This window comes from Lampris incognitus, chromosome 11, assembly GCF_029633865.1.
Source record: "Lampris incognitus isolate fLamInc1 chromosome 11, fLamInc1.hap2, whole genome shotgun sequence".
Taxonomy (NCBI): domain Eukaryota; kingdom Metazoa; phylum Chordata; class Actinopteri; order Lampriformes; family Lampridae; genus Lampris; species Lampris incognitus.
The window spans coordinates 39,792,646-39,864,734 of NC_079221.1; the positions used below are offsets into that span (position 1 = coordinate 39,792,646).

A 72,089-nucleotide genomic window follows, 5' to 3' on the forward strand; every position below is an offset into this window, starting at 1 on the left:
TAGCTCACTCGGCCAACGCTGCTTTCCGTCCCTGCCCGATCTGAGTCAACCGTGCGTATGCGCGACTCACATCTACGGTCGAGTCAGATCGGGCAGCGACAGTGTCAAAACCAAAACGTTATGTATTCAGGTGTGAGTCTTGGAAGTACACGAGAAGTCGATCGTATTTCGCAAACAAAACAAATTAGTCATCGCTGATCTGAGCCCAGGAGAACCGGAGGAAGACTGGATGAACCAAATATAATTCACCTCGCCGCCACACGGGGGTGCCAGAGTCTCCGATGTCAAAACTCTGCTATAAAGATACATATTTCACGAGTAGGATCAATCAGTCACAAATGGAAATCATCTCAGCAGCTACAATAAAACACTTCCCATGGCTGAGCTGTCTTCTTACCGGTGTTTTATTGCTTTAGAATGAATGAAAGTCGATCAGCAGACCAGCCACTCGCCTTCTCTCCACAGACTGACAGGCAAAGCGTTTTACTCGGTAATTTAAAAAAAATAATTTTTTTTTAGCTTGAGCGCTGCATATCGAAACCCCCCCCCCCGCCCCCGATATTTCCTGTACAATCGACTTGGGCGCAGGGCAACATCCTATAATGGCAGGAAAAACACTGGGTTTTCTGCCCGTGCGTGCGTGTATTTCCCTTCACCCAGTAGGCGGCAAAGCGGTTTGTCACCACGTGGGAACGCTGGAGCAGGGAGATACGTGCGCCTGGCGGAGAGCTGAACTCTTCTGAGTGCACTCCTCTAGTTAACACATAATAACAAGCATTTTATAAGGACTTAAAAGGGTCTTATAAGAGCTTATATGGGACACACACACACACACGCACACACACGCACGCACACGCACACGCACACACTCGTTTCACTATCCTTATGAGGACCCCTCATTGACTACATTCATTTCCTAGCCCTTAACCCTAACCTAACCTACATGCCTAATCCTAACCCATACCCTAACCTTAACCTACCCTAATTCTAACCTTAACCGTAAAACCAAGTCCTAACCCTAAAATAGACCCTTTTACTTGCGAGGACCTCTAAAAATGTCCACACAAGGTAGGTGGTTTCTGGTTTTTCTATCCTAATGAGGACATTTGGTCCACGTTAGGATAGTTAAACATGTACACACACACACACACACACACACACACACACACACACACACACACACACACACACACACACACACACACACACACACACTCACACACACACACACACACACACACACACACACACACACACGATACCCTAGGCTATCGTCTGGCGGAGATAAGACTATGTGTTAATAGAGTCATACGTTTCCGGCCACTAGATGACGCTTGCGAAATATGTAAAACCTACTTTTTCCACACTCGTCTTAGGTTGCAAATTCAATCTGCATAAAACTGCACGTAGCATCTAAGGACACTCGTGATTAAAAACTATCAAAATGATTTGATAGTCCACAAAATACAAAAGTTATGACCTATAAGGGCCCTATTATCTGTGCTAATGCTTATCATAGTCTTATTAACATATACTAATGTTAATAATCATTTTATAAGGACTCATAAGGACCTTATCACCTATTAACTAACACTTATTACATTTGCTTAATGTAAAGCGTTACTGAATATTCTGTCAAGCACATTCAAATGTGCTCGCTAACCACATGGCGCTGGTCGATTTCCTCATCTTAACTTCCCCTATTACATACATTTACGATAACACAATAGTTTGAGTCACTTTAATAACCTTATTCAGTGTTTATATAATGGGCTGTACCATTTCTAATTAATGGTAGAGGATGTTCGTGGAAAGTATTTTCCCAGTTGGGCATAGCAGTTTAGTCTGTAAATGTGCCATAATAACTATCTAAGAAGAAAGTCGATAGAAATGAATCCCAAGACAGACAGATAGATAGATAGATAGATAGATAGATAGATAGATAGATAGATAGATAGATAGATAGATAGATAGATAGATAGATAGATAGATAGATAGATAGATAGATAGATAGATAGATAGATAGATAGATAGATAGATAGATAGATAGATAGATAGATAGATAGATAGATAGATAGATAGATAGATAGATAGATAGATAGATAGATAGATAGATAGATACACTGGCAGAAGCGAGTGATGATGGGCCCGGGTCCAAATATTAATGCATGCTGAATTATTCACTTATTTGACTAATTGGCTGAGAGTTTGACCTGAACCCAGGACTAGCAGTAGCACTAGAGCTGGCATGACAAGGCCTGTCGACTAAACAACCAATCCGATTTTGGAAGGTTATCTCTATCCCTCTCATCCACTCGCTTTTGTTTGGTTTTCTGTGCTTACATCTGGAAGACATCCTGCTCTTCTTCACTGACAGCAGATACAGTAGTTTTTTCCATGGCAGGCTAACTTCACCAGCCAAGGTAGCTAGACAGAATAAATACTCGGGGACATAGGAATGATGTGAAAATCGGTGATAATATAATGCTGTTTGGTTATGCCACTCTCCCAGCAGTCTTTGTAATGAAATGAAATGAGAAACAAACCAAAAAAAAATTTCCACAGAATTTAAAAAGTAATAATGGATTTATTATTTTCTCAGTTGATGGGAATTTGACGATGACCTAGGCTATGTGGTGAGTGTTGGTGAGAAGAAATCGCCAGAGAAACCATGACGTGTAAGTGCTGTCCGCAATAAATGGGTCCCAGACTACTCCTGCATCAGGTAATGATATAAACAGCTTGAAATGGGGCTTTGTAAAATAGATGCAGGGGGCCTGTGCTCAAAGCTCAACTTGCAGTTTTCCCCAGGTCCCCTGCAAGTTGCAGTCCTGTGTGCAACAGCATCAGCACTAAGGAAATGGTAATATTTCACATTACCATTCCAGGCAATTTGCCTGAAGAGCCTTCTCTAGAATGACTTACAATAAGTGCAAACAGTAGGATAATCATAATTCTTGTGAGAGTCTGAGTGTCTAAGTATCTAAAAAGTAAATTCAACTGACAATAAACCAGACAAAAGACAGAATGAAAAGAAAGCCACTTTATTGGTTGTCACTGGACATTTGTTAGGTTACAATGAATGTGCTCTCTGATTTTAATCCATCTTATTGCATCCTATTGTATAGAAGCAGTGGACAGCTGAAGCGCCTGGGAACCAACTCCAGCCCTTCTTTCCATTGTCTTGCTCAGGGGCACAGGCAGAAGTATTAACCCTAACATGCATGTCTTTTTGATGGTGGGAGGAAACCCGGAGCACCCGGAGGAAACCCACACAGGCACGAGGAGAACATGCAAACTCCACACAGAAAGGACCTGAGACAGCCTGGGGTTCGAACCCAGGACCTTCTTGCTGTGCGGCCACAGTGCTAACGACTGGGCCACGGTGCTGCCCCTGAACAAAGAGTAAATGCTCTCAGCCCCATCTCCCCGACTTGTGCCTCCCCTGATCACATCTAAGGGGACAGGTATGACATGCGGCCTTCAGAATCATTGACAGTGATGTAAGCTACTCACACACTGACAAAAATCTCACTTAGCATGCAAGTACCAGTGGGCATCTATAAAATACATGTTAATTGCCTGGTTTTGTGGGCCACAGCAACAGAACTACAATATGGAAAGAAGTTTGTTTTTGTTTTGTTTGTTTTTTTACTACAGTTGTGTTGGGTAAAAAACAGCGTACATTTTGTCATCCTGTATCAACATTTTCATGATACATAAAAGGTAGCTTAACTGACTGATACACCCATTCATTGAAGAAATGAGTCAGGGACACAACCAGTTAGTTTGCTTAACCAGTGCTTTTCATACATTGTCTATCTCCAAAAATATCCAAAGGAAATAATTTTTCCCTCGAATTAATGTTAGAAAAACTTTATTGAAACACTTTTTCTCTCTTTTTCCATCGGGGGGGGGGGGTCCCTGCAGAGACCTGTGTTAGCTAGCAGTCATTGTCTATGTATCTGATTAATGGTACAGGGTGTTCTGGGTTATAGCCTGGATGGATTTGGCTTCTGTGCGCTGTCTAAAACTGGTTGAAAAGTGAAAGTTTAATATACGTCTACATCTTTGTGTAAATAGCCAATACTAAAACAAAAGCAATTAAAGGTATCCTAGCACAAAACTATATGGTATTGCATTGTGTATCTTAGACAGTTAAAGTTGTTTGTGCAATACATAATTATATCATAAAGTGGGCAACATTTAGTTGCCCACATCCTGGCTTGCATCCAGGGGTACTTGTGTTGAGCTGTACGCTCTTTCTGAAAAGACTTAACTTGTAAGGTTAGGACTAAGCTAGCCTGGCCTGACGGAAGTGAGAAACTCCTATAGTGCTCTGACTGGTGCTAGCTAAATCTGGTCAGACATATCCTGCCCTTTCTTATCTGGCCATGTAGTGTTACAAGTTTCAACATCCCCCAAGCAACACTAGGACATTTTCAGTAGGGATAATGATGACAAAACTTTTATTGTACTCTCTTCAAGGCATGTTTGACTCTTTCTGTCAGCAATATCAAACATTGCAAAGGATATGTAGCTATTTTAGTTTTAACCACAGTGTACTTGCCGGTTTGTCAAATGGTCACAGAGAAAGCCTTTTTTTACAAATATGATTCATAGTTTGTGGAGACTTAGCAACTCTCGTATCAACGGCTTTAATGGGCCCAGTCAGTTTTTCTAAATCAGAATACTTTATTCATCCCTGCGGGGGAATTGGGTAAACCTACAGCATATTGCTGTTTTACAGTACCTCTGAATAAATTGGGTTTGTTTAACTTGTTATTACAATTAAGACCACAAAGTCAGCTGATCTTGACAATTTCAGATGGAGCTTTTGTCTGAAGACTTCTCCGTTTCCCCAAATCACCATCATGCAATTCATGAAATCCCCATTAAGGAATTCTATTATACTGTTTTGGGGGGGAGTACAGTCATCTAAAGACCAGCCCACCAGAATAACGATCGGTTTCTTCATAACATATTTCTCTCTCATTATCAGACTTGGGCAATGGGAGCCCTCAGCCAGACCCTACACCTCGGAGCAGGATCTGGCTAGCGGGACTGGAGGTCTAACCTGTTGGTGAAAAGGTCAGTTCCATAACGTGAGGAAACAGTGATGAAGAGCGCAGCTTTATCTATTGATCCTGAATCAAGCTGTCAAAACAAAATACACATTACATGGCAAGTACGTGGCTGTTCACCGTCAGACATGCACGGCCTTTCATTCCTCTGTAGATGAATTAAAATATCCTGTACGCGGGTGAGACTGTGACGAGATACGTTTTGCCGGTGGACGGATGACGCGTGGACTCGGTAACGTGAAACTCGGTTCAGGGCTCGGAGGTCTAGGCCCCGCCCCCTCCCCAGTGACGTCAGGGAGGGTCTCCTCCCTGCCGTCGGATCCGGGGAGCCAGCGATGAGAAGTAGCGGGGAGCTGCGGGGAACTGCGCCCGCCTCACAAGCTCACTCCGTCGGGTAGAATTAGCGGCGAACGTGGGTTCAAGGTGAGTTACGGTCTTTCCGGCGTTGTTCGTGTGGGCTACTCGTCATAAAACACGCTCCCTTTTTTTTGGTTGTTGTTACCTATGAAAGTGCTTTCGCTTCTCACGAACAGTCGCCCCACCTGGGAGTAGGGTACTAAGTAGGTTACTAAGACTCATATATATATGTATTTTTTTAACTTTTCTTTTTGGTGGACATGCGAAGGAGGTGATGCGTTCGGCGCTAAATGAGCTGGTTGGGGGCACCGGAGGGGGGGGGGGGAGCAGCCGCGGTCAACATTTGGATTTAGTCAGTCTCGGTCCTGAAAAACCTTGCTCCCCTTTTTTCTTCTTTCTCTTTCCTTCGTGCTAACTAGTTGTTGCAGGATTTAAAGTCACAGACGCAACTTAACTGTACTGTGCTGTACGCGGTGCCCTGTACTATACTGTTAACTGCAACGTGTTGTTTTGACGCGACACCAAGTCTTCTGTGTACGCCGCTCCAAGTACGGGAGGGGAAAATGGCAACGTCTTCCCATGTGTTGACATTCGTTGCCATCCATTTTTTTGGGGGGGTTTTTTGTGTTTAATAAAAAACATCTTTTCTCTCCTCTGATTTCTCGCATCACGCTGACCCGCGGACGGGGGCGGTGCTTGAGACCGAGCGTGACTGAGATGGTTCAAATGAGCAGCCCTGTTTCATTCCGTTTGCTCCAGCCCTGCCCGCGCTGCCCGGTCACGCTCCGCAGAAAAGCTGCGATTCTGTGCCAGCGACCCGAGTCTTTGCAGAGTCTCTTCAAACCAGTATTTATTTTTTAAAAAAAAATTTTTTTTATACTAAAGCTATTCCGCTAAACCGGGCCTGTGCCGTGTTAATGGGCAAACGTTTGTCACCGACGTCGGCCCATGTATGGTCACGTTCTTGCACGCAACTGTGCGATGCCTCTGGTGTTATACGTTACCGAGAGTGTGATGTGGAAAACGCCGGAATCCCCCCCCTCTCCCCCTCCCATACTTTCACGTTGACCTTTTAACTTTGACAACCCAGTGAACTTTGCCTAAAAATGAAGTTGAGCAATGTTTACTCTGGTCAGCTAACATACACGAGGCAGGCGTTGCCTTCTTTTGACATTTACGACCAGGGAAAATTATTAATTGGATGACCATTAAGAGAGAGAGAGAGGGAGAGAGAGAGGGGGGGGGTCACCCCTATCTGTAACCACAGCCTTCTTTCTTACTTTGAACATATTGATCAGTGTGTGCATATCATAGCTTCACCATGTTTGGCTGAGCAAGCTTAGATTTTCTAAGATGTCTTCTAGAAGTGATGTGAATGTGATCCCCTCTGCTTGCATGTTTTCATAGTCGATCCCAATGAGTATTGCGCATCCAAAACTGTGACCAGATGTGAGCTGTAACGAACACAAAGAAAAAGAAACCTTTATGGCGCCACACCTGAATAATTTCCTTATTGTGATCTGATCAGCGGCGTCTCCACCACAACCAGCCCTAATCATGGAGGTGGATCACCAATATGCGTTTTGCTCCAGTATGCGGCCGTCTCTCACGTCCAAGTTGTGAAGAGAGCGATGACCAAGATGGCCCAGATTGATATGCGTGTCCGTAAGCACGTCGGTCGAGGGTGATGGACTCTATATCTAATGCGGCGTCTGCTAGAATGCCATTTCTGTCAGTCCCCTCGCTGTCATATGCACTTTCTATCAGGCTGGACACTTGATCACAATTGAAGTCACTCTACAGCTAAAGCTATTTTTCACCCCCTGTTTACAGAAGAACCCAATCCCGGGTTACAGCTAGACTTCAATAGTGTTCATTGTGTGAATGAATGTGCATGTGATTCCAGATAAGCTTTTCTCCCAGCGTGAACGTGCGTCTCCTGGTGTGCCATGTCGTCAGGGTGCGGGTCCAGCTGATTACAATGTGCATAATGACAGAGAGGGCACTGGCACGGCTGGCATCAGACAGGCAGCTGCTCTGGCCCCCCTTCTCGGCCACCCCCCCCCCCATCCAGCCTCTCTTTATCAGGGATGGAGCGATTATACTAGGTGTGACTCATCTTGGAGATTGGTCCACCCGACACCCCCCCCCTCCATTTTAACCCCTCTCACGCTAGGCGTCAGCTGGGGCTGAACGTGTGTTTTGTTTAAGGCCCGTGGTTGTATTAATATCAGTGGAATATACCCTTTTATCAGCTTCATTTGCATCCCACTGTTTGATCCATGGGAACATTGCGTGACAAACTCATCACGTTCCACGTTTTGTTTGAAAATGAGGATCAGACCAGGTTGATCTAAGAGAGAGCCTCAGCATGGAGTGTCTATCTATCTATCTATCTATCTATCTATCTATCTATCTATCTATCTATCTATCTATCTATCTATCTATCTATCTATCTATCTATCTATCTATCTATCTATCTATCTATCTATCTATCTATCTATCTATCTATCTATCTATCTATCTATCTATCTATCTATCTATCTATCTATCTATCTATCTATCTATCTATCTATCTATCTATCTATCTATCTATCTATCTATCTATCTATCTATCTATCTATCTATCTATCTATCTATCTATCTATATACATGTATGTGTGTATGTGTATGTGTGTGTGTGTGTGTGTGTGTGTGTGTGTGTGTTTGGACGGTAGGAGGATTCCAGGATGATAGATTCCCATTTTAGTTCTATTGTTGTTATTGTCGCAGTGCCATTGTTCTCCTGGTCTGCAACAGAATTGGCAACAATGAACGAAGTCTTAACAAAATCCCAGATAAAGACCCAGATTGACAGTTGAACATGTCCTCTAGCCTCCTCTTTGTTATTAAAAGAATGATAAGTTCTCCTCTCTTCTCCTCCTTCACTTGAATAATGCATGATTTCATTTGGACCCGGGCATTCCACGCATTCCTTTCCACTTTATCCCTGTAGCCATTTTTACTTGGGATATTTATATTATGAGGTAAGGAGTGAACTAGAGTGATGGCTGAAGCCAGCACAACACTAATAGATTTTTTTTGCCCCCTCTTTCTCTTCTCCCTTTGCTCCTTTTTTAATCTCATATACACCCATCCAGAACATGTCTGGTCTTGCTGGAAGTGCACTATTCCCCATTTCAGAACTGATACGCTCCACAGCTGAAATTCTTGTATAAGCAAGATTCAACCTGTGCTTAAACCAATTAACCGTTGCATTTCCCATGCTGATGGTGCTAGAGGTGTGTGCAGGCAACACCTCGTGGGTTTTTGCATGTAGTAGTTACCAATCAACAATATGTCCCCTTTCGGATGGTTCACTTGTCAGTCAACATACTGTACGTTCACTGCTACACATAATGTTGTTTTTTTTGTTTTGTCTATCTGTATCGTATGGAGCTTTTTAAGTCAGTCTGGCAAATGGGTATATGAATCTTAGCCAATCAAGAACTTGTTAAGATGCAGTCTGGACAGCTGTGACAGCCAGAGGACTGTGAAGTCAGGTTGTGATATTCTGTATATCTGCACAGGTTCTGAGGAGCAATTCTAGGGTTGACTACCTTCACCAATACAAACTGGCAATATTAATCAGTTATTAATGATTTATTCATCCACTGAAATAGCGTCTCACGACTGCGTGAAGAAAAGTCCATGAGATGAAACAGTTGAAACAGTTTTACTTACACACAGTTGAACTATCTCAGAAATGTGTTTAGTCTGATTTAGAAGTCTACTGCTTCCACTATTTCAGAAGTTTCACTCATTAATAATCGCCGCTGGCTTATGTACCCTAGCTGCGAGGATGGAACAAGTTGGCGTTAAGCGCAAATTTGATCAGCCTTGACAGTTAAGCCTAGCTTTTGAATTATCTCAGAACTGTAGTTGGAAAATCTTCCCTCCCTCAGCAACAGTTTTATATGATAATGGTGCACACAGAGGCTCGTTCTGCCTTCCCCCAGGACAAGAGATATAGCTGAGACCAGAGCGGTGTTGACTTAGTATGAGGGAGCGCTTGTTTTCTCACTCCGATATTGGCTTCCCTGAGAACAACACAGCTGGGTCACCCACATTTTCTGGCAAATTCACAAGCAATTTCAAGGTCCCAGTCCTCCCACCAGGGTGATGCTTTGTAACCAGGGTTACTGAACGCACACATCACCATGCTCCACCGGTGACCATTTAGGCATTGTTCCTCCCTCCCGGGAATCACAAGAAATGAGAACAATGCGTTGAAGGCAGTCGGCTGAAGGATGTGAGGGAGGCAGGGGAAGTCAGGAGAGATCTGGCTGCCTCTCATCACAAAGGCATTTCCTCCTTGTTTCTGCTGCTCGCTCACTTCCTGCTCAGGAGCAGTTCTCCTTAAACTCAGCAAAACTCTGCCGCTGCATTGGCAGCCGGAGACAATGTGCTACATGAAGCAAGGTTGTCAATATCCCTTGTTTAAATTGCTGAGGATGCAAATGACATTGTTTGTCCGTGGCCTCGTGCACATAAGTGGTGGTTGCTACGGCCTGTGCCTCATTAACAGTCATATTTACAAGTACTTGCCTCTGTCCAGATGTAAAGATGCACACAACGTGGATATGTGTTTGCCGATATACACAATGGAGACTGGACACGATGAACACGAAACGTGCTGTTCATTTTACAGCTAGTGTGAACATTTGTACTCGAGCAAGTAAAAGATCAACATCCAGTTCAAGGTGAGGTCAAAAACAATGTGCATCTTCAGTTGCAGTTTGCAAGGAATTCCCATTTGAACTAGTTTTTAAAAGTTGCCCAGCGGTCTTGTCTTTTACATGGGATATATCATGATTTATCTGTGATAAATTAGATAGGACTGCCAATCGGGTATTTATAAACATGTAAGTGCAGCCCTGTAAACCGTTGTATCAGTGTCATCTGTTAATTGGATCCATGGCCCATAGTATCCTCATAGGGGGAAAACAACTGTTGGCATTGTGATCTGCATCCAATTGTATGCATAACTTTACACAATACGTCACATGGTAAATGTATGCAACCATTATTATAATAGAGCTACCTCATTACATTACATTAATTAAATGTACTAAATGTACAACACAATTATGATGTACTGCAGTTGTAAAAAAAAGCAGTGTTGTGTTTCACCGGGTAGGCTGTAGGGAAGACATAATCTGGCATGTGGCTCTTACAGAAACCATTTGTGTATTGCAAAGGGAGCAGGCACCTATTTCCTTAATTTTCTATTCTTAATTTTCACTTTTAAATGCCGACCTATTCGTTTTTCTATTATACCATTAAAACATTGCTGTTCTGTAGTATTTAATGAGATCCCTGCAAGAAACCCACCCAGTCAAATGGTTCTATTAGCCAACTGGTGCTGGTTCTAATTGATGGCAGCTGAACGCTGCAAAACAGTTGTTAGAAAGCTGCACTTGGCTAGTTATAGTGAAGCTTTGATCCCATTTCGCAGCATATGTCGAACGATATATAAGCCATGTCTTTTCCACATTTATTTCGCTTTATTTAACACATGGCACCCCTTGTAAGGAAGCCTCAGGGAAATTGGCTTTTTCACTCGTTTTTATTTGGACCTGTTGAATTTAGGAGTATTCATCCAAATAGCCTACCGCGTAGACTGAAAACTGTTTAGTATGTCCTATTTTCATTTGGACACCTCGTATAATTGTGAAGGATGTTAAAACAGGGTGATAGCATCATAAAGGGAGAAAAACACATAGCCTTAAAAATAATTCAATTCAATTCGATTTATTTTCATGAAAAACAATGTGCAGGCACACGTGTGAAACGAAATGAGGGATTTCTGACATCAGTTTTTGTGTACATTTTATTTTTCTTATTAATTTGAACATGTTTTTTGGGGTCGGTATTTAATCTAAAGAAGTACATCATTACCTTGGCAAGTCATTTTTCGATCCTTCAGAATAGCGGTTTAACATTCTGTCCAAGAGACGATATTGAGTTCTCTCACTTTTGTGAGATGAATGTGAGCACCTGCTGGTGCCCTATCAGCTGATAAGGGGCTTTGTGTTTTCCCTGTCGCTCAGTAATAAAAGCTATTTGGCATCAGCCTATTCCTAAGGGACATTACCACGTCAGGAAGTGAATTGCTGAATAAAAGGAGTGGCATGGATGACAGTTTCATAGTGTACTTCCTCTGCAGGGACTGCTAACAGAAAGGGCAATCTTTAAGAGGGCTTGTTCTCCCATGGCACTAAATGGAAGTGGGATAATCGGCTTATTGTGCCAGAGTTCAGTTACTTGCCCCTGCTGTTGCAGCCAGTATGGCAATATAGCAACCGTACGTGGTAAGCCAAGGCCTAAACATGGAATTAAGAGGAAAATGCACTGTGAAAATTGCCACGATGGGTTGTAATTTCATATCCATTGCCTGGGTTTGTTTTGTTATGGTCCTATTGGCGGTAGCGCATCATGGGGTTTCAGTCAGGGCCTTCAGTAATGAACTGCACCCCCCGCCCCTGCCCCCAGCACCACACACACACACACACACACACACACACACACACACACACACACACACACACACACACACACACACACACACACACACACACACACACACACACACACACACATTTCCCGTATTGGTGCAGATAAAGCCAACTCAGCCACATACAAAATACATTATCATGCACTATACACTGGATCAACACCAGCAAGACAGCTGATCTTGAACAACAACAACGCACACCACTGTGCACTATAGCACTATTGCAGCATCACCATCAGATTTTCCGTTATGTCTCTCAGCAACCAAATTGCTCATGCACACCACATGGCACAAAAACCACTAGAAAAGTGCACTCAGTAGAGTTCAGATCTCCACCAGGCGTATCTCTCCTTCTCCAGTGCCCAGATTTGGTGACAGACCACCCCTTTTTTTCACCTTCCGGGAGAAGGGGCCCTTATTAAAAGACTTAAGATGTGTTTAACTGTCGTGGTTTTCATGATATAAAATGAATGTAGGCGAATGACTTCAATTCATTCTAAAGCAATACAACAACGGTACGAAAACATAGCTCAGCCATGGGGAATATTTTATTGTAGCTACTGAGGTGATTTCCAGCTGTGACTGTGATTATTCCTACTCTTTAAATTGTGTCTTTATAGTGTAGTTTCAACACAGAAGTCTATGGCACCTTCGCGTCTAATCCCTCTCACGATGTCAGTTAAACAAACATGGCGGCGAGGTAAATAAAGCAAATTGGTTCATCCGGTGCTCCTCCAGCTCCCATGTGCTGAGATCAGCGGTGAATTATTTGCTGATTTGCGAAATACTGTCAACATCTCGTTTACGGTCAACACTCATACATGAATACATAATGAGCACTGTCGCCGCCCAGTCTAAATGAACCGCGCGCATGCGTGCAGCGAGGTCGAGCGAGCTAGAGAGTGAGTGAAGAGAGGGAACGGCGATAGCTAGAACAAACGTTTTCTGAGGATTTTTAATCACAGCAACCACAAGAGGTTCTTGTTCATAAAGTCATAACTGTGCTCAAAAACAAATGTAGGCTGATATATAGGTCCAGTAGTTTGCGAGATTAGCCACAGACAGACACACACGCGTGACCAAACGCATACTGCCTGGCGGAGAGAACAAACAAGTTTCCACAGATGATATAGTGTTCACCAGCCACTCACACAACTTCAACAAATTCAATAAAGTATAGCCACAATATTATCATTGCACCGCCTTCAATTTAATAAGAAAATTGTGCACACCAACCTGGAGTTGAAGTTCCACCTCACTTGAGAGACTCGTGGCAGCCTTCTCTTGCAAAAGTCATCCAGTGATTTAGTCCATTTGGGTGAACGTGTAAAAAATCAATCCTACCAGAGTCACAAAAAAGATGAAGTAGATTGGCAGCAAGATCGCCAGTAGCTGTGAATGTAGTGCCTATTGCGCTTAGTTTGCTCACAACCCGCCAAAGGCTCAAGCTCAAAGTTGATGACAACACTGGGGCTAGTACCCATACATCGCAGGGCCCTGGGGTGCTCTGTCATTACACATATACATTTGATTGGCTGATGATAGGGTCACTCAAAGTTGTAATCAGTTTGCAGCTTTGGGCTTCAAGGAAAGGCTAGCAGTACCACTAGTGCTGGTCCAAGGAGCTGTAATTTATTTAGATGACGTAGGAAATCAGACCCAGGAGAAAACAAGTAATTGCATTCAGACACATTTCTGGTACACTTCAATTTAACTATGAAAAACCAATTATGATTTTGATTTTGACAGGGCCAGCAGAGAAGGCACTGATGGCTTTGACAGCCCATCACTGCCTATTGGTCTCATCTACCATCAAGTCACTTGCAGCTACAGCATAACCACTTCACATATTTTTCTTTCTCTCGCTCTCGCTCTCCCTTTCCTCTTCTCCCCCGCCATCCCTCCTTTCTTATATATCTTTCTAGCTAGATATCGCTCACCCTCAGTCCAACCCTTCTCCCTTTATAGACACCATGACAGGCAGACTAATCAGCAGTCTGGGATAATTTTAGGTTTACAGGGCTGACAATAGGCCTATACTGGTATACAGTACCACAAATAAGCGCAGTGAACGAAAGCATCGGCTAACTTTATCTCACATAGAGAACAGCCACAGGCAGTTCACTAAAGGTCATTGGACTGTCTAGCCTGTCACTAAATGTGCTCGATAAATAATTTAGTATTTTCATAATTCTGTGTCTGTTTACAAAGAGCCAAGTAATGTTTCACAGTGAGTTTAAAGTAAGATAGCCTTCAGTAAGTGTAAGTAAGTTAAACTGACCACCCACCAGAGTTGAGTCATTCTTTATCGTGTATAAAAACAGCTGGAGATAGAGCCAACACGTTCATTAATGGCATTGCAAAAGTTGTGTTACTAGTGAATAGTCCTACATTGTTCCACTGAGAAACTTCATAATGCAGCCGGCCATGATAACAAAACGAAGATAGTTTTCTGAGTCTATGTAGCTAGAAAGGCCACATCTTGGCACTGGGAGAGCGACATTAGCATTTTAAGAGTGAAGCAGCATTAACATTATGTTGCCGTGTTATTACAGCACGAAAGGGAGTACCTATGTTCGGGCCAAGGGCAATCATTTCTGACAATTCCCTTAGCTAATGCATTAAATAGCATTAGCTTTTATTTCATCTCACTATGCCAACCTCGTTAGCTGTGGTAATGGCTTAGTGGCTAACTTTAGAGTAAATGAGATCAAATATGATATTTCTACTGTACAATGTCAAAAGAAAAGTCGGTACTGGCCTCTCCCAGCATACTATCATCAGGCAAAGTCTGACTGTGTTTCATTGTGGTGGGGAATTTTTTTCAAGTTCTGATGCCAAAAGTCTCCACCCACTATTGTCTGTGGAGGTGCTGTGGCGGAGGTTAAACACTCTAGGGTGCTCAGGAAAAGAGGAGAGCACTAGTTTGGATAGCTGCTGCAGACCACCCAGGTTTTACATCCAGGCAGATGGACACAAACCACACTGACCATTCCTCACCCTCCCTTCTGCACCTAATCCACTTCAAAGGGATGGGGGCCAGAAGTCCTGCCGTGAAAGGAGGAGACGGGAACACCTGTCAGCCAGGCCATAGCCAGTGGACTGGCAGCACTGATTTAATTTAATGTGTTTGTTTCCTTTTGATTTATTTGACCTCTCTTACCACGAATACAGAAAGATTGCCACTAATGTCTAGTAATTGGATTTTACACAATTATTGTTCATTCATTCGTTCAGCTTTTTGTGGCAGGGAGGTGGGACGGGAGCCTAATGCCCAGTTCACGCTACAGATCTTGGCTCGGCGCGCAGCCACTATTTGTGAACTGTTCACAGACGTGACCCGAGAGGCTGCTAGATATCCGAATTTGTCGGGAAGTCCAAATCCTGTAGTGGGAAACGTTTTGTGACCAGGTTGTGACTGGCAATTAGGGGTGTGCCACCGACAACATCAACAGGCATGGCGACAAGGAAATCAGCCCAGAACTTGAAGCGCTTGTTTCTGGCAGACATCCACTTTTGGAAGGAAAAAAAACATGTCTGGCGCAATTGTATTGCGTCACTTCCTGTCACTTCTTGTGTGTGTTTTCGTGACAAAACGTAGTTTGGACACTAAACAGATTCGTCGGTGATTCCTCCCTCCTAGTGATAGGTTTTGTATTGTTCGACCCCCCTGCAGTGGCGCTCCCAAGGGGTGGCCAGGGGTGGCCACGGCCACCCTGATACTATCCCTGGCCCCCCCGCTGGCCCCCCCAGCCACGAGATGCATATGCAGAATATGCTTCTGATTATGCAGAATATGCTTCTGATTATGCATAATATGCTTCTATCTGATATTTTACATTAGGTGCTGTTCATTTAAATCAATAATGTATATTTTTCTTAACTCTCATATTGACAGTTTTCCACTAGCCTATACAGTATACTACAACAGCAGCATAGAATTCCCGAAACTCAGTCATGGCTTTTGGTTTTGGTGTGCCACCCCAAGATTTTCAGTGGCCCCATTTGGCCACCCCTATGAAAAATGTCTGGGGGCGCCACTGCCCCCCTGTCGCCACTAAGTCATCTATTTGGAAAACCACAACGACTTCAAGATTCCCGATTACAAGTTGTGTAGTGTGAACAGCATAGCAATCTGACAACTTTGAAAGTCAAGTAGTGTGAACTTGGCATAACTCAGTATATTCTGGGGTGTAGGCGAGGAAGACACCATGGACGACTCGTCATTCCACTGCAGGGCCCGCAGTTATTACATGAGTTTTATTTAATGTAGTGCTGGGCGATATTGACAAAATCCAATATCACGATATTTTTGACCGAATACCTCGATATCGATATTTTGATGATATTGTAGAGCTGATTATTGGTGCTCTCATAAAATATTTACACGATGACATTTTTGATAAAACACCCATTAGTAATGTGGATATTATGTCCAGACAAGTAGACAAATATTATAATGACTAGAACAGGCTATTGAGTTCAGAAAATTGCATCTCTAATGTAATGCTACCTTTATTTTAACGATATCCAAAATCCAAGATGATATCCTTTTATATAACGATATCGATATAATATCATTTAATGCGCAGCCTTCATTTAGTTAGAGAATGACATTACCTCTGAAGCGCTTTGTTATTTGGCTCTGTTTACTTGCTTGCTACTGGCCTCATTGAATCACTTATTCGCCAGTACAAGTATGTCAGAAGAAGACTATCATCAATCCCTCTCCTCTGAGCTTAAAGTGTCATGAATTATAAATGGAAAGTGAAAAATCTTGTAGTGGTTTGTTGGCACCTCATGAACGAGAGAGTCCCACTGACCCACATCTGCCATTGGCAGTATAATCTTTTGTAGTACTCTTATTTACATTGACATAGATGCAATGCATATGTCTCGCCATCTTCAAAAGGATCAGAAAAAAGGAGACAGTAAAGCAGAGCAAATCAACCTTGGGTGAATGAGAGAAAAAGCATGTGTCAGCCCCAATGTAATTTACCAATGAGACTATATGAGGTGTAGTCTGGGAAATATGCTGTCACTTTTCCACACGCTGCAGGAAGTGCCTGGATTAGGGCTGAGTGAAGTACCATATTTTGTATTACCCCAGTATGGACCCACAGAAAATCATTTAAGGCTTTGTATGTTGCTTTTTTATTTTATTTTTTTAGTTATTTATCAGTGAATGTTCTCATTCATCCAGGTCATGGTTATCCAAAGGAAATGAATCAAGTGCAACTGGACTTGGTATATATCCATGAAGACGTTTCGCCTCTCATCCAAGATGCTTCATCAGTTCGTGCCTTTCTGACTAGACCAAGCTAGTCTGACTGGCTGGTGATGAAACTCAGATATTTATCTTCTTTGGAGTTATTTATCCTATAGCTCTGATAACGACTCCAAAGAGGATAAATATTGAGTTTCATCACCAGCCAGTCAGACTAGCTTGGTCTAGTCAGAAAGGCATGAACTGATGAAGAGTCTTGGATGAGAGGCGAAACGTCTTCACGGATATATACCAAGTCCAGTTGTGCTTCATTCAATTACTTTGGATTTAGTTATTTAGTTACCAGATTTCAAATAATCAACTAAATGTATTTATATGGAAAGAAAAATCTAGTTTTTCTTCCTAGTTATCACTCTTGGTATTGGGACCCAAAGATGCTGGGGGTTTGAACCTAAGATGTACACTCTATTGTGTTGAAAAGTGTGTGAGCATTTGTCATACCTCTTCATTTATGTCAGACAGTCAAAATATTTTTACAAAATTATTTCTCACACTGCTAATCCCCAGTATGTCTGGTTTTGATGGTTCTGTAGTCCAGAGCAACGCTCCCCAGTGGGAACTGGAGGATCAAAGTTATTTAGATGAGCTCAAGTACACACATTCACACACACCCAGACAGGCGCACACACAGTTAACCCTTTCAGACTAGCCTTTACAGTCTAGGTTTTTTGGTTGTTTTTTTTTTTTTTGACCAGTAACACTTTCTGGAAACCTAACAGGCAAGAAAAAAAAAATCTCCCAAATTAAAACATTCTGAAAACCTGACATTTCAGTGAGAGTGTGAAAGTGAAATGCATGACCAACATGTTTTAGGACTATTCAGTGACTTGTTTTGCAGTGATTTTAATGGATGCTGTATATCATCATACACATGTAACATTGCCTCCACAAATAAGGCCATGAAGTTGTGTGTAGAACTTGAGTTGAGCGAGAACCTTGTCCTCTTCTGATTTTATTCCTGCTTACTCCAATGTTCCTTGTAAATACCCTTTTTTATCAACTTTAATTTCAATGTAAAACTGAGTGGGGGGGGGGGTGCTGCTGACATAAATGTTCGTTGTAGTACAATATCAGGGTTTTCCCTGATTTTATTTATCTTTATTTTTTTAGACTAAGGTGGCAGAGGCTGGAGAATGTGCGCGGCATGTGCGGCGTAGTTTGTGCATGCACCTTTAGTGTTGTGCGCTCAAGTGAAAAAAATCACATTTAATAGACGAAAGTGTCCATAGGGATTTAAATGTTTTCCCAAGATGGAATAAAAAGATGAAAAATAAAGGTTGTGACAAATGATGGTGTTTATTTTGGCACAGGAATCAACATAAAGCTAAAAAAAAACCCTCAGTCACAGGTTGTGCAATCTTTCTGTGCACATTAGACTCTCCTGGCTCAATTTGTATCTATCTATTTATTTATTTATTTATTTATTTATAAAACGGTCTAACAAGATCCTTACAGATGGTGGTCCATCCACAGCCACCCTGCAACACACATCTAGTTGGAAATCTTCCGCAGTGGAGTCTTCACCTATAAAAATTTTGAGAAACAGTCATTTGTAAAAATGTTTTGTCATATTGTCCCAAATGTGCTCCCTGAATACATCCTTTTTGCTTACCAACTTGAGGACAGAGAACAGCCTCTCCACATCTGCTGTCTGGACTGGTGCAGGGAGGGCAATGGCTTTCAAGCTAACCTTGCTTTCATTACAAACATACATTTGTTTGCCTCACGAATAACGGCAATTCTTCGCTTACCTTAATCTTGCAGAAATTGTGAATGTGCCATTCTCCTGTTGTCGCCACACTCGAGTGCCGCCCATAACGTACGTGCACATGGTGTGTTTGTACATGCGTGAGACCCCATGGCACGGGCCTCAGCAGATGGCCGAAAAGACGGTATACAATAATGGACGTAGAGACCCATTGGTTTGTAGTTTGTATGAAGCCTTGAGTTTGAGATGGGTCTGGTGCAGGGGGCAATCTTGTCCAGAAAGGGCCAGTGTGGGTGAAGGTTTTTGTTCCAACCAAGCAGTTACACACCTCCTACTAATCAATCAGTAGAGTCTTTGCTGAGGAACTTGATTAAGAGATACAGGTGTGTAATGCTTGGTTGGAACAAAAACCTGAACCCACACCGTCCCTTTCTAGATAAGATTGCCCAGGGGTGGGCAATCTTATCTAGTCTGGCGGCAGACTGAGGACACTTACAACTCCTCCCCATATCCTCCCTGCCTCCTCCAACGCCTCCCACCGCCTCCCAAAACTTCATACTCACCACCGGTACAGTAGGTGGGGATCATCTATACTCTGTTTATTCTATTCCTAACCCTAACCCAACCTCTTATCTAACCTAAACTTTGGGAGGTGGTGGGAGGTGTTGGAGTTGTCATCAGTCCACCACCGACACGCCCCTAATTATAAATGAATTTGAGCCTTAAACTAAATTAAATGGATGACTTTTATGAAAATCACCCCTGTTCAGTTATCATGGTGGGGAAAGTAGCTATAGAGACCAAAACCGTTTTTTGAACCAGGCTGTGAATATGTTTATTTCTGCTGTGAAGTTGGGCATTTTAGCATGGGAGACAATGGAGTCGGGATTCTTTTTTGCAACCAGTGGAGTTGCCCCCTGGTATCCATTAGAAATAATGCAGGTTTAAGGCACTTGCACTTTGGCTTCACTTTTCAAACCCGGATGTTGCCCCTTGGCTATGAGCTCGACGCAAGAAACGTGATGACGTCGGGGACACTACGTTGAGCATAAACCTAGTGCATCAAAACAGTTGTTGAGGGACAATAGTTTTGGCATTAAAAAAAAAAAAAACCTTTGCGTTTTTGCTCAAATTTTCAACAAAGGTGGCGGCCAGTAATGCAAAGGCAGCCCGCTTTTGAGTTAGATAGGCAGGGAAACCCCTGAATATGACCGCCATAAATTGTGAGCAGGGCATGTTTTCCATTGAAAATGAATCAGTTCATGCAACGTTCTAGGAGTACTATTTGTACAAGTAGTACATGTGGGGACAGAGCGTCATTTGTATTCCACTGTATGCTATGACGATAAGCAAGTTCTAAGCCTGACTTTTTTTTTAATAATCAGTAAAGCATTGGACCTACTTAATGAGGCTGTCAAGTGTAGCTCAAGGTTAATTATGAAAGTATACTCAATTAGTTAATCTTGTGTTCTCTGTTTCTTTCAGATATCATGGGAGGCTGCTAATATCTTACTTTGCCATTAGTTATAGGGAACCCAGGGGAGCACTGTGTGCATGCAGGTTGGGCACACAGGGAAGAGAACAACAATGGCAGCCCATCGAATCAGAGCAACTACCAATAACAACATTTCTCTCCCTCGTTGCAAGTCGGAGGGGACTCTCATAGATCTCAGCGAAGGAGTGTCAGAAGCTAGTCTCACTGATGTCAAAGGTCAGCTGCTCAAATTGAAAAATGTATTTATTGTCAGACAAAGGAGAGCAACTCTCAAAGCACTCAGAATAAATTAACATTTTTTTTAATGACATCTACCATCTTTTGTTTTTTAGTGCCTTCTCCCAGTGCCTTACGGCTGGATGCTACTGCTTCCTTTGGCACTGCCAGGGAAGTTGTTGCCATTAAGGATTACTGCCCATCCAGCTTCACTACTCTAAAATTCTCCAAAGGGGACCGTCTCTATGTTTTGGACACATCAGGTGGAGAGTGGTGGTATGCCCACAACAACACAGAGATGGGTTATATCCCTGCGGCTTACGTGCAGCCTGTCAACTACAGAGACTCGTCCTTCAGTGACAGCGGGATGATTGACACTATAGGAGACTGCAGTGAGGAGGGAGCTAAAGAAATGGACCTCCTAGGTGAATGGAAAGGAGTACTTCTGAAACAGACCCATCTCAAGAATGGGAATCCTTTTACAACAACCCACAACTCCACCAATCCTTTTTTGAATGGGGGACTTCAGAGCTCACTTGATCAGAACAGTAATGAGAAATCAGTAGACCTGCTCCTTTTTGACAGCCTAACTCCATCAGCACCAAACTCCACCAGCAGTACTACCAACATGAATGACTTTGATAGTAGCATTTATGATTTTAATCCCATCAGCCCCAATGTAGGGGTAGGACAGATGTTACGCAGGGACAACCCATTTTTTAGAAGTAAGCGGTCTTACAGTCTCTCTGAGCTGTCAATCCTACAAGCTCAGTCTGATGTCCCTCAGGAATCCATGGGGTTCTTCAGAGGCCTCAAAGCCCCTGCACCAGAGCAGTTCCAGAGTAGAGAGGATTTCAGAGCAGCATGGCTCAATCACCGCAAGCTGGCCAGATCATGCCATGATTTGGACTCGTTGGGTCAGAGCCCGGGTTGGGGCCAGACGCAGCCAATAGAAACCAACATAGTATGTCGGCTGGACAGCTCTGGAGGGGCCGTCCAGCTTCCAGACACAAGCATCAGCATGCATATACCCGAGGGCCACGTGGCTCAAGGAGACACTCAGCAGATCTCAATGAAAGCCCTGCTAGATCCACCTCTGGAGCTGAACAATGACCGCTGCACTACTGTCAGTCCCGTTGTGGAGATCAAACTTAGCAACATGGAAACAAAGACCACAATTACCCTGGAGATGAAAATATCAGTGGTAGTGAAAATGGAGAGCAGGCAGACAACAGAGGTTCTATGTGTCAGAAGTGACTGTAAAGAAGGCCCATATACACCTATTCCCCAGGCGTACTTTTACGGTGACACAATCCAAGTTTGCCTGGATAACCTTGAACCTTGCATGTATGTGTGTGTTGTGGCCCAGTCCCAGTCGATCGCACCAGACTCCTCAGTTTGGGAACACGTGGTTAAAAAGATAACTCTAGGGGTTTACGGTCCAAAGCATATTCACCCATCTTTCAAAACTGTTGTAGCTATCTTTGGTCATGACTGTGCTCCAAAGACATTATTGGTGAGTGAGGTAGGAAAGCAGGCACAGTCTGCGCCACCAGTGGCACTGCAGCTCTGGGGTAAACACCAGTTTGTCCTGTCCAAACCGCAGGACCTTAGAGTTGGTGTTTACTCCAACATGGCCAACTATGAGATAAAGATTAGTGAACAGGCGAGAGTAGTCAGGGGTTTTCAGATCAAACTTGGTAAGGTTAGCAGACTTGTCTATGTCATTGCCTCTCGCAACACCGACGATGTCTCAGATTTCACCTTGAGGGTCCAGATTAAAGATGACCAAGACTGTATACTTGCCCAGTTTTGTGTACAGACACCTATGCCGCCACCAAAGACGGGGCCAAAGACATCCATTCAGCGGCGCTTCCTCAAGAAGAAGGAAGTGGGTAAAATTGTCCTATCCCCTCTTGCCATTGCCACTAAGTATCCTATTTTTCAGGACAGGCGTATCAACAACCTTAGGTTTGGAAAACTGATCAAAACAGTCATCCGCCAGACAAAAAATCAATACTTATTAGAATATAAAAAAGGAGACTTTGTAGCCCTTTTGAGTGAGGAGAAGATTAAACTGAAAGGCCAATTGTGGACAAAAGAATGGTACATTGGATATTATCAGGGCAGGACAGGGCTTGTCCACACAAAGAATGTTCTGGTGGTTGGGAAAGTAAAGCCCATTTATTTCAGCGGGCCTGACCTTACCACTACTGTCTTACTGGAGCATATACTGAAGCCTTGTAAGTTCCTTACATACATCTATGCTTCTGTAAGAACTATACTGATGGAGAATATAGGCAACTGGCGAGCGTTTGCAGATGCCCTAGGATACATCAACCTGCCATTGACCCATTTCTGCCGTGCAGAGCTTGATAGTGAACCTGAGAGGGTTGCATCTGTGCTTGAGAAGCTGAAGGAAGACTGCAACAATGCAGAGAGCAAGGAGAGGAAGTCCTTCCAGAAAGAACTTCTGACTGTAAGTTATATCCTTGGCAACATCTTCTCTTTTGCTGCAGTGACTTGGCATTTTCAGATTATGAGAAGTTTCCTTCGCTCTTTAAACTTTTTTGTTGCTGCCATGTTTTGTCCTCTATGTGTCTGTCATGTCCAAAAGCTTCTCATTTTTGCCTGTATGCTTCCAGCAGGGGACTAAGTATTTTCATTTAGCTTAATTGTGGGTTTTGTCTGTTATTTGTCTACAGCGGTTAGATGCTATGGTCCAGTGTGCTAATTATTTTAAGAGTGTAGTCAATAAGTGCTATGTAGGTGTATTGGTCTAAAAGGGACTAAGGAGTTATAGAGAGTGAAAAGAAACATTTTGCCTAAGCTTGTCCCTGTCCCAGCCCAGACCCTGCCTCTTGGGTTTTAGTGAGTAAGAGTGCAGTGCAGCATATATATACTGCATCTGTAAATCCATTTGATAGCTCGGGCTGCCCTGGCAATATTTTGTCTTCATTTTGCTTCAACATAGCTTTCAAATTAAGACTTTCAGGAAAACATAGGGCTGTAAGGAAAAGGCTCTGGCTTTTGTAATTAAAGTAATTTATAGTTATCTGCTAATTTGTATTAGCACATGTATGGCACATGTGAACGTCATAACCTCCCAGTGACAAGCCAAAGACCAGTTTGTTGTTGTAGACTATCAGTGAATACTCTTGGTCATGCCGTTGATATGCCGCTTTTTGACGAGAGTAGTCTTTCTCATCCCTGTTTTAGACTTGGTTCAAAATTTGCACAAACATTGTGACTCTCCTCAGTGAGGTGGATGGATGAGACTGCGGCAGACAGGAGGCCAACACTCCAGACATAAACAGGGTCATCCTCTCATGTCTGTGTAATTCAGTCAGTGTCAGGTGCACTGATTCATGGTGGAAAGATTGCTCCCACTCGCTTCATACCACGGTCTTTGCTCTTTATTTAGGTTCCGTCTTCAAAGACTGATAAAATGCTGAACTCTGTATGCTGAAATTCTGCAAACCAAATTCATTTTTTTCCTACATAAGCATGCATTTCTCATCCTCAAGACTGATATTTTTAATGTCACCTTGGGCAATGCAGATAGCAGTTCCCACCTGGACATGCTGAACAAACACCCTTCTCATATCACGCCTTTCATTTACAGTGAGGGTCCACGGTATCATGAAATATTGGATTTTCCTTTTTGCTGTTTTTTACTTTCTTGATCCCATTGTAACAGCTGTATCCTAATCTTGACAAGTGTTATCCATAAGTGTTAATCCTGTTATACTCCTGTCATGATACTATTTGTATTTCGTTCTTTTTCTTTCTTTCTTTCTTTCTTTCTTTCTTTCTTTCTTTCTTTCTTTCTTTCTTTCTTTCTTTCTTTCTTTCTTTCATTCTCATGTCCATAGTACAGTGGAGCAGACTGAAGTAAGATGGAACATAAACACTGTAATTTACGTAGGGCTGTAAACACTAGTTGCAACCATTTATAGACACAGTGGGATTTCAGTATGGAAAAGCACATTGTGTAAGGTGGTGTCTGAGAATGTGCCACTTCAGACATCAGTGTAAGTCGTGTCAGTACTAACAAGCTGTGTGTTGAAATCACACATAAACTAGCGTTTACTTTCCTAACAACCATTGTGTTCACTATGGGATTTAGTTGAGCTGGCCCAAATTTACTGTTTGTGCCATTTAAAAGAATAGTTCTCTGAAGGATTGCTTTTAGAGTGCAGGGCAGGGCCTCTGTTAGGCCATTTGAGTGTATACTGTCAAATACTTTCTGTGTCACAAAACAAAAATCTATTTTGAATTGCCTTTGTGTCATTTGATGGAAGTGTATTTTTAGAGATAAATGAAGCAACTCAGAAGGATTGTGGTATTTCCTTATAGGGCTGCTTCTGCTCAAGCATCCGACTGCATTCTTATTTTCTGGTATTGTTCATGATGAAATGGATCATCAGCTGTGTGCAGTACTCACATACTATACTTTTCACATATAAAAGATCCCTATTTTTCCTCTGCCTTGCAGTGAAGTGCTTTACTGCCAGTGGCGCCGCATTGTCAGGGCATTATATGGTTGATGGTAATTACAAACACTCTCCACAGCAAAATATATGAATAATGGCTTTGCATATGTTAACATTTACCATAAATTGAACTTTGCATAAGCCTCAGAGACCGCCATTGGCTGTTCACAGGTTCCTAGTTCACCTATAGTTCCTGCACAATTTCCATCTAACTTTCAATTAGTCCTAATGTCATATGTATTGCTTGCGGCCTACCAATGCACATAATTCATTTCTACTTAGAGGTATTTCTAACATACATAATGTAGTTACATTTTTATTTCCATTGTTATATTATACATTTGATAATTAATAGTTATTATGCTAATGGCATAAGACTTAAAGCTGATTTTGTAGACTTGGTAAATGTGCAAGTTATTATGCAGAGCTTCCTTGCTCCCCCAGTCTCTTTTACTATGTGCCATTTGTTTTCCATGGAGCAGCTCTAGATTAAGACTAATGTCCTTGGTTCCTGGATTTGGATGATATCTGTTCATGTTTCCAATGGTCTACAAATTCTGCAACTAAAAGGAGGTTGCTAGGAGGAGGTTACTAGTCCTTCAAGTTTTAAAGTTAAATAGTAGCCGGTCGCAGCACGGAATAACCTCCTTGCAGCCTCAGTAGAAGCTTTATTAGGAGACCAGAGCGCCACAAGAGCACCACATTGGCTTTTTAATGTTGCATTGTACCACCAACTACCCAATGGGTCGATGCCCCTCACAGTCATTATTCAGCACAAACAAAGCATCTTGCAAATTAAACATAAGGGAATACAATGCATTACCACTCTTTTATATCTAATATTTTTCTGCTAAAGGTGCACAACTGGAATTTAGATGTACAGAAAGGCTATGGATTAAAAAAGTAACTCGTGGGTGTTTATCCAGAAACCGTTCCACCATACCATAGCAATAAGGTCAATTTAAGTAATTGGACTGGGAATCGTGACATGGTCTGTGCTTACGGTCCTTCAATTTCTTCTGGAAAATAGACCTACTTTGTTTTCTTTTTTTTATGTCCCTTGAGTGACAGGCTCTCGGTAACGGAGATTGGACCATCATCCAATAATGTTCACCGATCAGTCAGTAATTTGTCACTCTTTCATGGTGTATGTGGAGCCCTGAAAACCTTTCTGTCCAGGGTGGTTTCCTATTGGCCTGCACTCAGTCATGTCCAGCATGAGCCATATGTCAACAAAGCCTTGCAGATGACACGTCTATTTGAACAGGATACTCCTCAAGGAAAGCCACATGCCATCCTGTTGTGTGTTCATGTCTATTGTTTTGTGTGTGTGTGTGTGTGTGTGTGTGTGTGTGTCGGGGGCTGGGGTGGGGTGGATTCAGTGCAGTTGCAGTTTTTAAAGTCTTTGTATTTATGTATTATTTTTAATGCATTTTAATTCTTGCCCCATGATCTCCTGTCTTTTAAGTTATTTTTCTCTGGTCTTTAAAGAAATAGAAAAAAAAGGAATGCTGCGGTGCCAATGCCAGTCTCTGATACAAGGATCACACCGGGCTTGAATAGATATATATTGTAGAAAATGTAATCAAAACTTGAGGGTGATTTTAAAAGTTCATTGTAACATTTAAGAGGACATAACAAAGGCACCTAATTTTCCTCTATAGATATCACGTTATCATATAAGGGTTTACGATCATCGCGTCTACATGACCATTAACATCAGTGCCCTTTTCGACAATACTTGTCCAGGGTATGCAAGCTGCCGGTCTGGTTTTACATAAATCAGCAAAAAGTAGAGGAGTGCACTCAGTAGCGTGCAGATCTGCACCAGGCGTACCCATCGCCCCTTCTCCTTACACGCACACACGGACAGAAAAACCAGTTTTTCCTGCCATTATAAGTCGACTGAATGGGGAAATATGAAAATGAAAAGTTTTTGATATGCAGCGCTGAAGCTAAAAAAAATAAAAATCTACCTAATAATCAAGCTAAAAGAAAAAAAATACCTACCTAATAAAAACGTTTTGCCCTGTCAGCCTGTGGATGTGCAGCCTCCTAGGCGGACCCTATCATGAAAGCGACCCAGTCTGACATGAAATGGCAGAGATCAGGCTATCATAATTCCGAAGCCCTTATTAAAAGACTTGAAATGTGTTTAACCGTCGTGGTTTTCATGGTATAAAATGAATGAAGGCGAGTGGCTGCTGTGCTGATTGACTTTCATTCATTCTAAAGCAATAAAACACCAGTAAGAAGACATAGCTGATCCATGGGAAGTGTTTTATTGTAGCTACTGAGATGATTTCCACTTGTGACTGATTGATCCTACTCTTGAAATTTGTATTGGTATAGCAGAGTTTTGACATTGGAGACGATGGCACTTGTGCGTGGTGGCGAGGTGAAAAAGGTGAATTATTTTTAGCTCATCCAGTGTTCCTCCAGGTCTCCTGTGCTGAGATCAGCAGTGAATGATTTGCTGTCTTGCGAGATACGATCGATTTCTCGTTTACTTTCAAGACTCATACCCGAATCCTTAACGTTCTGGTTTTGACATTGTCGCTGCCCGATCTGACTTGACTCAGAATACCAAGGCCACATGTGAGTCGCGCATGCGCACGGTTGACTCAGAGCGGGCAGCGGCGGAAAGCAGCGTTGGTCAAGCGAGCTAGAGAGGGAGCGAGGAGAGCAGTGGCGCCCCCAAGGGGTGGCCAGGGGTGGCCATGGCCACCCTGATTCTATCCCTGGCCCCCCCGCTGCCCCCCCAGCCACGAGTCACATATGCAGAATATGCTTCTGATTATGCATAATATGCTTCTATCTGATATTTTACATTAGGTGCTGTTCATGTAAATCAATAATGTATAATTTTCTTAACTCTCATATTGACAGTTTTTAACTAGTCTATACAGTATACTACAACAGCAGCATAGAATTCCCGAAATTCAGTCATGGCTTTTGGTTTTGGTGTGCCACCCCAAGATTTTCAGTGGCCCCATTTGGCCACCCCTATGAACAATTTCTGGGGGTGCCACTGGAGCAGAGGGAGCGGCGATAGCGAGAACTAACGTTTTCCTTAGGTATTTAATCGCTGCAACCATGAGAGGTTCTCCATCATACACTCATAACTGTGCGCCACATATTTTAGGCTAGGTCCTGTACTTTGCGAGATTAGCTGCGGACAGGCAGGCACACGCGCGCGCGCAGCTGCCATCTGGTGGAGGTAATCATGGACTGAGGCGACCCCATTCAATCTTTGAAAACAGCTGTTATAGGCCCTGACAAAGTGGACAATGAATTAATCCACTTTAAGGCCGGTAGTTTCTTAGTCATTTTGGTAATTTATCAAGTCAAAATGTCAAATAATTTCTGATTATAGCTTCACAAATGCTTACATTTGCTGTCCTTGCTCTGATTCATATCATTGTAAAACGAAGTTTTGTTTTTTACGGCTGCAGGTTGGCAAGCAGTAAGTAAACAATTTAAAGACATTAGTTTTTGGGCTCTGGGAACTTACGATGGGTATTTATTATTTTTGACATTTTATAGACTACATTTTAGACTAAATGACTCATCACTCAAAAAGAAAATTGTTGATAGATGAATCGGTAATGAAAATTGTCATTAGTTGCAGCGCTAGAAATCACTGACATGGCAGATCGCCAACAAACCGAGCAGTTAGTACAGATCACTTGCCATCCCCAAAAGTTAATGCAACTCCTGCCAGGTGTCACCTGGCTTTCTTCCCTACGTATCAGTTGTACAAGCTGAGTTGGATTAGGGGATCTGTGGCAGTGGCGGTGGCGGCGGTGGCGGTGGCGGCAGCGGCGCTCGCAGATGATGGAAAGGAGCCAGCCCCTGTCTTTGTTGAGCATCACAGGCCTGCAGATGTTTCCTGTCTCATTGTTATGAAGCTAAACAGAAGCAACAGTTTTGGACCTGGAGGCGCCTGTAGTCCACACAACCGCCTTGTCGTCCCATACCCCTGACCCGGGGGCCAGGGATCTTGTCTTATATGCTACCAGGCTAGCACAGGGAGGCACTTATCTGAGACATTCTATCTTTCATCTATTGATAGCTGGTGCTGGGAGAGCTGTCCCATGCACTCCCTGTTCAGATGTGCTAAAAGCCCGGGCTAGGCTGTCAACTAAAGCTGTTTGATTGTGCATCATGTTCCTTTAGAAGAGATGCACCCCCTTTTTTCTGCTCAAACAGTTTAGTTTTACTTTAGTTAACTTATTTAAACTTAGTTTAGGAGAGATTTTGCATGTCTGTGAACTGTGTGGCTTGAAAAAAAACTGTTTTATTAGGATGGTTGGGGAAAATCAGTGCAAAATTGCAATACTAAACTGTGACAGTTTTGATATCGCAGCATTTTCCCTGAAAAGTGAAGTGGAAGCAGAATAAACAGACGCCGTGGAGAGGTTTGATGTAAGGATTTCTACATCTCTGAATGCTTGAAGTTGATTTTTTTCTGAATGTTATTTCAGGCGAGTATAGCTCATGTTTCAAGCTTCTGTAAATGCATTTTGCTTTCACATTTTACTGTAGATGATAGGGGATAGAGCCTTGAACATTATAGGAGAAGTCGCTACATGCATGGAATTAATTGCCACTACAGTATGGTTGTAATCTTGGCCCAAGTAATTAATACTTGCTGATTCAAAGCCTTGATGTTTTAATCTGCGGTGTGGTTTGTGATCGGGGCAAATCAATGAGAAGTAATTTTCCCACCTTTCACAACCACTACCGAAGTTCCCTCAAGCAAGGCAGTGAACCGGTTCAGTGTTGGGAGATTCTGCTCGGTGTCACGGACAGGCATTGTCTTGTGCGCCTCAGAGGTGTGAGCGTGTCACTCCAAAAGAAAGGGTGGCTGAGATTATTTCATCAATCACGGAAACCTCCACGGGCTCAAGGCCGAGTCGTACGATGACCTGATCCCCTGAATCTCTTTTATCCCGAGTCGTGCTCATTATTCTGTCTCCGTCGAGGTGAAAGAAAGGAGAGCCTGCTTAGAGAAGAGAAGTCACACCGCTGCTCCTCTTGAAGTGCGGGTTACCCATGAGCCCGTGGAGATCACCTAGCTTAGAATACCAAGGCCACATAGGTTTGCACCCAGGCTCTACCTCGTGTCAGAAGGGGATTTTTGTTTCACAACACAGAGACCGCCCATGTGACTTCTTAAATTATTTGGAGCAAGATCACTCCAGCAGATAAGGGCATGGGAATAATGATAACATCCTATTTCTGGAAGAGCACTTTGAAAAAAAAACTGGGGAGGCCACCAGGGTGATTATGTGTGATTAGGTCTCCGCATTACCATTTTTGTACACGTCTCTACATTTTTCTGCCATTGCTCGGCCCCCCACCCCCACATTTCTCTCTTTTGCAGCCACTGGGTGCGGCCCTTCTTCAGCGCTGAAAGAGTCAACGGCGTAACATACCCCTCTCCATCCCCAGAGATTGGGTTTTGTTTTTGATTTTTGCTTTTTTCTCCCTCCGCTAATTTGTAGAATAAAGAGGGTTCACGTAAAGGGCAGATAGTCATGAACACCACGCATGATACTTTAATCTCTCCGCAGTGTTTGGGTTGTAGTGTTGAGGCTTGTGGGGTTTGCTCAGAAGGTTACGGATCCCCTCCAGTGGGAAATGGATGCGAGATGGGAAAGCAGGTTTAATAGCAGGGGAAAAAAATGAAGACTGTCCACAGCCATGGTGTGTGTGTGTGTGTGTGTGTGTGTGTGTGTGTGTGTGTGTGTGTGTGTGTGTGTGTGTGTGTGTGTGTGTGTGTGTGTGCCAGAGCAGCCGCGTAAGGAGGCGTAAATGAAAACGGTGGAGCAATTCAGACAGAAATGAAGATGGGAAGGGAAATAATACCGGAGAGAGAGGTGGAGGTGGTGAGATCGTCGAAGCCAGCTGTTACCGAGAGTAACCGTGAGCAAATTGAAAGGGGTGGGGGAGAGGGGGGGGGTTGTTATTTCACCTGCACACGCCTTCACAGCTCAGAATAGCTCAGCTCATGCTGAGGTTTTCGCTTTCAAGCTTCTTGTCACCAGAACGACGGGGATGTCACTCCTCCCGGAAACGACCATGGGCGGTCAAAATGACCGCCGGTTTTTAAACTCTGCATTCTGTCAAGATAAATACCCAGTTGAGATATTACATATGTTAGTATGTCTGTGAGGAAACGACTGACTCCAAAAATAACATTTTAACAACTATAATATTATTTTTAAACCACTTACACTCCAGAGAGACATGGTCGAACTTGAATAGCGAAATTGCTAATCTAACATACGTAGCAAGGCCTATAAAATGTGAAATATAAAAAAAAAAGAACTGAAAATAACCATTGAAATAGTCCCAAACAACGACTGGAACTTAGAAACTACTACAACGACCGTGGGCTTTTAAACCCGATCTTATGTCAAGATGCATTGCATATGTTAGTATGTCTGTTGGGAAACGACTGACACCAAAATTAACATTTTAACAACTTTAATACTGTTTTTCAAACAATTTAAAATGGCCGCTGTCCAACGCCTGTAAATACTGCAGCGCCTCGGTGGTAGTCATGGTGCGTCTGAAACCAGACATGTTGGAAATAATAGTTTAGACTATTACTCTGCCCTGGAGGATGCTAGTGTGTTTCTAGGACAGAGCGATGAACTTCACGCAGGAAATGATGCGACAAACACGTCATCAATAGTGACGTGACGTGCGCGATCACGCGCAACCATCTTTTTGACGGCTCGTGGTCGTTTTAGGTAGATTTGTATCCTAACTTTTTTGTGCAATTGATCTAAAACTACTTTTAATACAAACATATTCAATTTTAGGAGCATTCAGGGAGCGGTAGGTCTGTATCTTTATTTTCACAAAATTACTAAATTTTGAAAATCCAAAACCGTCAACATGACGGCCTTGGTCGTTCTAATGTTAAACCGGGGGGAAAAAAAGAACACGTTCAGCTGTGAGTTTCTCATGCGGTGCAAAAGTGTGAGATGCATTCTCATTTGGAGCATTCTCATTTTGAGCATGCATTAAGACGTCCTCGTTTTGACAAGTGGATGATTTATGCAGTGCAGAAGATGCAGTGTTTTATCATTCTGAGTGAAGATTGGCTGAAACAGTCTCTGTAGCATTTAACTAAGGCATGTGCACACATGCACTTGAATGCGCGCATGCAAATAAACCCGCACACACACACACACACACACACACACACACACACACACACACACACACACACACACACACACACACAAAGTCTCATAACCATCCTAAGGCCCAGCTGACATTTGAGAAAACAGCAGAGCACGAAAATAATACAAATAAGGCACACTTTTCAAGAAGAGCTAATCTCAAAGTGCTATGATTCAAAAGCAGCGTATAAATTAGCATATGTTCTCCCCACAGTCCTGGTGTGTGGTTTTGCAGTAATAACATCAAGCCTGGATTCTAACCCTGTGTATTGCAGTACAGTTATTAGTTCAAAATAATGCCAGAAACTTGCCTGGCACCCAGTCATTCAACATGCGATAAAAAAAAAAAAGAAAAACATAAAATCTTTACTGTAGCCTGATTGTTTCATCCCTGCAGGGCACATCAACGGAAGACTAGCAGCATTAAAAGCTGGCTAAACTTCAGGTTCGTCCAGTGTCTCGGTGAAGCGCCTATGAGCCAATGAAAGTTAATTCCCCACATCAATGAAATGCAGCCATACAGATCCTTGTGTTTATTGCCGTCTCCACAATTATATCTAGATAAGGTTGGAGCCCGTTTTTTGTCCCGTCTCTGGCCACTGAATATTTTAGATGAACTCAGGATCTATGGATACCCGTTACCCCTAACAATTCCCCAGTGGAAGTAATAACAATCTATAGGAACACTGATCCGCTGTAAGACTGCTGTAAGACTTTGACAATTCACCAGCTACACCAAAGGGGGGGAGATCAGGTATATAGATTAAACATGCAGTTAAACAGAGGCTTGTACAATTACCAGGCGGCAAATAACAGAAGAGGCACCAGGGAGTGCTGCGGGGGGAATTATTGATGAAGCAGACCGAGCTTCTTCTCCGCCCGCACTGCGCAGCAAGGCGGTGTGTGTTTATAACAGAGATGCTGTGCTCTCAGGTTGTATTTGAAGGGGAACAATTACAATTTTCAACATTCTCTCTCTCTCTTTCTCACTCTCTCTCTAACTCTATCACACTCTCATACTCTCCCCCTCTCTTGCACACTCTCTCACACTCTCACACACTCTCTCTCTCTCTCTCTCTGGGGATGAAGCTCCATTTGCAGCACTAATACTGAGCACTCGTCTGTGTGTCTCTGAAACGCCACTGAAGTTGTGTCAGCATCACTGGCGGACACTTAATGAGTGACAACGCTATGTATAGCTAGCTGTATGTAGTGTTGTTAGTCACATTTCCTCATATAATGTAGCATGTAGGCAAACCAGCAAGCAATATTTCATGTTCACAGATTGTCATCCAGTGATATCACCGACAAACACAGAAGACTGTTCAGTATTATGGCTGTTAATGGATCCCTACAATATATATAGATAGACTGCTAATGGATCCCTGAAATATATGAATAGAGATAATGTTGAAAATCAAGATTTTTTTCCCTTCAATGTGGCAGTCCGCTGCACAGACGACAACATTGCTAGGCCTGTATTTGGTTCTAGGAATAGCTTTTCTCTGTAGCTGAAGGTACATTTGGGTCTAATGACAGTAATGGGCTAATTTGGGTTCTGAAATCTTTCTCCAAAACAAAAAAAAAAGTCTGTTTCAGTTTAAGGAAAAACAGTTAAAAAAATGCATTGTTATTTCAACTGGTCTATATGTGGAGCATTGTTGTTACCGAGTACAGCTCCTCTGGCGTGTCTCGTTTTAGCTGGAGGTGAGACAGGAAGCGATCTCCTTTATTTCAGCAGGGATTTTCGCTCGCTGCTATCCATAGAGGAAACAGGTGCTTGTCCAGACTCTTATCTTTCAGACAGAGTCTTCCACTCAGCAACATATATCCACCAATATTGGAACAGTTGTTCATACATGCAAACAGATGCCCTAAGATGGCAGTGGATTCCGGGGTGCAGCGGCCCTAAGACCAAGCGATTTGTCAAGTTTTTTTCCAGGAGACTTTGCCGAAGTGGCCGCAGAGCTGCCCTCAGGGGTTTGTGATTAATGTAATCTGGCAGCCGTTCAGCATTCCTGGATAACAACGCCGGCTGATTGCGCCATAGCCGTGGCTATCTCATCTGCTCTTTAACCTGTCTCAGAATGAGAGGGCATTCCTGTAACCCACCGCCCCACCCCTGCCTCTTCTCGTATCCCGTCATTCCACACATTCCTGCTCGTGGTACTAAAAGCCCAAGTCGGAGCTTTCCGTTGGCTGTCGCTGCAGCTCTGTTGAGTCTGCAAGTCAAAGCTGTATGGGAGCGTGTTCAGCCATGCGTGTCTGGGTTGCAGTGTCGAGGGCAAGTTGTGTTTGCGTGTGTGTGTGTGTGTGTGTGTGTGAAGGTTGGAGTGCACTTGCATGCGTCTTCCCTGCAAATCTGAGTCTAGGATGTTTGTACAAGAGTGTGTGTGTGTGTGTCCCTTTTATGAATGCATCAGTGCACAATGCTCAAGTAATTGCATGTAGCATATTTGGTTGTTTTTTTTTGCAAATAAGGTTTGACTTACTATAAACCCTGGCTTGAGAATAGACCGTGTGCATTTCCACAGGGTGTGCTCTTCATTTTCCACCATTGCCAAGTCAACTTCCCAGAATTGATGGAGACCGGGAGGGTAGAGGGGTTATGGGTGGAACTGGGCGGCCGTCCAAAATGGTTAGGCCAGCCCAAACATAAGCTGATTTGGCACCTCGCACATCTCTTGTTCTGTTTTCTTTCTTCTTTTTTTCCCCTTATTTTTGAATTGACAAGCTATAACGTACCATTCTGTGTACTTTCTCCCAGCTGCCCCACATATACGCTGCCCTGCCGGTTGCAGTCGTCTCCATTGTGGTTTTATGCTCATTTTCAAGTTGCAAATAAGAAACACATAATGGAAACGCCAAATTGCAATTACAAAAAAATCCTAAAAAAGTGTTTACATTCCCTTGGTGGGGAAAATTAAAGATGCGTTAACGGGTGATGGAAACAGGAAACAACAGATGATGACTTAAGGGATAAAGTGAACAGCCGTTGCTTTGGCCAGTATATTGCCCATTGCTATTCTTCATCTTTGTCCTTGGACAGCAAAGAATACCACCAGATACAACTGACATTTAACGATGATACATTCCCCAGTGGCAAGTTAGTCTTGAAAACTCGTCGACCCTCTCCCCGGGAGTTAGCTCACGTCAGTCTGTGTGCTAGTTGCTGATGCCAGGTAACCTTTATTGGCACTTTTTTTAGACCCCCCCCCTTCCCTTTTCTCCCCAATTGTATCTGCCCAATCACCCCACTCTTCCGAGCCGTCCCGGTCGCTGCTCCACCCCCTCTGCCGATCCGGGGAGGGCTGCAGACTACCACATGCCTCCTCCGATACATGTGGAGTCACCAGCTGCTTCTTTTCACCTGACAGTGAGGAGTTTCACCAGAGGGACGTAGCGCGTGGGAGGATCACGCTATTCCCCCCAGTTCCTCCTCCCCCCCGAACAACCAGAGGAGGCGCTAGTGCAGCGACCAGGACACATACCCACATCCGGCTTCTCACCCGCAGACACGGCCAATTGTGTCTGTAGGGACGCCCGACCAAGCCGGAGGTAACGCGGGGATTCAAACCGACTATCCCTGTGTTGGTAGGCAACAGAACAGACTGCCACGCCACCCGGGCGCCCCTATCAGCACTTTTTTGATGACTCAGTCAAACTGCTTTGCATTGTCATTTGTGACTGTTCAAAAATCTGTTTAAAATTTGCACAATATTTGGATGGGAGCATAGCCGGTGTTACTCACTAAGGGCTTGCCTCCCCTCAGAGGGTATCGGCAGCCTGTGTGGCATGGAGGCACATTGAGTTATGACGATTTTACTGGGGGATGGGTGTGTAATCTATAGAGGTAACATTTGCCAGGTTGTATGGGGGGAGACGGGGGTAAGCTAACAAGGATAAGATCAAGTTCAAACAGTGAAACTCAAAAGATGTCTATTAACAAGTCTCTTTGAGCTTTTTTGTGTCGTTTTTATTCAGCTTACTCTGACCTTCTTGGCATTCCTGTCCTCAACGGACCCCACCACCCCACCCCTAACTGTTCATTTTGCCATTTTTTTATCCTGTCTCAGCTAATTCCCAGCAAATGCTTTATTTTGGTCTTAATATTTTCAAAACACAGACTAGAAGGGCACACACAGTTCCCGAGTGGGGAGACTTAACCACTGCATTGTCTCCAGGCCACTTGCCAGTGCTTTCAGCCCTAACCTTTTCCCATCTTCCTCCCACGTTCTTGCCCCCAGGCTCTGCTGAAGATGGACTGTCAGGGCCTGGTGGCCAGACTGGTCATGGACTTTGTCCTGCTGACCACAGCAGTAGAGGTGGCTGGACGGTGGAGGGAGCTGGCAGAGAGGCTGGCCAAGGTATCCCGACAGCAGATGGATGCTTATGAGGCCCCGCACAGGGACAAGAACGGCGTTGTGGACAGTGAGGTTTGTCTGGTTTACATTATAATACATGATCTCTAAGTGTGCTAGCCAAAATGGTAACTTCTAAATTCAGATAGAAATACAGTACGAAGTGATCGATGTTCTCCTTGTTGGATTAAACTTCATCATGTATCACCTAGACTTAGTCGGACATCTCCTTTCCCTGACTATGTCTGCAGGCCATGTGGAAGCCAGCTTATGACTTCCTGGTCACATGGGCAGCCCAGATCGGGGACAGCTACAGAGACGTGATTCAGGAGCTGCACATCGGCCTGGACAAGATGAAGAACCCCATCACAAAACGCTGGAAGCACCTGACCGGCACACTCATCCTGGTCAACTGTTTGGACGCCCTCCGGAGCTCTGCCTTCAGTCCCACCTCTCAGGACGACTACGCCATCTGACCTCTGGAGACCCTCACTCGCCACATCTTACTTTCTGCTGCTGGTTTTTCTTTTTTGTCTTTTTTTCCACCTCGTCGGTTTGGTGCATAATACATGTCACTGTATGAGATGCTGCACAATGGCCGCCTGCTTCCTCTGGATGTCACCACCGCTGTTTTTTCTACCTTCGTTTTTTTTTTTCATTTGCCCTTTCACTTTTTCCTCCAGCTCTGCCCCAGGGGAACATGAACAGACTCTGCAGCACCTCTGTGGTCCCCAGGTCAAAGTACACAATGCTGTATGTAGCCCTTAGAATTTGCAAAGACTATTTTAATAACCCTTGTCTTGCATAGTATGTATTTTTGTACTCTAAATATGGCAGTTTTTTTTTAAACAACACTTTGAACAATTTGGTTAAGAACTATGGATTTAATGCTAAGAAGAGAGAAAAAAACACTTTTTAAAAAGAAGACACTTTTTAAAATTGCTATTCTTATAACGGCAGCCCTGCCACGTGTGTCAAAACCAGTATGTATTTATTTATATGGTGGGTACATAGAAGACACTTTATTTTTCTGGGTTCCTCTCACTGTGGTCCATTTCATTTCAGATAACTCATTCAGTACGTATGTGATGAAGGACTGCCATCAATATGTCCATCAAACATATATAGATAATTTAAAGACTTTTTACTCTTTCTGTTTTTGGTCAAGTTTTTTTGTATAATAACAGCCATTCCTTTGCCGGCCGTTCCTCTTGGCAGTCTTGTGTTCAGCTCTTTTCCTCATATCACCGTTTGGAAGTACTTTCTGGCGAAGCTTATTAAAATTTAATACGCTGTATGTATGTATGCACAGCTGACCTAGATCATTGTCGAAGCCACTGTTGTAACGACGCCAAGTATTTGTCAAGGTTTTTGGACACGTTTTTGTCCCTCGTCTGGCTGTGTTGTATCCAGTGCTGCGTATCGCTTACCGTAGTTACAAAGTCCGGTGATGAATTTGAAAAATCCTCTCCGGCTTTCCTTTTCTGTGCCTGCATTCTTTCTGTGGACGGAAATATAAATAAAATGTAAATATTTGTACGCATCGCTCAGGGGATGATGTCTGACTATACTGTGCTCCTCATGTATCTGATGTGCTCCTCAGCTGGAGGAAGACCAGTAGACACCCAGTAGATGCTCACACAGCACTGAACAACACAGGATAGATTTCTCATGTGAAGCTAAAAGTGGCATGTCATCATGTCTGGTGCGTAAGCATCATTGATGAACAAAAAAACAGAGTGTTATAGGGCGTCCGGGTGGTGTAGCGGTCTATCCGTCGCATACCAACACAGGGATCACCGGTTCGAATCCCCATGTTACCGCCGGCTTGGTCGGGCTTCCCCACTGACACAATTGGCCGTGTCTGCGGGTGGGAGGCCGGATGTGGGTATGTGTCCTGGTCGCTGTCAGGGGCACCTGTTTGGGGGGGGGGGGGACTAGAGGGAATAGTGTGATACCCCCACGCACTACGTCCCCCTGGCGAACCTCCTCACTGTCAGGTGAAAAGAAGCGGCTGGGGACTCCACATGTATCGGAGGAGGCATGTGGTAGTCCGCAGCCCTCCCCGGATCAGCAGAGGGGGTGGGGAAGCAACCCGGATGGCTCGGAAGAGTGGGGTAATTGGCCGGATACAATTTGGGAGAAAAATGGGGGGGGGGGCAGAGTGCTGTGAAAATCAAATATGATGCATGAGTATTGAGAGAGGAGCAACGTGATGATAGAGAAAAGAGACGGGCCTGCTGCTGGGCACACAGTGAGCGCAAGGTCAGGGCCGACTGTTGAGCGATAAATAGAAATGAAGAGAGAGTCCACGGTGGAAGATTAGCTGGAAGGAGGGACATGAAACTTTGAGGCTGCATGACCTCCAGCAGCCTCTCTGCTTATCTTCCTCATGCCCTCATCTCTCCACACGTCTGATGTTGAAGGCGTCACACTGTTTACAGCCTCAGCAAAATGGTTTTAAGGGTTGTCCAATCTACCCTCATTCTTGCTTGCTTTTTCCCTCTTTACCCCCCCCCCCTTCTTTTTATCTTTCTGTGGTTCTCTCACTTTCGGCTGTCTTTGCCATAAAAGCTAGTAGACCTTAATTAAATACACAGATTAATGGAGTTGGGGGGGGAGAGAAGAGTGGAAAGGAGCAGAATTAATTACGGTGGAATATGGGCAGACATGCTTCAAATCCCTGCCTGGAGCGCTGGTAATGAGGACCCCCACACCCCCCCCAACCCCCCCAAGGATGACAGCCAAGGAACAACACAGCTTGGAAACCCATGCACGGCAACTTTTCTTCACAGGGGCTCAAAAATGCGAACCGATGTCAGACCATGGATAAGCTGTGCAAAGGAATGACTCCAGGGCTGCTCGGTCATGTTGATATTTTGTTATAATGTCCGTCTTGCCTGTGCACTTGCCCTCCCTCTGAGATCCGGGGTTTCTGTGGTATGCTGGGTTGGATTAGGGATTTAGTTTAGAGGGGGAGTCTGTTCATTTCTGCTCGTTGGAACAAGTGGCTCCAGCTAACCAGCATAGCAAATCATAAATAAACGGAGTAATGTGCCTGTACCTTATCAATGTATGTCTTTTTGCTGTTCTTGCAGCTGCACGTGGGGGTAAGGAAATGAATTAAAAACCCCTCCTTATGTCTAGCACAAACGTCTTTTCCACTGGCTGGACATGTAGCAGATCAGCACTGGGAAGCCTTGCTGCTGGAGTCCCCGGCACACATCCTGCCCTCGCTCACTGAGCGAGAGACATTTCCATAGTGATGATCTAAATTTGGCCCTTTTGTGGTGGACGGAGCAGATGTACAGGAAATCCAAGTTCCCCTGAAGAGCGAGCTGCACACTCCTTCTTCATAAAGCATACATCTCACCAACAACATTTTTTTTTAGATTTTTCCCCCTTTTTTCTCCCCAGCTGTACTTGGCTAATTACCCCACTCTTCCGAGCCGTCCCAGTCACTGCCCTACCCCCTCTGGCTGCAGACTACCACATGCCTCCTCCGATACATGTGGAGTTGCCAGCCGCTTCTTTTCACCGGACAGTGAGGAGTTTCACCAGGGGGACGTAGCACATGGGAGGATCACGCTATGCACTACATGCACTAGGCTAAGTGACGTAGTTCCGCTTCAAAATAGTACTGCTTGTACATTTCCGCTCCCTTTGTTTACAACATGCTGGCGCCGAGCTAGCATGACAGTTTGCTCATCATCATGAGTCTACCCAGAAAAAAGTTCCAAGACTGAACATTTTCAGAAACAACAAAATAAATACTCTGAGCATTGCTGTGTCCCACTTTGTTCGGCTAGCTCCAAGTTTAACGGCATACTAAGTTTCCATGGCTTTCCAATCCATCCTGACCTGGGAAGACAGTGGCTGATAAACATATGCCGGGATCATTTCATCATCGCCTCTCACACTAAGGTCTGTAGCAGACACTTCTCCACTGATCAGCTCATAGAGCCAACAACCCTTGATGGTCGAAGAAGGCTTGTTAAAGGTGCAGTACCGACGCTCTTTGAATGGAAGGGCTCTACTGTTGAGACACCACGGCGCAGTGTGTGGGGGAGAGCAAAACGGCCCGTTGATCCAGTCCCTCCTGAGGAGCAACACGATAGCACAAGGCATCACGACTACTGCTCTGTCCCTGAACCGTCTGCACGGGACATGTCCTCGTCATCTGTAGAAGACAGAGACAAAGAAATTGAAGACCTGAGAAAGGAATTGCAGGAGTCCAGCGAGAGTTTGGGTTACAGCGGTTTGCAGGCTCCAACACATCCGACACATCCGATTCTATACCAGGTAACTTTAGGTCCAAGTTGTATGTAACTGTTGGTCTAACGTTAGCTAACTGTTTGACATCAACCATTGACACTAGACATGAATTAAATGATAAAAATCCTCTCGTCAGTGTAGCCTAATGTTTGTTTTCTGTTGTCATTGGGAACCCTGTGCTCTGCCCACGAGTTATACTGTGTGACCGCTGACGATGTTTCTATATATTTAACAATGATGCATTGTTGGTTAAAATAGTCTACACATACAAACACCCTATCCGAATGCTGATTTGGGTAACATACGAGATGACAGGATACTTCTTACAATTAACATGATTTCGGTGACTGTACATGATTTATTGAGTGTTAATTAATGGCCTGATGTATGTCTTTTGTGAACAGATTTGCAAGCTATGACCACCTGATGGCGTTTTGGTTTTTGATTGAGCCTTCCATTTATCAAATGGTCCGGGTCTCAAGAGCCAGATCAGCTGTTTTCTTACCTTCGTAATTGTGAATGTAGGATGCAGCATACAACCTAAAGCCCTTGTCTAATTTGCCGGTTGGTGTTGGTGTTGTTTGCTGGCAAATTCTGTAGACATCTGTTCCTTTGAGCTTTGGGAGCTCCTGCATAGAACGGGTGTAAAACAGCGCCATCGATAGACCGGAAACACACAAGCAGTATTAGGCAGAATGCGGAAATGATTGTACAAAGAGCGCATCCCCCCTGACCGACCAGAAGAGGCGCTAGTACAGCGACCAGGACACATACCCACATCCAGCTTCCCACCCGCAGACACGCCCAGTTGTGTCTGTGGATAACACGGGGTTTCGAACAGGCGATCCCTGTGTTGGTAGGCAGCGGAATAGACCACCACGCCACCCCGACGGCCCCCCAGCACAACATTTTGCTGAGGTTTTTTAACTCCTTCATCATCATATTTTCTGATTCGATAAAAAAGATGGTTTGCGTTTCTCAAGCATGATGGAAACCAAAATACGTTCAGCATATTTGGCAATTAAGATAACACGAAGCCCTTAAGAAACACTAATTTCCTTGTCTTGTCAAATACTCAGTGACAGGAATTAGAAACTCTCAGTAGTTTCTAGGTTTTGTTGTCATTTTTTTTACATTCACCAGTGATCAAAGAATGAAGTCTCTGTCTTCCACACAGCTGACATTATGACTTTAATACTTTATTCATCTGTAAGATGGAGCTATTGCTGGCAACATGTCATCCAACGGTGATTATAAAAAGCGTGGCAACTGACGTAGCTCCCCCAACAAGGAAAGAAAAAAAAAAGCCCTATGTCATTTAAGTCATTCCTTGTCACTTGGCTGCCGTTGCACAGCAGCCATTAGTACCGCCGGTGTCCTGGCAAACCATGTCCACTCAGACACTCCATGCACCCATCTCCTCTATCCTCCAAAACTTCTGACAAGTTAAGGTTATGAAACTTTCTGGATTTTATTCTTAGCAGTCATTTCCCCACAAAGAATAAAGAGAGTCTAACATCTGAAGCGCCGGTTTAAAGTTGGGCTACCGTGCTACACCGCAGGGTAAGCTAGCCATGGACGTTGGTCATTTAGCCTGCATGTGAACACGTTTTAAAAGATAAACCGGTCACGGTCAGCAAGCAGGTTTTGTACGTACACCCAGAATATAAAATGGGCATTAATCTTCGGACTGGTAGAAGACGATACCCGCTTCAGAGATTGATGGTCTTCGTACGTATTGTTTGTCTCTATTAGCCAAAAGAGGTAGCATCCCTCCAGTTGTTGCAGGTAGTACTTCTTAACCACTACATTAGGGCCGTGGACTAATGGACACATTATTCACCCGAGCAAATTAACAAGAAGTGTGATTTGAAGACGGACTCAGCAGTCAGTGTCTCATCGATCATCTATTACTTACACCAACTCCCCTCTGCACGCAGGACCTACTCAGATGGATGGCCAGCGTGTGGAGGCCCCGCCATGGGCCTCTGCCAGTCATCTGAGTGTGACCTGGTTTGCTTGGTGATTTGGCATGGTCATCCGCCACCCTCAAATCACCGAATAATTCAGACGAAAATAAAAGCGTCTCGTCACTCGCGTGCCAGGTCACGGTGTGCCTTCTCTGAAAACACACCCCTCCGGTTCACGCACACCACGCTTGCTGACATTAGGAGAACAGTGGCCCGTTTGTTCTGAGCGGGAGAATGGGTTTTCGACGAGAAAGGTGAGTAACATCGAAACCTGGCGAGGGGGGGGCGGGGGTGGACGCTGTGTACACAACACCGTGTGAGAGCCCCTCTCCAACCCCCCCATCTTTCTTTCGCTGGTGTGTTTGTGACAGCAGTCGACCTACTTAACCCTGTGTGTGTGTGTGTGTGTGTGTGTGTGTGTGTGTGTGTGTGTGTGTGTGTGTGTGTGTGTGTGTGTGTGTGTGTGTGTGTGTGTGTGTGTGTGTGTGTGTATATACCAACATACAGACATTTAGGCCGGAGGACAGGTGGAGAGATAAGGCAGGTTTGCAAACAAGAGCTAAAAGGGCCCTGAAAGGAAAACGTCAACAATGTGAGGCACCACTTTTTTTTTCCCCTCTCCTTTCTCTGAAACTCTTGTATTGTGTTCAAGCAAGCGGCATCATTTTGATCTTATCGCTCCGGATCCAGCAGTATGGATTGGGATTTCATGCGGGGGACCGGTCTAAAGATTTGCGTGGGCAGGCATGGCAAAATGTCTTTTGTCGTTTTCTTTCTTCACCCCCCGAGAGAGCACAGAGTTTAAAGTGATGATGATGCATCATCATCATCATCATCACTTTAAACCAGGTGACGCCTCTCCGTCCAAAGGCCGGGGTCGTGACAGATGCTGGCATGCTGGCCCTTTGAAGGGCTTTGTTTTGTGTTTGTCGTCGTCGTCGTCGTCGTCATTGTTGTTGTGAGTGAGAACAGACACTGTAAAGTGGGACTGGAGGCAGAGTTGTTTTGTCTCCATGGCAACCTTTAAGGAGGACAAGGCTGGTTCACAGATAAGGATGTTTCATTAGCAATATGCAAAAGACGCACCCGGCAACAAAACGCGAGGTTCCGCCCTCGCTGACGAGAGATTACGTTGGTTTTAATAGTCGCAGAATTTAACTCTGTACTGTTGGACTTTTTTGGCCCATGGGCAGTGATGTAGTGGCGAATACAAAAGGATCTTCCTTGACTGAGCATCATTAACTACCAGTATGGGCAATATTTTCAGAAAAAAGCATTCATTTATGTATTTTTTTCAGTTTAGCACTATTTACTTTGAAGTATACTATGAATGTATGCAGTGCAGATTTACGATAGCCGTAAAGAAGGTTCATCCTTTACTGCAGCGCTGCCTATCAATTGCTTATTCTAGTACGCCATAAACTGTGTGTTGAGAGAAATACTCAGCATGCTCCCACATGAAGCAGAGTTTAGAAGATAACTAAGTGACAAGAAGGGATGAAACACTGGAAAATCCGAGTCTTAACACCAAGCAGAGACGGCAGGCTTTTTTTTCCTTCAAGGTATTATCTGTGAGCTTCTCATAACAGATGCATCAGATAACAGCATGTTTTCCTCTAATGCACACAAAAATAAAGCCAGCCGTACCTGAAAAATGATCTCTCTGCGAGAGGGAGAGTAATGAGAGAAGTTTATAGCTAATAAAGCAGGCCGGCCCTGCTGCTGTTAGCCATAAACTTCTCTCAAACCTTCTCTCAAAAATAACTGACCATTAGTCAGTAGTTTGTTTTTTTTCTTCAAAGTTTCACAGCTGTGCAGTGTGAATTTCATCTTCCACTCAAAGCAGAGCTGTCATGTTGTCCTGCACCGGGCCGAACCGAGGGAGAGGACGGTGCGCCGCTGCACCGCTGCTCCTCCTTCTTCAACTCCTATGGAGGCTGAAGAATCAGAGGCACTGTGGAATTGTTTTCAATGGTGAAATCACAGAACATCTCTGTATTGTAGCCCCATTCTCTCTCTCTCTCTCTCTCTCTCTCTCTCTCTCTCTCTCTCTCTTTGTCTGTCTGTCTGCCTGTCTGTCTGCCTGCCTGCCTGTCTGTCTGTCTTGCTCTCTCTCTGTCTCTCTGTCTCTCTCTCTAACCCTCTCTCTGTCTCGCTCTGTCTCTGTCTCTCAATCCAACTCAATTCAAAGGGCTTTATTGGCATGAACGTTTTAAAAACAATGTTGCCAAAGCATCAAAGTGCAATTTGGCCAGTGCACAATAACACTAATAATGAACATGAACACAACATTATACTGATCAATAAAGACACAATAAAACAACAAGAACAACAAAGAAAGAGAAGTAAATCAAAAGGTGGAGCATGAGTTGTGAGGAGACTGTACAGCTGTCGTGTTTATGCTCTCTCTCTCTCTTTCGTTTTCTCTTGCTCTCTTGCTCTCTTTCTCTCTGCCTCTCTCTCTGTCTCTCTGTCTCTGTCTCTCTTGCTCTCAATTAGTCATTAAGATCCATTTCACATATCAATGAAAATCCATCAGCGTACATTCAACAGGCAATCATTGGACCACATAATGTGGTGTGTGTGTGTGTGTGTGTGTGTGTGTGTGTGTGTGTGTGTGTGTGTGTGTGTGTGTGTGTGTGTGTGTGTGTGTGTGTGTGTGTGTGTCACAGGTGGAGGCAGAGAGAGACCACCTGGTGAACAAAACACTGTTCTTAGTAAACACTGGTGCTATGGCAACCTCCAGAGCTCGGCAAGCAAATCTCCATAGAAGCCTTTGTATGTGTATGTGCGTGTGTGTGTGTGGGGGGGGGGATTATTCAAACTGGTAATGGGTACAGTATCATCAGCTCCAACTGAGCACACTACATGCAAAAAAAAGGGCACTACAAGAAGTTCCTAGTAGAAGACACTGCTGAAAGTCCACAGTCAAGAACATCATTAAACATCCTTGTCCTATAAAATAGGTCTGGTTAGCCAAATTAATGATATCATAGCACCAACAGATGGAGTTGACTGATGCGTGGATGCTGCTAATTAGTTTCAGAGACACGAACGTAACCTATAGCTATTAAATTTCCATCAGAGCGTCCCATTCACATCCAACGTGACATGCAAATTGGATCAGCGTACCGCACCAATGAAGTTCCTCGGCTCCACATATTTTCATCCATGGGGCGGGGTGGGGGTGGGGGGGTTGGGTTATGTCCGCTTCCTGGGTCTGCAGATGACTCTGTGAAAGAAAGAGTCACAGACAACATTTCTTTTCATTTTTGGGGGGGATATGATGACAAATTGAAATGACAAACTGACATAATTGCGAGGCTACATCATTGTGTCTGGGTCGGTGTCGACATCGCTGCACTGATTGACGGAAATAAATGAGGTTTTGCTGCCCAAGAACCCCAAGGCCGTCCTTTTTTCCACACCTTTGTGCAGAACTGCTGATTTGCTATATTAGATGTAGTCCTTAAAATCTCACTTTGAGTGGGCAGATCTCGAGGACTGTTTTAATGCTGACAGACCCCTCACCATCTGGGTCCCCAGGCTGTGTGAACATGAAGGCGGCCATTGTTGTTTATTTGTTTGATTTGTTTGTTTTTATTTTACCTGAAGCAAGACTCCGGACAAGCTAGCTGACTGTTCAACCAAGTCTCACCTGTTTTCGTTAAATACATGGACTGTTTGTTGTTTCTGATGTCATTGATATACCCAGTTTTATAATACATATACAAACTTATACAGGTTCTGCTGTAACCTGGGTACTGAGACAAATGTAGTGGACTAATACAGAACCACTTGTTTCAATACCAAGCTGTGTAAGTTTGTATCTTTCCGTTACAAACGATAGCTCAAATCAAGCAATCTGATTGGTTGTTAGCCGTGTTTTTTTTTTCTTTTTGCTTCCCCCCTCCTCCTCTTTTTCTCCCCAATTGTTCTTAGCCAATTACCCCACTCTTCCGAGCTGGAGGTGCTAGTGCAGCGACCAGGACACAGACCCACATCGACTGTGTCTGTGGGGACACCCGACCAACCCCGAGGTATCACGGGGATTCGAACCGGCGATCCCCGTGTTGGTAGGCAACGGAATAGACCGCTAGGCTACCCGGACGCCCGGGTGTTAGCCGTGGTATAGCAACTATATAGAACGGCGATGACGTCTTATTCCTCAGCATCACGCCGCGCGTGAAGGGGGGGAAAATAGTCGAGCAAGCTAATTAACTAGTATGTTGCATAGCAACCGCCTCGCAGTATGTGCAGGCAGTCAGGAGGGCCTGTTTCTCTGTAAGAAAAATGCTTAATGAATGCCTTATGAACATATTAATAACACGGTCTATCATATCGCAATTTTATAGGCTGCGGTATATTGTGATGTAGCGAATTCGGGGGGGGGGGGGGAACAGGAATTGCCGCGGCCGGGACGCGACCCCGTGTCGCCCCCGCTCGACTGGTTAACGTTGTCGCTTGCGTAGTGGGAGACACTGGTTCGCGTCCTGGCTGTGGTGACGGTCTCCCAGACTGCCTCCCTAATTCGCTACATTGGTGTCAGAAGTGGGATACGCGCGGACGCGCTTTCCCGAAGGAGCGGGGGTAGTGTAACGTGCATGGATAAGTAGACATGTTGGCCGCTGGCTGACAAGTCCGATCCTTTAGTCGAGCGGTCAGCGATGTCTCCCGCGGTGCGGGCGATGCGGGTTCGCGCCCCGGCCGCGGCAGTTCCGGTGGTTGCCCTCCGAATTCGCTACAATACCACGGCCTGGAGCGAGCTATTGCTTAAAAAACGTGATGGGATGGGGCCGGCGGTGTGCATGTCCTCAAACAGCGTGTCCTACAAAGGTGCCCAGTTTAACCAGGATAGGTAAACTGCGTTCGGGTGTCGAAAGAATCGCGCGGGGAGGGGGGGAAACAGATGACGTCTATTTACTCTTCATGTAATGAGGGAAAGTAAAACATTACGACCTCTCGTGGTTGCTTTCCTACTGCAGATGAGTCTTCATGCATTTCTCCACTGACCAATTTTGGGAAAATTATTACAAATCCATACTATACACCAGCATGGTTAATGGAATCACATACTTGTTAAGATACAGCGATGAACTACAAATATTTAAAAAAAATAAATCAAAGATCGTTGTAAAAGGTTTTTTGTTAACTTTAATCAGAATCAATAAACAATGTAGCCTAAAATGTAATTTTTTTAAAATACATTTCCCTATGGAGGATTCAAGCCATTTCACGCTGAGGTAAAAATCCTACCACTAGAGGGCGACTTTATCACTTTCCTCCCTTATAAGCAGGCCTTTCCCTTTACCACCAATTCCAAAATGGTGATAATGATCGAAAAACAATCACAAGCAGGAAAAAATACATACCACTTGTGACTATCAGTAGGTGTTGGTGTCATGTTGTCTTTAAAACAACCCCCCCCCCAACCACCACCACCACTCATATATCAGCAGTCAAAAACACAAGAGCAAGGGCCGGCTGAGTTGTTTTTATTGTTGTTTGATTCTTCATCCCACAAAGACTTAGCTCCTACTCCCCACCCCTGTGAATGCCCCCTGAATGCATGCATCTGAACCCTCTTGTCACATATATTTTAATTTGCAGCACAGTGGCCCAGTGCTGCCCTCACATCAAGAAGGTCCTGGGTTCGAACCCCAGGCCGTCCCAGGTCCTTTCTGTGTGGTGTTTGCATGTTCTCCCAGTGTCTGCGTGGGTTTCCTCCGGGTGCTCCGGTTTCCTCCCGTCATCAAAAAGACATGCCTGTTAGGGTTAATACTCCTGTCTGTGCCCCTGAGCAAGGCAATGGAAAGAAGAACTGGAGTTGGTCCCCGGGCGCTACAGCTGCCCACTGCTCCTACACAATAGGATGGGCTTAATGCAGAAGACACGTTCACTATAAGAATACGATTCGTTGTAAGAATACAATGAGAAAATAATGTGTCTTTCTTTCTGTATTTGTATTCCGCATCACTGAGTGATGGAGATCGGCACTGGGGTAGAAAGTGCACAAAGCCAATGGTATCTACTACACGGTTTTGAATATTTTGCATACTGATTGGAGCAATTTCAAGTGACATCTGAGACTACAATTGTCCTTCTTACACAAAACATGATGTGAACTGGGAGAAAATGGGGTCCTTAGAAAAACGCCAGCTCTCCCAGTCATCACCTCTATCAGGAGGCCGGCGAGAACAGCCTTACTGAGCTGCAGCTGGCTAGTTATTACTACATGACGTGGTATTAACGTTATCCGGTCATAAACGTGGCATTATCCGGGTAGCGTGGAGGCCTGCCCAATGGTGTGGGAAGACGCGCTAAGTAGAGGGCGCTGTCAACCGAATGTAAAGTGTGACGTCGTGGTGACCCACATTTATATAACGAGAGACATTCACCTAAGAGGACGGTGTACCTTTAAGGGAAGAGGAGAGGGGTCAGATAATGCACTTCCGCTTCCGGTTCACAGTTCAGTGTCGTTGTCGAATGTATGACATGCTAAGTTGGAGCGAGTAAGCTACCTCGACTACGTCTACTCTCACGTCTCCTGTCTCGTTGTTTTCTAACTCCACAACGTCATTATATAATGTCTTTTTTTTAATCAATTTACCATATTTTACAGAAAGATGCTCAACGATGAATGAATACGTTTCCTCAACAAATAACTTCTTCAATAAATAAAAATATGTTTAACCCGTCGTCAGCGTCACGGTCGTTACTGGCCTTATACCGATGTTTTTGTCGTTTTCATTCCGGCGCGTCGCAGGTTAGGCTACTGCTGCGTTTAAGATGGCAGGCTATTCTCATCTCCACTAGAGGGTGCTGCAGCACCTTCAGCACCACCCCCCTTCTCGCGCGAATAGGCCTACCAACACGCGAATCCCCGTGTTACCTCCGGCTTGGTCGGGCGTCCCTACAGACACAATTGGCCGTGTCTGCGGGTGAGAAGCGCCTCATCTGGTCTGTCAGGGCGCTGTTCTGGGGAGGGGGGGCGGGGGCTGAGAGGAATAGCGTGACCCCCCCCCACGCGCTACGTCCCCTTGGTGAAACTCCTCACTGTCAGGTGACAAGAAGCGGCTGGTGACTCCACACCTATCGCAGGAGGCATGTGGCAGTCTGCAGCCCTCCCCGGATTGGCAGAGAGGGTGGGGCAACGACCAGGGCGGCTCGCAAGAGTGGGGTAATGGGGGGTGGGGGGAATACCACTTGACGTTCATTAGGTGCATTGTACTGAAAGAAACGAAAACGTGCTCGAGTCACAGAGCTAAGTGAGAACACATCCGGCGCCGAGAACTGATCGTTTAAAGCTTCAAACGCTGGCTTGATTACAGATAACAGCTCGCCTTTTATTTCCACGACAGAATATTCCAGAGTGCGCACGAGCCTCGGCGGCCTCGGCGGCTGCTTTTCCTCACAACTAGGCCCAAAGGCTCCCCCTGTTCAAGACCCCCATCCAAACGTAAGCCAGACTTATCAAATAAACGCTATATCAACTGTAAACGATGGCTCTCATTCACAGAGAGACTCGGTGGCAGCAGAAACGCCCCCTGCAGCCTCCTTTATTCACAGTGCAGCGCATGTGGCATTTAGCCACAACTCGGTATCCAACAATCTTTTGCAATTCATTTTTTATTGGAAAACACAAAGCTTTCGGAATTGCCTCCAAGATGTTCTCCCTCATGAACACCTGTAAAGCTGCTTATATGAGGGGAGTTCTTTGCCACAGGGCACAATGATTGTGCCCTGTCATCATGCTGATGGTGAAAAGCAGCTATAGTGGCATGTGTTGCAAAAAGGTGTGTTGTACATCTGCCGTGGCAGAAATAGAAAAACACGAAGAATGAAACATACACAGAAAACACCTGAATGTGCTAAAAAAGATACACACACACACGCACACACACACACAATGCCTTTCCATTTCCATCAAGAGCACTCCAGCTACTTTTTGTCGAGACACGAAGCATGAAAGTGGAATTGAGACCAGCTCTGCATCTTATCATATTTCGTCCTCCCCCCTCCCCCCTCTCTCTCCCCCAGCTCTAAAAGAGCACTCTCTCCGCTCCACCTGATCACTACTGGAGACAGGACCTCGGGGGTGGAGGTGGGGGTGAGTGAACCTCCATCATAGCCCACCGCAGCCTGTCGCAGGCACCCATGACATACTGTGAGCCGCGTGCTTGTATCTCCCAGCAGCGGCTTGGAGGAACCAATAGCGTGGAGCTTTAGTCTGCGGCCAGCTGGGTTGGATGACACTGAGGCCACGAGGCAAGCGCGTCCCTGTCTCTGCGCAGCCTCGTGCTTGCTGTACTTTTTGTGATGGCTACTGTAAGGGGGATATCGTGGGAGAGGGGCACATGCCGGTATCGCTGCTGTCATATCAAAGCCTCACAAATGAAGTGTCAGGGTTGTTGTTTTTTTCCCTGCGACAGTTACATGTCTACACTCAATAGATGCTTTGAAGGCTACACTTCCAATCTTGTTCTTTAGAAGCTGAAAAGAGGGGGCGATTTCTAGTTTAAAAAAATGCAGGTGTCAGAGAATTTATCCATCCTTCTTTATCCGCTCAGAAATGTTCTTATTGGAGACGTGTTCATTCAGCAACAGCAGCAATTTAACACAATAAAAACACGACTGGACAGTTTGGAAATGGAAGATTTCACTTTTAATAAACCAAAGCGGATCTGTGATTTGGGTTCGGCATCAATAACTGGGCGTCCCTCACCGCTCCTCTGTCCCAAGGCGTCCCCCCAGGGTTCGATTCTTGGTCCCCTTCTGTTCATCCTTTACATGCTCCCCCTTGGTGACGTCATACACCGTCGTGGTCTCCACTTCCATTGTTACGCCGATGACGTCCAGCTCTACATCGCCACTAAATCCATCACCCACTGCTACATACTCCAGTTTGACCAACTGTCTCACTAAATCAAATCATGGATGCAAACCAACTTCCTCAAACTGAAATTTGATAAATCTGACATGATCATTGGTCTCAAAGCCCTTACCAAAACCACTCACAACTTCTGCCTCGCCATCGATAACTCCACTCTGTCTCCCTTCCCACACATCCATAACCTCGGAATCATTTTCAACAGCAACCTCTCCTTTGAACACCACGTTAATCAAATCACCAGAACCGCCCTTTTTCACCTGAAAACATAGCCTGCTCCATCCATCACTCTTCTTCTCTTTTGCTGAAACTTTGATCTACGCCTTCATCACACCCAGTATTGACTACTGCAACAGCATTCTCTACGGCTCACCGTCCAAAGTTTTAAACAAACTCCGGTTCATCCGGAACTCTGCTGCCTGCCTGCTCACCCACTCCCACTCCATAGACCACATCACCCCTGTCCTCCAGAACCTCCACTGGCTCCCTGTCCCACAACAGATCCATTTCAAAGCCCTTCTCCTCCCTCACAAAGCCCTCCATAACCAGGCCCCCTCCTACTTCACCGACCTGCTCCACTACCATACTCCTTCCTGCAGCCTTCGCTCCTCTGATGTCAGCCTCCTGTCTCCGCCACACATGACCAAGCAACGAACCTGTGGCGATAGAGCCTCGTCCATACCTGCCCCCCCCCCGGAACTCCCTCCCAAACACATCAGAGACTGCACCAATATGTCCATGTTCAAATCATTAATCAAAAGTCACCTTTTCAGAATTGCTTTTAATTTGTGATTAATGTAGTGTGTTATTTAGTGTGTTGCTTTTATGTTCATTTTAACTTGTGTAAAGCGTCGTTGAGTACTCTGAAAAGCACTCTACAAATAAAATGTATCATTATTATTGTTATTATTATTATTTAACTGGCTAATGGGTTATTCAAGCGTCCGGGTAGCGTAGCGGTCTATCCTGTTGCCTACCAACACATGGATCGCCAGATCGAATCCCCGTGTTACTTCCGGCGTGGTCGGGCGTCCCTACAGACACAATTGGCCGTGTCTGCGGGTGGGAAAGCCGGATGTGGGTACGCGTCCTGGTCACTGCACTTGCGCCTCCTCTGGTTGGTCGGGACGGCTGTTTGTGGGGGAGGGGAAGCGAGACAGCTCAGAAGAGTGGGGTAATTGGCCGGATACAGTTGGGGAGAAAAATGAGCCGTAGGGTATTGCCAAAAAAAATAGACCAAATTAAATGCAGAGATGAAAATGGCTTTGCTAGGTTTTGTTAGGATGCCTTTGTTTTGCTTTGTTTTTTTTGGGGGGGGGTTATGTTTACTTTTTAAGAGTTAAAATCTATCATAATAATTTGTTAATCATGCTGGTGGCATATTTAATCGAAACTGCTAATAAAATGAGCGCAATAGACATCAGGATTGGTCTCAAGTCACTGCAAATCCAGCCGGCTGCTATTGGTACTGGGGGGAAATTAATATGAGCACCTTAACTCTTGAAAACCCACCTTTCACACTAAATCCCCGACCGTGACAACAGCCCGCAGGCACCGGTAACCAGGCGTGGGTGGAGCGGGGGCGTGGCCGATTTCACCCAACAAGACCTGCGTTGCATCACCGGTCTTTGTGGGCCACTGCAGTCAAAACCTTGCCGGTCCCGTGGGAGACGTCTGAGAATTTTTTTATTTTTTTAATTTTTTTTTAAAGTGAATCGTTGAGGCTCATTAACGGACTATATGGACGCAATAACAGAGGTTCGCGTTATCAGACCAAATCCTGCTTTGAAGTCTTCAGCGCCATTATACCAGCCTTGATGTTATCCGCCTCGCTTTCTGACCCAGTCCCTCATTAGCATAAAGGGAAATGTGGCCTCGGCCTTTTGCCTCACAGTAAGGACCGTCCACAGCACATGTGTACACAAACTACATCTGTTGCAGTGACACAGTTGTGGGTTATATAGATCTATGTAGCAGTGTCTTTGTCCACGTCTGTGTCTTAAGTTTGTCGGCTGGGAGAGCTGGCGCTGGATCGGCTGCGGGAGACTGGTCTGCCTTGTCCTGTGGGCCCAGGGACCACGGCCTTGCCTGGAGCTGTGCCCGAACAGGAAACGCCGAGGGCGGTCTGACAGGAAGCGGACGCGAGGTAGGCTAAGCTAACGGCTAGCCCATGCAGACCGGCAGTTCATCCTGGCTGGCGTTCGTTCTCTTGGACAGTGATCCCCCCCTTTTTTTTAGTTTGGATATTTGTGTTTTTGTAGTTTTTGGATATGTGTTTTTGTCTTTGTGTTGCGCTGCTGTGGGCCGGGGGAAACGACAAAGTGTTTCTCATCTGACATGGCAGATGAACGTAACTCAAGACGTCTTCAGTATGAAACCAAGCCTGGCGGTACAATGGCGAGGACGGTAGATACGCTTGGTGTGTCCAGCTGAGCAGTTTGGTGTGACCTAGTTTGAGTTCCTCGATGTTTGTGAATGGTTAATAATGTAACGTGCATGGATAAGTAGACACGTTGGTCCTTAACTAACGGGTTGAACCCTTTAGTCCAGTGGTTCTCAACCTTTTTGGGGTCCTGGACCCCCTGCGTATTTTTGATCTACCCTGAGGACCCCTCCACCTGATCTTGGGGGAGGGGGGGTTGCAAGTTGATAGAAACAGTAGAAACTGCATTTTAAATTGCATTATAGCATTTATTCACTCTTTGGGGCAAAAATAAGAGCTTTCAGTTGTAACTTAGATATAGTTAACAAAACAGAATTCTTATGCAGTAACACTTTCAGATATATGTAACAAAACAGAATATGTATTCAGTAACTTTCAGATATATGTAACAAAACAGAATATGTATTCAGTAACTTTTAACAATGCAAACGGGAGCGAGATCTCTTATTAAAATACAATAAATTACACTTGTGAAACAGATGTAATTAGAGAAAAAAGTCCTGTTACCCTTAATAGTTTAGGTAGATAAAGGTCTCAGTCACATTTGAGTAAAATAATCCTATTTCTATAAATGTCATAGGATCTTTTTTTTAAAGATATTTTATTTTCACGGACCCCTTGCAATTACACCACGGACCACTAGGGGTCCGCGGACCCCCGGTTGAGAAACACTGCGTTTAGTCGACTGGTTAACGTTGTCGCTTGCCGAGTGGGAAACACGGGTTCGCGTCCCGGCTGTGGCGACGGTCTCCAAGACTGCCCCCTCGAATTCGCTACAATGTCTTGCCTTCGCACCAACAATTACGCCATGTTGTGGCATGACTAGTGCTAATGGGAGCGTGCAATTTACATAACTCTGCAGTTCTGCAGCGGGCGCTACAGGAGGACAGCAGCATTTCTGACACACCCTTGAACGGCGAGGCTGAGTCTGATACCAAATAAACATGCCCTCGCAAATCCAAAACATCTTTATCTATTGAAGCCCCCCTCTGAGAATGTGAAGATATAGTAGCTCTTGATAGCAACATTCCCGATGACATAAATGAATCATGCCTTTAAATATTTGGATCGCAAACACTGGGGCCTCTTGCAGAGTTTGACTTTGGAAGCCGGCGCTGATTGATGCTTGCCCGGCGAAATGAAACTTTTATGACCAATGGAGCTGCTCTGAAAAGGAGGTGGAGTGCAGCCAGATGGATGGTTTCTGGCAGCACACATACCTGCTTCCCTTACAAGATGAAGACCTTAAAAGTCACTCCTCCCTCCAAAACTCCTGCTGTTCAGCGAGACCGCTCACCCGGGTTGCGGACAGGCGTGCACGTGGGGGGAGGGGGGGGCATTTATGCGTCTAAAAGTGAACAAGTGGTTTAATTTGAACGTTTGAGAATATTTGTTTATAAGTTCACGTCCATAGAGTTGTGTGATGGCGCTGCGGTAGCAGGTAGCAGGTACACTCCCAGAGCTAGGGTTGCAAATTCCAGAGGACAGACTGTCAGCATGTGTGTACATGTACTACAGTAAAGAGTCTGTTCTCACAAGGGGTGTCTTCTGAAATTACAGTCGACGAGACTCGTGTACTGCATTTCCTTACATTTATATAACACAAACAAGATTGAAGGTTACAAATTCCACCGAATCAGATTGCAATCATTTGAATTGTCCTTTGTTTTTGGACCGTGTACACCATGAACCCGGGGACCTTGCACGTTAACAAGACATCTAAATGTTATGAAAAGTGTGGGTGTGCCAGCAAATGTTTTTTTCTGGTATGTCTCTGACACCTAGCGGATAGAAGAAGTATTGCAAATGCAATATGAATGAAAGAAAGCCACTTTATTTGACATCGTATCCTTACAATGAATTTGTCTTCTGCATTTAGCCCATCCTGGGTTCGAACCCAGGACCTTCTTGCTGTGAGGCGACAGTGCTAACCACTGGGCCACCGTGATGTCCCCCTCCCCCTTCTTCTTTTTTTTTCCCCCAAATGAAATATTTAAGCAATAAGAACGAAGTATTACTAGTATTATATTTACGTCATCACGTTCAGTACAAACTGATTGTGAGTGCTGTACAAAACGCAATGGTCCGACGTCACGTTGGTGCATGTATTATACTCAATTAAATCAAAGCGTGGAATAAATGGACATTTTAATTTCTATTTATTCAATGCATTGACTGAATGGAATTTAAAATGTATTAATCCCTGATTAATACATTTTATAAAATTGTATAAAATGTATTATAAAATATATTTAAATTATGTATTTAAATTTTATATTTAAAAACTGATCAAATCCCTGAGGGAATAATAATTAAAAGTTATATTCCCTCAGGGATTATAACTCTAGAGTTGACACCACATTTACATTTGCAATACAATGGCTAGTTATGTAGCACCCCATACTGGGACATTTCCAATTCAAGATAATGTTTTCCCTCCAATTTTTAATACTTCCATAATGTGTGTGGCATCATGCTATTTTTATTATTAAACCTTGTAATGGACAACACAGCAAACCTTTTTCCACAATAATGTGCGAGAGTTACAAAAAAAACAAACATTTTGTTTGAAAAAGTCTACAACAGGATAAATTAACATGGTCAGTTGAATTCGGAGCAGAAGTGGAGTGTACGTGCCCAGATATAGCCGTGTGACAAGTCAGTGCCCCAGTAAACCAGGCCTCTCTGCAGCTCTTTCAGGGCAATTGAGAGTCCATTAGCAACCCCTGGTGCATTCCAGCCATGACGCTGGCACCGAGAAGCCCATTCCATTTGGCACAGCAGGCGGAGAGGAGAAGTAGAGAGATGGGATATTAAGCAGTAAACTGGATGGATGGACAGATGGCCGGCTGGCTGGCTCGCTGACTGGCTGGCTTGATGGATGGATGGATGGATGGATGGACGGATTGATTTACAGAGGGCCAGAATAAGGCTGTCATCCTTTTTGGCCAGTTGGAGTGTTTGTTTGTGTATGTGTGTATTTGTGTGTGTGTGTGTGTGTGTGTGTGTGTGTGTGTAAGAAGAGAGTGAGAGAGAGAGTGAACGCTTGAAAAAGACATGAAGACATGCGAAGAGAGAACAAGAGTGACAGATAAAAACAAGAGAGAGAGAGAGAGAGAGAGAGAGAGAGAGAGAGAGAGAGAGAGAGAGAGAGAGAGAGAGAGAGAGAGAGAGAGAGAGAGAGAGGAAATGTTCACCACCACTCTCAGTATACCCTTGGATGACAGACGTTTCACTGAGGGCACTTTTCTTCAGTCAATAACCATTAAGCTACATCTGTTAGACCATGGGTCTCAAACTCGCGGCCCGCGGGCCAATTGCGGCCCGCGGGACGTTATTTTGTGGCCCCCTACTTGACATCAAAGTTTAGTGTTAGTGCAGCCCGCGCTTGCCCTGGGCTTTGATTTTTCACTTATGAGCTACCATAGCGCAGGCTCATGACAGCTTCCGGTGTCGCGTTTGTTGTCAAGTCATGGTGCGTTCCCGTTACGTTGGAAGTTGTAAATTGGAACGACTCGGATTTCAGACTTCCAGTTGAAATGTCCAACTCGGAGCTCAGAAAGTCCGACTTCCGAGCACAACTTGAACGCACCATAATGGGCAGCGCGAAGTAGCAACGGTCGAAACTTGGTTGAAACTTGATTCCGGAGCGACACCAAGTGGAGGGAAAATATATCCTGTCAGCAAGCCCCAGTTATGTCTTTCTCAAAACCTGCCGTGAAGAGAAAAGTTGGTGACGAGCACAGACAATTTCAGGAAAAGTGGGAGACGGCATATTTTTTTGTTGAGCACAGAGGAGGCAGCCCGACGTGTCTTATATGCACCGAGAAAGTTACGGTGCACAAGGAATACAACATCAGACGTCATTACTCGACCAGGCATGCTGATGATGAGTATACAAAATACCAGGGAGATGAGAGAGAGAAACGGGTCGCCAATCTTAAAACATGTTTACTGAAGCGACAAGATTTCTTCAAGAAAGCTACCAAAGATAATGATGCAGCAGTCGAAGCTAGCCACGTGGTGAGTGAGATGATTGCTAAGTCGGGAAAGCCATTCAAAGAAGGGGAGTTTGTTAAAAAGTGCATGTTACAGGCTGCAAGTATAGTCTGTCCGGAAAAGAAGGGTCAGTTTAGCAACATCAGCCTTTCAGCCAACACAGTGGCAGAGCGCATTTCTGACCTGTCAGGTAACATATATGATCAACTGCGTGAGAAAGCCAAACGTTTCTGTGCATACTCAGTCGTTCTTGATGAGAGCACAGACATCATTGACACTGCGCAGCTCGCAATCTATGTCCGTGGTGTTGACGACAGTTTTGAAGTGATGGAGGAGTTGCTCACAGTGATTCCAATGCATGGCCAGACCACCTCTCAGGAGATATTCCGCCAGCTGTGTGATGCCATTGTGGATGCGGGTTTGCCATGGAAGAGGTTTGCTGGAATAACAACCGACGGAGCGCCATCAATGACCGGGAGGAGAAATGGAGTGGTGGCACTTGTTAAAAAAAAACTGGAAGAGGAGGGTGTGGAGGAGGCCATTGCTCTGCACTGCATTATCCATCAGCAGGCCCTTTGCAGCAAATGCCTGAAGTTTGACAATGTGATGTCTGTCGTTGTGAAATGCATCAACCATATCAGATCCAGGGGTTTAAAGCACCGGGAGTTCCGCGCCTTTTTGGAGGAAATAGAGTCAGCATATGAGGATGTGCTCTACTTCACTGAGGTAAGTTGGCTCAGCAGGGGAAACGTCTTGAAGAGGTTTTTTGAGTTGAGAGCAGAAGTGAAAGCCCTCATGGAGAAGGCTGGGATGGCTGTTCCTGTGCTAAGTGATCCCAAATGGCTCATGGACTTAGCTTTCCTTGTTGACATCACACATGAGCTGAATGTACTGAACAAGAAATTACAAAACCAGGGGCAGCTTGTCAGTGCTGCCTATGACAACGTGAGATCATTCTCCACAAAACTTGTGTTATGGAAAGCCCAGCTTTCTCAGACAAACCTCTGCCATTTCCCAGCATGCAAGGCACTCATGGATGCAGGCACACCATTCGGTGGTGAGAAGTATGCTGATGCCATTGTGAAGCTACAGGAGCAATTTGATCACAGGTTTGCAGAGTTCAAGACACACAGAGCCACTTTTCAAATTTTTGCTGACCCCTTCTCCTTTGATGTGCAAGATGCCCCTCCTGTGCTTCAAATGAAGCTCACTGACCTGCACTGCAGGTCAGTGAGCTTATTTGATAGTTTGTTTGTTTTTGTTGTTGTTTTTTTTTTTTTTTAGCTTATTAGCTTATTAGTATTCCATCTTGTCATAACGGAACCTGGTGTCCCCTTTTTGTCTCACACTGTTCGTTTTTGTTCCTGCACTTGTACAGTTACCTGTCTTGTTTAGATCACCTGTATATATATCAATAAAAAAATTTTAAAAAAAAGATTGAGAACATTGGATCGGTTGTACTTTTTTTTTGTTGGAATACTTGCGGCCCAGCCTCACCCAAACTCTACCTCCAGCGGCCCCCAGGTAAGTTGAGTTTGAGACCCCTGTGTTAGACGGAGTGCTGGCCTCTAGTGGCTGGTGAAGGGTAGGGTCGGTGGTGATCTGGACTTCCTTAAACCTGTGGCTGGGTAACCCCAAACCATCCTCACTGCATTACCATCCACTTGTCATTAGTGACATGTTCAGTTCTTTCATTTCAAGATAATATTTGTATATGAACATTTCTACATATGAACAAAAACTCATATCCCACTGCAGAAATCAAATGAAATCACATTAAAAAAAAAACAGAAAAAATGTTACAACTGACTAATTTTTTTTGTTTTTCTTTTGTCTCCCTCAGTTTAAAGTTCATATGGTGACTTTCCGCTTCCGGTGTGGGAAGGTGGCGGCGCAAATTCACGTTTGCAGCGGCCTCACCCAGTATCGGTGTGGGAAGATGGTGGCACAAATTCACGTTTGCGGCGGCCTCACCCAGTACCGTCCATGCAGTGTCTTTGTCCATGTCTGCGTCTAACTTTGTCTTCGTCTGATGGCTGGGAGAGCTTGGTCTGCCGCTTCCTGTGGGCCCGGGGACCACAGCCCTGCCTGGAGCTGTGCCGGAAGAGGTAACACTGAGGGTGGTCTGACAGGGCGCAGAAGCGGGGCAGGCTAAGCTAACTGCTAGCCCATGCAGACCAGCAATTCCGATAACACCGAGGGCGGTCTGGCGGCAAGCTCGCCTAGCCTTGACTGTGTTTTTAGTGTCGTTGTGTGGAGTGTGTGGAGGTGTGTCAAAGGTGTCTGGCTGGGAGAGCTGGCGCTGGATCGGCTGAGGGAGCTTGGTCTACTGCATCCTGTGGGCCCAAGGACCACGGCCCTGACTGGAGCTGCCCCCGAAGAGAAAACACCGAGGGTGGTCTGGCAGGATGTGGAAGCAGGGCAGGCTAAGCTAACTGCTAGCCCATGCAGACCGGCAGTTCCGACAGTCATCCTGGCTGGCGTTCGTTCTCCTCGACAGTGATTTTTTCTTTTTTTTTTAGCTTAGATATATGTGTTACTTTGGGTATATGTGTTCCTGTAGTTCTAATAGTTTTGGGATATGTATTTTTGTCTTTGTGTTGCACTGCTGTGGGCTGGGGGAGACGATGTTCTGTTTTATTTCATGTGCACAAGTGCATGAAATGAAACGATAAATAAAGTGATTCTGATTCTGTACTGAGTGTTTTGATGAATGCTCAATAATCAGAATCAGAATCATGTTTATTGACCATGTAGGTTTGTACATACATGGAATTTGACTCTGGTTTCATGGCTGTCAGTGTACCTAACAGAATAACAACACTACACTCAACAATCTTCAGATATATATACAAGGATTGACTTATACAGGTGAAATAAGAGGTGATAAAGTGCAATGGTGGCAGAGACTATATCAGAGATGCTGAAATAGATGTTAGCAGGTTACTTACATACATGCCTGAGGTAGATGGACATGACAGCATACCAGTATATGTACAATGTACAGTACAGTACAGTATATACAAAACGGTTGGATTTATTGGCAGTGTTAAGCGTTTATTTGAACGACAGCCCGCGGAAAGAAATTGTTTTTATATCTGGTTGTTTTGGGGTACAGTGCTCTGTAGCGCCTACCAGACGGGAAGAGTTGGAACAGGTTGTGACTAGGGTATGATGGGTCTGCAGTGATGTCGCCTGCCCGTTTCCTGACTCTGGAGGTGCATAAGTCCTGAATGGAGGGCAGGTTGGCCGATCCAAACCAGGCAGTGATGGATGTGCAGAGGACAGACTGGATTACTGCAGTGTAGAACTGAATCAGCAGTTCCTGAGGCAGGTTGAACTTCTTGAGCTGGTGGAGAAAGTACATCCTCTGACAGGCCTTTATGATTATTGTGTCTATGTTGGATGCCCACCTTAAGTCCTGGGAGACAGTGGAACTCAGAAATCTGTAGGTTTTCAATGTAGACACCGTCCTGTTGAGTATGGTGAGGGGGGGGGCAGTGTCGGGGGGCTCCTCCTGAAGTCCACTGTCACTGTAATCCAGGTGTAGAGACCCTAGAAAATTGAATTAGTTCATCTTGAAATATATAGTGGGAGAAACGCTTCATCATTCATCCTCTTCAGTCTAAACTGACTGCAGGTATCCCCACCCTTATAAACAATGTAGTGACATAACGACCGAAACCAACAATTGGTTTCATATGCAAATTACCATGACCATTAACTAGAGTTACAGTGATGGAGGATTTTGGGAATACTAGTTGAAATCACAGCATTGTAAGACGGTGACAGATGTACTCTTAGGCTCCCCTCAATTCAGGGATGGTCCTTCGTTCTTCACATAGATGTCCTCTTTGACTCACTGTTCAAACCAGCGTTCCTCCCTATCAAGGCTGTGCACATCCTCATCCTTGAAAGAGTGGCCACTGGGTGTAGATGGGTGTAGACTGCGGAGTCCTGGTCTGACACGTTAGCTCTGTGATGAAACATCTCTCCTATTAAACGTTGTGTCCAGATGAACTGATTCAACTCTCTCGGATTTCTGTACAGAGCGACTTTCAGGATACGGATGCGGCCTTTTTTGTGTGCCTTTTTTTGCCTGATGACAGCTGGTCTAGCCCTATGTTGTCTGGTTGTAATCTGTATTTCAACCATAAGGCACACGAGGAGACGTCTGTGTGCGTTATGTAATAGATTTATGATTATTCTGTTGAACAGGTTTCCACAGGATTAGTTTTTGGAGGTCTGTAGGGCCGGAGAAACAATTGCAAGTGGTTGTTTACCGCAAAACTGTTGTATCCTAAAAATAGCACTCCGTTCCATGGCTCATTTCCAGATATTTTGGGAAAATGAATGGCACAGTGTCATCTACTACCTCATATCATAGAGCATTACAACATCTTCAGAGAGTTCAACAAAGATACAATGATTTAAGTTCAGTTTCTCCACAATATCATGTTAAACTGATATGTTAGGACAGGCCTTTATTCCAAAATAGGCGCTTTACTCCGGTACAGCCCTTAGCTTGTGTGGCGGGAAATACCATGTAGCACCATGGGTAGCCTTGGTAAGAACACACTGACACACTCATCTGTGGTGAAAACAGCAAAAACCCATAATGTGTATTATGTGCCAGCATGGTGGCCCAGTGGTTAGCACTGTGGCCTCACAGCAAGAAGGTCCTGGGTTTGAACCTCAGGCCATCCCAGGTCCTTTCTGTGTGGAGTTGGCATGTTCTCCCCACATCTGCGTGGGTTTTCTTCGGGTGCTCCGGTTTCTTCCCGCCATCAAAAATACATGCATGTTAGGGTTAATACTCCTGTCTGTGCCCCTGAGCAAGGCAATGGAAAGAAGAAATGAGGTTGGTCCCCGGGTGCTGCAGCTGCCCACTGCTCCTATACCATAGGACAGATTAAATGCAGAGAACACGTCTCATTGTAAGAATACAATGTAAATAAATAAAGTGGCTTTCTTCTTCTTTCTAATTCGTTTTATGTTGCCCATTTCCTGTTGTTGCTTCACACTGATCTGAGGCATATGAGAAGTCCTAGACAAGTCCATTTGTCCATGTTCCTGAAGACCAGATCTTAAAAGATGCCCTGTTGTCCTCAAATAACAGATCTAACCTTTATCCACAGCTCAGATGTCTGTATCTCTAGTTAGCAACATTTACATAATATTGCTGGATTTAGGTTTCTAAAGTGCTGGTAATGTTAGGGCTTGATTTTCAAACATATGTTGATCAAAATTTGCACTGCATTCTCACATTTGTTCAAAATCTAACCAAATTATAGGTTTGGTGATTGTATCACCTCTGTTTCCAAACAGCTGGGAAAATATCTTACACCAAATATGTAATTGTAAGTTCAATCCTGGATCCTGCTGATTTTCCTCGGTGCTAATATTGCCCAAATTGTTTGCTTTCTAAGCACGGTGATGATGGTTTTGCCACCTTGTCTGTTTATCTTTATTCTAACTGAAGTTCCCAAGGCTATACGAGAGTACAGACTCATCAACGTGCCACATATCAGACTGACCTGGTCCATATATGAGCTTACAGCTGATAATAAACTTTAAATTCATACTGATCGATTAAATTTCTGCAACAAAACTTCTACATCTCCTCAACAACTATTAAACTTGAGCGCCAAGGCCCTACAATCATATTTGACTCGTCAACTGCCTAATTGTGCCACAAGGTGGCGTATGTGGCAAGCCGCTCGCTCTGAAACCTGTTCTTTCATCTCGGCGGATAATACGCATCCTTTTAACTTCAACAACCCGCACGTCAAGCAAACCCTATATGTGCAATGCCCGAACAGTCCGTATCGGTTTCTTAGCATCGGACGTGTTCATGGAATAAATACCCCAGAATAACTATTTATTATCCACAACTAAAGAAGAAAAAACAACAACACACAAATTGTTGTCCCCCCCCCCTTTTTCTCCCCAATTGTGCGTTGTACTTGGCCAATTACCCCACTCTTACCCACATCTGACCTCCCACCCGCAGACCCGGCCAACTGTGTCTGTAGGGACGCCCGACCAAGCCGGAGGTAACACGGGGATTCGAACTGACGAGCCCCGTGTCGGTAGGCAACGGAATAGACCGCTACGCCACCCGGACGTCCCCGAAGCTTGTGTGTGAGCGCGCGTGTGCGTACGTATGTGCGCGCGCGTGTGCGCATGTGCGTGCGTGTGTGTGCGTGTGCGACACATGGTGTGTCTGGGAGGAGCGTCCGGACCGCTGCGCTGCTTTGCGGTGTTTCGTCTCAACCTGAGTCAGGCAGTGCATACGCAGCCCTCCCCGAGGTAGGACCTCTGTACACACGCGCGCCGACACCAACCACTCAGCTGCGCTCGGATTCGGCTGGAAGTTGCGAGCTCGCCATCATCTAAACCCGCAGGGGACTGTTCCGTGTCTTACCGTCGGGTGAGCCGTGTATCTGCGGACTGTTTTACAACAGGGACGGATCCGTGTTTTTTTTTTTTGGTACCGACTGGGGCCGACCGCAGCGGGGGAGAAGTGGCTGCGTTCGCCGTTGAGAAAGACTATCGGCTTCTACGCTGTTCTCATCAACACACACACAGACACAAACACACACACCAAGTGTGAGATGTTCCGCCGTGGCCCAAGGGACATGAGTGTGTGACAATGTGTGTGTGACAGCGTGTGTGTATGTGTGTGTGATAGAGGGAGAGGGAGAGAGAGAGAGAGAGGGGGGAATGCTGATGAACGCGGTGCTGCGTCCTGCGCTGAGGGTCGCGACGGCAGAGAGGTGATCCCCCTCCTTCCACACATCTGCAGATGACCCCGGACTCTGCCTGCTTTCGTCCCTACGAGTCGATCAAACGAGGACTCGCGCACCGAGAGACCTGCATTTTCTGAAGGGGGGGAAGCCATCGCGCCCATCCCCTTGCCCCTTCCCTCCCCGGAACCCCCGGCAGGTACACAGTGAAAATGGGCAACAGTTTCTCCAACATCTCCGCCTTCCAGTCCCTTCACATCGTGATGCTGGGTTTGGACTCGGCCGGCAAGACGACCGTCCTCTACAGACTGAAGTTCAACGAGTTTGTCAACACGGTGCCCACCATCGGGTTCAACACCGAGAAGATCAAGCTGAGCAACGGCACCGCGAAGGGCATTAGTTGCCACTTCTGGGATGTGGGAGGCCAGGAGAAGCTGAGGCCCCTGTGGAAATCCTACAGCCGATGCACGGACGGCATCATCTATGTGGTCGACTCAGTCGACGTGGACAGGCTGGAGGAGGCCAAGACAGAGTTGCATAAAGTCACCAAGTTCGCCGAGAACCAGGGCACGCCGCTCCTGGTGATAGCCAACAAGCAGGACCTGCCCAAGTCCCTCCCGGTGGCGGACATTGAGAAGCAGCTGGCTCTTCATGAGCTTACCCCGTCCACCACCTACCATGTCCAGCCCGCATGTGCCATCATAGGCGAGGGACTACACGAGGGCATGGACAAACTCTATGAAATGATCGTTAAGAGGAGAAAATCTCTTAAGCAAAAGAAGAAACGGTAACGACCACCCAAGAGGGGCGTGGAAGCGAATAAATGCAGAATTACTGTAACTAAATGCTATTCGGGTATGCCAGTGTAGCCCCCTGACAAGAGGTTTACTTTGCAGTGTTTTTGTTTTGTTTTGTTTTTTAATCACCTTCAATTTTGGATTATTGTCTTAGTTGTAAGACGCTGTGAACCCCTGCTGGCTGATGCTTTTTGCACGCAAGAGGGTTCCTCTGTGGGTTCCTCTGTGAGTTCCTCTGTGGGTTCCTCTGTGAGTTCCTCTGTGAGTTCCTCTGTGGGTTCCTCTATGGGTTCCTCTATGGGTGCAGAGTTTATACCAAGGCTAACCAATGCAGAAACTTGAAATGACTTGGGAACTCATAGGAAGTACAGCTAAGACAGAGAGAGAGAGAGAGAGAGAGAGAGATAAACGGGCTGGCCCGTTATTCGCTGCTGTACCGTGGATTTTCAACATTACGGACATTTCCCTTCGAAGAAGCTCCCGTTCTGTAGGCCGATCAGTTCACGTACAGACGTTTGGATGTTATTCACTCCGTTCACGAGCCTTCGAGGAATGCTTCTCTGGAAACACACGTTTTGTTTTGCACGTGGCTTGGGTTTATATTCACTTTTTCTTATCGGGAACTGATGCCAAGACTTGTCTGTAGTATGGGCGTCTGTCACGCAGATGATACAGGTTTCGGAGCATTGAAGTAGCCTTTCCTATCCGTGGTGGACTGTGGATAACATTGCCTGCGACGCGGTCCACTACTTTGCACTTTTCATTTCCTATCAAAATAATAGAGTAACTACACTGTATAACGGAGCAGATCTAGGCTGTTTATGTACCACGAAGCCAAAATTGAAGTATTTTTTGAATATTAAATGTTTGAAAAGCCACGTCGTGGGTGATGTTGTTTGTTTACAGAAATCTGATAATGACGGGAGATTATATTGACCGCAGAAAAGAGGATAATACAAGCAGATGTGCAGGAAGGCGACATGTGAACTATTGACCTGACTTGATTGATCCCTTTCTCCACCCCCCCACCCTCACCCCCCCCCCTTTTTAGATAGACCCACACCTACACGGCGTCCTGAGTTATTCAGGGCGCCGACCTCAGAGGCCTCGTAGAAGGTTAATGAGAAGCACTTAACATTGAAACTTTGCTGACATGTCAGCACAGCCGGCGTCGACTTTTCGAATGGGGGAGCTTCTCTGTGCAGAACAAAGGCCCTGCTTTAGATTTTTACTGGCGTATATGTGTGTATACCCGAGCCTACTGTGTGTGAAGTGAACGTCGATAGCAAGCAGGAGCTCGTTTGTGAAATTTATGGATCTGCAATGCGGTGTTGTTTCTATCCGCGGAGCTCGCGCTTAACCTCTCGAAGCTCTGCCAACAAGCCATGACAGCAGATCACTCCCCAACTTAGACGGTTTGACAGGAATATTGATTGGGTTTGTTATTTGGTGAAAGGGATGAAGCTGGCATTGGACTTTATGACCGGACTGTTATGACAGCCTTGTTTTCGACAAGTTTTATAGTTCCATACCTCCCAGCTGAAGCATTGCATGTTGACAAATTAAAGCGTGTTAGAAAATGTACCTTTCCTCTCTGACGAGCGACGAGCTCATAGCGCCACAAGCTGATGTAGATGATAGACGCTTGACCCACAAGGCGCTCCATTTCTAGAAATAGTTCTTCCAACGCAAGTCATAATAATGAAGAAAATATATCCTCGTGACATATTTTGGTTTTAGCTGCAAGTTTGAAGGGCTACAATGGGTCGGAGAGGATTATCAGTCACTTAGTACTACTCCTTGTTCTCACAGCTCTCAAAAAGTGTTTGAGTTTTGTTTTCGTTTTCTTTTTCTTAATCTATAAGACTTCCCTTCTGAAATGCTTGCCATGCACCTAAACACACTGGTACTGTTCCTGTGATGTGTCTGCAGGATGCACAGTTCAGTACAATGCTCTTCACTGTTGCTAACTGCTGCCTGACTTCCTGTAAATCCCTGCCAGGTCAGCTTTGAAGAATAAACTCTGTCTTAGGTAGAGTTTCTCTGTTACAGAAAAGCACAATGCCATGGCTGGGTACAATTAGAGCTGCAAAGTGCAAGCTTTATTCAATCCAAACTTTTTGTTTTTGTTTTTCTCAGTCTATGTTGCTCATTCTCATCCCAAATACAGGGTCACTCATCCTTCGCTCAGGACTATGGTTCAACTCTTCGGTCCAAGGCGGTCAAGAGCTCCGAGCTCTAATCTGGGAAGACAGCTTCTTGGCAAAACAAGAAAGAATTTTTGTGTGCTCATTGTCAATTACATGAAGTGAGCAATAATTGCAGGTGCCTAAACGGTTGCTAACAACTTACGTAATGCTCCCTCATTAATGGGTGTTTTGTAACAACTGGATTTTCAAGTTAGGCTCTGCAAAGTAAATCAGTCCAACATACTGCAGACGGTAGCCCTATAAATATGAACAGTAACTAAGGACATAAACATTTTAAAACACTACCGTCCGTGCATCCCCCTTCGCCGGGGTCTAAGAAGAACCTGTTTCTACTCCGTCTGCAAACACACCTAACCTCATATAACTTTAACACTCCCAGTACAAAAACATCTCACTGCATAGAGCCTTTTTTTTTTTTACAAGGCCTGTATGTCAAAGTAGGTTACTGTGCTTTCAACTTGTTCAAGGGTTCAAAACAAGTGGAAGATTGAAGTATGCAGAGACCTAAGCACAGAATCTCTGCATACTCATGTTGTGGTCAGGAGTTTTACTCAGGACAGCTGCCACCGTTGACACATCATGTTCTGCTCCGGATAATGTGACAAGAGACTTGACCACAACACTTTATCTATTTTTCACTGGTATCATGTATGTTCTCAGCTTGTTCTTCACTTAACTGGGGTTAAGTGTGCTAAGCAAACATGTTCTCTTTCAACAATGCCTTTCTTTGTATTCAATCACATACTCTCATACACCAGTAGGAACTGCCCAGTACAACCAGTTTCCTATTACTGACTACTCAGAAGCCTTACAAGAGGAAGTGGAGGTTTAAAATGCATTGGGACGGATGCAAGACTCTTTAACACTCCATGCACCGATATTCACTGTACATTAAAGGACTCGAGTTTGCACATTTTTCACCTGTTTACACATTATTACCCTTCCTGGGTGGGCATATATATATATATGTATATACTACCTGTGTGTGTGTGTGTGTGTGTGTGTGTGTGTGTGTGTGTGTGTGTGTATGTGTGTGTGTGTGTGTGTGTGTGTGTGTGTGTGTGTGGTGTAAAATATATGTCTGTTTCATGCTAGTCTATATTTTAACAGTTTTATCTACTGTACAGAAGTGTTTGTGGCTAGCCGTGTGAGATTTCTGTGCTCTTAACTAACAATATGTTTGGTAAGTAGCCTAAGAGAGAGCGGGCTGGGGAAAGACCTTGACTGGCAATAATCAACTGTGATACAACAGAAACAGAAACATACAAGCAGTAAAAATCCCCCTCTCGTCCAAAATGTGTCGTTTGGACAGCAAACATCATTTCTCTGATTCTGAGTGACACGGTGAGGTACACCTATACCATCGCCAGACACTGACGACGTGAATGTTTGTAGTTGTTCCGATAGAGCTTTCTCCACAAACTTGGCCGACATACTTCTGCTTTATCATTGTAGGCTAAAGGTTGGTTCTCTCCATTGCCTGCAATGTTAAAAAGCCAACCTTCTCTCACCTTCAGTTCAGTCTGTGATCATTTATTTCGTGTTTCTGTGCAATGTATAACACAATACAGGTGTTGTCATTCACATATATTTATGTTTCTGTTGTCAGAAAACTGCACGTCTACAAAACGGTGATTTGATTAAGGATCACAAATGCTAACTGGCTAATCAAAGCTAATGGACATTTCAGGGCTGATGGCATTTTATGTCCCTCGATCAAATCACTTTATATATATATATATAGTAGCGAACCGCTACTAAATATATATTGTAACGTCACGAATAAGTAGACACGTTCCGGGCTGCCCCCCTAATTCGCTGCAATATATACAGTCGTCTGACAACAGAAACACAAAGTTATGTCACTGATGTAAATGGTTATTTTCTTGCTTGGTGCGGGATTCGATACGAGTGTACTGCACCACAAGGCGACATCACTAACCGCTCGGCTAAAGGGTCAGACCCGTTAGCTAGGGGCTAACGTGTCTGATTAGTAGTTTACACTGACAACACCTGCATTGTGTTGTGTGTATTATGTTGAAACAAAATAAGTGATCACAACGGACAGAACTGAAGGCGACTAAAAGTTGGCTTTTTAACATTGCGAGCAACAGCAAGAACCGATCTTTACCCTACTAAGATGAAGCAATGGCTGTGTCGGAAATCACCCACTACTCATTTTGTAGCGCTGTCCGAATGTATTCATGGGTTTCACGTCATTTGAATGGTGCGTCACGCCGCCATCTTGAGGACCAACGGATGCCAAGATGCCTTCGATCTGTTGTGCTGTGGGTTGTGACCACAAAAAGTCACAAACAAATGGATTACAATTTTACTGAATCCCTAAAAACCATGATCGTCGAAGTAATGGTTCGCAGCGATCAAAAGGGACCACTGGATTCCCACAGAACACTCCAGGCTATGCAGTGAGCACTTTGTTTCGGCTAAGTAGCTGACGTTAGCTAGCTAACGTTAGCTAGCTGGCTACCGCGTTAGCTTCATAGCCTTGTAACAAGACAGTCTTGTTGCAAGGCTAGCTAGCTTCATAGATGTGTCCTGTGCACTGATGCTAATATGACATTTATCAACAGACTGTCACTTACCCTTCCTGTAAAGACGAACAGTCTTTTCGTTTTTACATGATTCACTTTGACGTCCTTAACCCATCCTGCGGCGAAGTAGCGGTAGGCTTCAGTGCTTTTGAAGGCTTTCAGGGCTTCACCTGAGTATGGCGAGGGATTGTGGACGAGGTACACGTAAACGTCGTGAAACGTAAAATTATAGGAAGATCTATAGCAGACTGAAGTGGGGTTAATTTGTCTTTGGATAGAAGATAAGGATACAATTTTAAAAACTCGATTTTTTTTTTTTGTGGAGATAACGCTGCTTCTCCTCCGTGGTTAAGTGAGCGATTCTGGACAGTCTTTCAAACTTCCCGGGAGCGCGGTCCTCAAGATGGCGGTCATAGCAACAAAAACCACGTGACTAAAACCCACGACCGATGGCCAATAACCAAGCAATACATACCATCATGCATCGCGCTGAAAGAAAAATGGCGGACGGACGAGACGAGAGAGAGCGCCATGAGATAGAGAGCTGTCGTACACATGTAAGCAACTTTCGGTTTAACTTTCAATGATGTGGTAAAGTTTGTTTTAACAGTTTATTAGCCATATAATAAATTATGAATGCATTACGTCATTACGGCACATATCACGGCTAGCTACCCAGCTCGCTAACCCTAGCCCTCTTCTGTACAGTAATTGCCATTGACAGCGCCGCTAAGTTAAAACTAGATGGACTACCATTTTTCAAATTTGTAAATAGAAAATTAAATTGGAGTGTCAAATAAGCATTCGAGAAAATAATGATTGTCAACTTATTTGGATCTCTTCAGGGACCGACGACGATGTGGCAAAATTGATTCGCCTGAGGGGAGAGAGGGGAAACATCTATTTATCACAAAAACGCAGATTCTGTGACCTGCAGTGTTGGAAGAAGTACTCAGATCCTTTAGGTATGTAAAAGTATCAATACCACAAAGAAGAAATATTCCATTACAAGTACAACTCCGACATTTAAAATCCTACATAAGTAAAAGTATAGAAGTATTACCAGCAAATTTGACTGAAATTACTACAGTAAAAGTACTAATTTTGCAGAAAACCGAGCTGTGACTAATATATTAAAGTGTTGCTTATGCATTGACTGGTCAGCCTTAATGACGTACTTTGTTAAATTTATTTAATATATCAGATACTTTTACTTAAGTAAAATGTATTATTATTATTACTATCTATTATGGATGGTCCACCCGATGTTGATCTGGCACGTTTTAATTGTGCGACAGCAATGACGTAATTAAAGGCCCAGAGAGAATGACCTGAGTAGTGTCCGAAAGTGTTTTTTCATTTGCCGATGAGCTCACTATATAATCCTCTGCATATAACTCCCTATATAGGGAGTAGGGAGCAGTGAATGAATGATTTCGGAC

The 72,089-nt window shown here is 44.6% G+C and overlaps 2 protein-coding genes across 3 annotated transcripts; both read left to right on the forward strand.

Annotated features, from left to right (window-relative positions):
- Nucleotides 1-5,406: 5,406 nt before the first annotated feature.
- Nucleotides 5,407-38,299, forward strand: sh3bp4 (SH3-domain binding protein 4). 2 transcript variants are annotated; one of them, XM_056289761.1, is made up of 5 exons: nucleotides 5,407-5,507; nucleotides 20,478-20,703; nucleotides 20,820-23,182; nucleotides 36,649-36,837; nucleotides 37,014-38,299. In XM_056289761.1, exons 2-5 carry the CDS (start codon nucleotides 20,547-20,549, stop codon nucleotides 37,236-37,238), a joined length of 2,934 nt encoding a protein of 977 aa, XP_056145736.1. In that variant the 5' UTR covers nucleotides 5,407-5,507; nucleotides 20,478-20,546; the 3' UTR covers nucleotides 37,239-38,299. The 2 variants fall into 2 exon arrangements, with proteins under 2 accessions (XP_056145736.1, XP_056145737.1); XM_056289762.1 differs by having other exon boundaries at nucleotides 5,439-5,507; nucleotides 20,517-20,703.
- Nucleotides 38,300-64,825: 26,526 nt separating this feature from the next.
- arl4cb (ADP-ribosylation factor-like 4Cb) lies at nucleotides 64,826-66,757 on the forward strand. The gene has a single exon (XM_056289240.1). It carries the CDS (start codon nucleotides 65,301-65,303, stop codon nucleotides 65,877-65,879), a length of 579 nt encoding a protein of 192 aa, XP_056145215.1. The 5' UTR covers nucleotides 64,826-65,300; the 3' UTR covers nucleotides 65,880-66,757.
- The last annotated feature ends 5,332 nt before the right edge of the window (nucleotides 66,758-72,089 follow it).

What these genes read in the sequence shown, in the direction of transcription:
- arl4cb (XM_056289240.1), top strand. Translation starts at nt 65,301, where the DNA reads ATGGGCAACAGTTTCTCCAACATCTCCGCCTTCCAGTCCCTTCACATC.
- sh3bp4 (XM_056289761.1), top strand. Translation starts at nt 20,547, where the DNA reads ATGCAGGTTGGGCACACAGGGAAGAGAACAACAATGGCAGCCCATCGA. An exon ending in TCCAGAAAGAACTTCTGACT is followed by an intron (nt 23,183 to 36,648) that starts GTAAGTTATATC and finishes TCTTGCCCCCAG; the next exon opens with GCTCTGCTGAAGATGGACTG. An exon ending in ACGGCGTTGTGGACAGTGAG is followed by an intron (nt 36,838 to 37,013) that starts GTTTGTCTGGTT and finishes CTATGTCTGCAG; the next exon opens with GCCATGTGGAAGCCAGCTTA.